Raw genomic sequence first — 71,004 nt, 5'->3', positions numbered from 1 at the left:
GCTGGGCCACTCAAAGTGATTAGTTATTAAATCTTGTATGTATGTCAAAGATTATATCATCTTATTCAGTGCATGATAAGCAAGTGTGTGATTGGCAATAGCTTTCAATATTACCATACTGCTGCCCAGGCTGGCTCTGTTACCTGTAATTTAGTTATTAGGAAATGCACTGAGATGAATATCTGCTGTAAATGTGGGTTCTTGAAAATTCTAATTTTTGGTTCTTTAAAAGTCTTAAAGTTTAAGCCCATGCAAGGTTCTTACCATGCTAGTTTAAGATTACTGGAAAGGCTAGAGCAGGAAAAACTAGGAATGTGACAAAATTAATCCTGTCCCAGGTACTTTATTCCACTCAAAAATGCACTATAATCGTGAATCATACATAAATTTCAAAAAGCAGCTGAAATGAAATTTATGCTAAATTTGATAATGCAGCTTATACAGTACTTTAACTACATCGTGCTGATACTTCCTCCAATTTAAAAACCTTTTCATTAATACAGCTGTATACGCTTGTCAGAAATCTTGGAATAAGTGTAACTTTAGTAAACTCTAATTTCTGCATATTGTCAGTTTAAGCAAGTTAGAAAAAAAGGCTACTTAGTGTATGATGAAGATAAAATGAATGTGGTATGGTTGTGCATGGCTGGCTGAGCCAACATGACCATCTTGGTGCTCTGTTAGTAAGTGATAGCATGTTTTTATTTCCTCCCAAATATTGAGCTGGTCAGATGTTGTGCAACTTTTAGTACAACTACAGGAGAGAAGTTGTTTGCAATTGTAAGAAACAGCGAATGTTCAATGGCAAATCCATTTCTTTTAAAGAATTGTGATTAATAGCATTGATTAGTAGTAGCAAAGATTAAATAAAAGCTGTTCTCTTCAGAGCAAATTAACAATTCATTTGAAGAAAATGACTTTCTAACATACATTATCCTAAAGTGTTTAGTGATGACTGAGCTTTTGGAAGCTCACTGTTTACTCCATGGAAATAAGGAATACATGCTGTTTCAGCGTCTGTAAAGACTGCACACCCACTTCTATTAGCTTCGTTTCAGTTTGTAATGCAGATTTCCCTGCATCGGTGGTAACATAGCTGGTATCCACTTAAGTAGCATGTTCATCAGACCTGCAGTGCTAGTTCTTAAGAAGCAGCCATTGCACTTGCTCCCGAAGGGCGGAATGTGTATCTGATACTGCACTTTGCTTCCTATCTTCATAGTCATATTTAAGTGCACTATTGTTGCTTCCTCTAATGGTAAAATAACATTGAATGGATGACAGATGTTAATGCAGCTTCAAAGGAATTAAGAGCATATAATTATTGAAGTCTCTGTGCACATGTGGGTTTTTACCAGTTCACAACTGCTGTTTGTATTGTATATGTTTGTATTCAGAAAAGTCTCCTCACTTTTTTACATTTCTTATCACTTAAACAGTTCTAAGCATTAGTATGATAAAATGTCCCATGAAGGAGGATTTATTTTTGTATGTAAAAATTAACTGAAGCGAGTCACTTAAAGAATAGCCCCCATTTTGTCAAAGTAAATTAAAATGCCTCTGTTGGTTAACTCTTTATGTAGAGGGAATAAATATTTTATGATTTAGTACACTACTTAAAGTAAAAAAGTAAGAATCCCTCTTCACAAGTAAATTAAAAATTTTAAGATCTCCAGTTGCTAACCTGTAGGTTGGCAATTTGGAAGCTTGGAACATATGAAGCAATTTGGCTCACCAGAACTGGCCTTGCTGATGCACTGATTAACTGGCAGGACTTATTCAATGAGAAACAGGATGCACATGCAGCAGCTGGAAGCCTGCCATAACTTCTGAAAACATTTAGTCTCCTGTGAATCAGTCTAGCTGTCTGAAGGCTATTTCTATATAGAAAATGTTGAGTAGAAGCTTGTGCTTTGTCATAGTGTGAGGTTTTGAAAAGCGTAGCCGTGGCATATTCCTGGGAATGAATTTGAGTCTGGAGAGGCTGAAGGGGAAGAATCGCCTGGATCACTTGCATTTTAGACAAGGTAACTATCACTATGACATTTTAACCTTTTCTTTAGAAAAAGAAGTGTTCCTCAGCTAAAAAAAAAAATGAGCAGTGTGTTTGAGAGAATTGTAAGTTTGAAATAAATGGAAATATTTATTGCACATCATCCTTATTTCGAGGGGAAATGCTTACTTCTTTCATGCCTTTCTGGTAAGACTACAGAAGTTTGTGTGCCTTTTACTGTGTTAATTTTGACACACTTCCCATTTCAGCAGTAATTTGACATTTTTCTTATCTCAATGGAAATGGACACGTAATAGCTCTGTTTGACTCACCCTTAGTGTGGGCTTGGGGCCACTCAACTCACGTAGATCAGCACTCTCCACTTCCTAAAATAAAATGGTCCAACAAAGGAATAGTAAAATGGTGTCAAAAATCACAAGAACCGCTGATATTAATTCCTTTGGTGTAAAGCAGGATTGTGCATATTTCTTTGCAGTGTTCTTATTTCACATAGCTTTCTCATGCATTTAAATATCAGTGTTTCTGAGAAAGGTGTCTTTTGATACTCTTGAGTGAAGCTAAACTTCATCTACGTGCCAGTGAGATGTGTAACTGTACAGGAGAAGTGAAATAAAGAACACTGAAGTGCAAGTTTGAACAGATGTTTCATTTGATTCCCAGCAGTGGATGTAGATATAAGCTTGAAGCAAATCTGTGTGCCTGGCTGAGAAGCACCCCTGTACTCCTTAGATTTCCCTGTCAGAGTCAGGAAAATGCTGGTGTGGGGTACAAGGGCAGGGAAGATGCTGACTCGTCATGGATGTGAAGCCCTGTTAATAGGAATGTCCCTTTCTCAGCAAACCCCCGACTTCTTGCCTACTGAATTGCCTCTGAACTTAGTCTGTTCTTGTTCTTTTTGAATGGGGTTTTAAATTCTTTTTGAATACCTGCCTTGATTACTTTCCTGACTAGGGGCCAACCACCTTCTACTCATTGTTTCATGGCAAAGAAGACTTAAATTATTTGAAAATTCTAGACTTTACTATGGCTTAGTACCTATAAACTTCACGATAGATGATTACTGAAAATAAAGAGCCAGTACAAGTTGGGGGAAGAGAATGAACAAGATTGTTGATAAGCATTTGGGAAACCTCCAGAGAACGGATCAGTTTTCTAGGCAAATGCAAGACTTCTACTACTTCAAATGGCTGGCTGCTTAGTAAGGTTGACTTTTTGATACTGCTGTTTCTCTCTGAATTGTTTGCAAATCGCTAAATAAATAGCAGTTTTGCAAATGAAACCATATGAGTATATTTGGGATGTCTTCACTGCTGTAGTCACAAAACAGCAATGTATGTTGATGGTTTTGTGAATCCCTTGTAGTTTGTTAGTCTCCTGGTAGATACAAGATGTGAGCTAAATGGTGCCTCTGACAGAATGGTCTAGCAATGTGGCAGAGGCACAGTGCCACAAGGCTGTGTGCTAACAGCCCTGTACAACAGGTGTACTTTCAAGACCAAAATGCTTCATTTAAAAAAGTAGAGTCTGTTGTCACGAAGTTGCTTGCTAGTTTTTTTCCATATGCTCAAAATGCCAGGTAATAAAATTTGTAGTATGCTTACAACTGGGAGAGTGATGCTTGATCTGACATGTATGGAAAATGAACCATTTAAGAAGATGCCACTATTACCTCTACATTTGTTCGGCTCATTTTCAAAGAGCACAATTTATGTGCTTTTGTAAAACAATAATAATATGAAGTTGATCCTTCTGTTAAAAGAAAACAACAGTTAAATGGTTTCTTTGTTTTGTTTGTGGATATCGGTTTAGCTTCTTGAAGAAGTTGCTTAAGATCTTTAGAATGCAGGATTCCCTCTGAGCCCTTATGCCTGCGGTTGAGCAATAAATGATTGAAACAAGAGTGGTATTTTCAGAATTATTTTATGTTTAATGGGGATTATTGCCAAGAAATGAAAGAGTGCACTTTCAGGAGGGAATGCTATTTAAAATGTATAAATGAGAATTAAAATAGTGTATATATTTAGAAAACAAAACTTTTTAAACAGTAAATGCTTTACATGTTGAATTAAAAAGAAATTAGCATAGCAACTATACCATCTTCACATTACTGGCTGTTTATCCAGCGCAGTTTGGTTTGTTTTATTTGTGATTGCTGTACTAATTATATTTGATTTTTTTTTAATCTGTAATGTAACAATAGTGTATTATAACAGTATATAGTGTACTATACTACACTTCACTGTACAGTATTTGGAATTTTCTTTGATTGCTATATTAAAACTATAAGTTAAAACATCTGCTTTGGTTTTATAAGGTGCCACTTTTATCTAGCTTATCTACCCTTTCACATGTTAGCCAGTGTAATTAACACTGGTTTGGCTACAAAATGAATGAGTTATAATTACATTCTGCATTCCACGTATAAATTGCATTACACTTGCATACATGAAGTTGAAAAACTGATAAGAAACTTAGGAAAGTAAGCTCTGATGTCATCCATTTTGATTTAGTTGTGTTTCTGTTTAAAATCACTTTTTTGAAAGAAAAACTTTCATGGGAAAGGTTTCTATTGCCTCATACCTGTTCAGAATATTTCATTACACGCGTAGGACCTTTGAATTTGAGAGGTTTTTAAAACAGGCTTTTGTGTAATTGAGATAAAAATCTGAGATCTGGAACTTCTTGGTGACAGCTTTGGAAAAAAGGTGTAGAAAAGCACTGACCAATTCATACATAACATTTTAAGATATCTTGCAATCTATGGTTTGGAACATTGGTCAAACTGTATTTCAAAGCAAAATTCTAATGCATGCATGCAATATGCAAATATGAATACGATAATTTGAAAGAAATAGCTTTTGAAAATTTGGCAATACGCAAAGATGAACGTATCGACAAGTACTTAAATTATCTCTGTGCGTTTTCCACTGGCTACATGTGGTATTTTGTTTCAAAAATTGGCTGTAATTGTAACTTTTGAGTCTGAAAAGAAGTCATAAAACCCATCAGCAAAACTTTGTGTTATTTCTCCCTCTGTTTTTGGTAGGCCTTAATTCAAAGCACGTGAGCACTAAAGCAGTCTTTAAAATGATGAGTGTAAATATACAGAGTTAATTTTGATGGCATGTCATATCCTGAAGAATTGAAAATTATCCTTTAGAAGATTTGTATTTCAAAGGCTTACATGCTTAATGCTGAACTAGAAATTTGCTTGTCTTCATTAATGTAGTGTTTATAATCTGAGCCAAAATCAGGGTGTATGAAACAACCAAGTTAAAAGTGCTTTCAGAGTGTTTTCATTTTTCTTCCGCTATTAATGTTACACCCTTAATTTCTGTTTAATTACCTTTTTTAAATTTTAGATTGGAGTTGTTTGGCTCATGGTTTTTCTTTTTCCTTACATATGACTATAGCAAATCTACTCTCACATCTCTGCAAAACCCCAGCTTCCTGCCAGAAGAAGATCCCTCACAACATAATTTTCTCCCTAGGATAAGGGTGAGAGTGAACCATGGATATTCATCAGGATGTCAAGTGATTTGCAGAAGGTGCTTTTGGTGTTACTGAGAGTCACTTAAACACATTAATAGAAACTGCATCGCTTTACTTGATATGGAGTTTATTTTATTGAGGCTTTGACATATGTTGGCTTCTGCTTATTTGTGGTATTTTGGCTATTTACAACTTAATGATAGATGATGAAAATGAGTAGTGTTTGAATCCATAGCAGACTTGATGGCCAAGCTGACATTGTGGAAACCCAATTTCCACAAATGATTTGAAATGGGTTATTCTGATTTCAATTACTTAAATTTTAGAATCACCCAGTGTACTTCACATTTATTGTCAAAGGCATTGGGCTTCAGTATAAGCATGACTTACGTGGCAGTAACTTGCAGATGCTTTAAGAGGCTTCAGAAAAGACTATTATTCTCTGTTCTGTTAATGAAAGGCATTGATTTGGTGGTTATGAGATCGCTGTATAGACTTGTATTTGGATGTTATCCACCTCTGGGTTTTTTTTTCGTTTGGGTTTTTTTTTTTTCTTTAAATGACTACCTACTTTTTTTCTACTGGAAGTTATACTTCTAGTGTCTTGCCTTTCTGGTAGCAAATCTGATTTCACTTCCAAAGTGATCCTGCAGATCTGGACTGGATCTGTGCTGTTTGGAAGCTTGTATTTGATAAATAAAAAAAATAAAAAGAAAGATGATATGTGGAAGGACATTACCAGAAATTAGAAGAAGGTTTGGAAGCTGCTATGGTTCTTATTAACCAGTAATCTGTGGAGCCTGGCTGCATGAAATGCACAGTCATTGATTGTGTTTGCCTTGGTTAAAGCCATGCGTAAGCCAGGGTTAAAACAACTTCTATCAGAATAAGAAAACTTAATGTTATAGGCTATTTTGTCAACTCGGTATTCAAGATTTTCTTTAAAATTAAGCTTCTTTCAGACTGTTGTATAAATGTAGAGAGATACTTGCCAGACACTACCTCCTAATCCCAACCTCTCTCTTCTTTCACACATGAATTTCTGCACTTTCCAAATCCTGAAGTGGTCTCTTCTGATGTTGTGCTGGTTTTCCTCTTTCCCTTTTGTCTGCCCTTTGGACTTAAGATACTGAATGATTTTTACCAGGGATGTTTTTGTAAGCTTATTGTCCTCTGTTTATACTGCTGCTCTTAGAAACAGTAAGAGGCAATAGATAATCCAATTCCACACAAATGAGACTAATAGAAATGAAAATCTTGTTTGACTTCCTCCAAGGTCTCAATGTATGGGCCAGAAAGGAATGGAAAATTCCTAAGAGAACAGAGGACTTGTGGGCATATTCAGGAGAGGAAAGTGTTTTATCAGTGCTTCTGAAAATCACCTGATGGTCCTATAGGGTGACCATGTTTCATGTTGTGCCCCTTCCGAGCTTTAGAAGCTGCAGTGGCTCACTCAAAATCTGTGAATATCCACGAGATCCACCTTTCCTTTCTCCTAAGAGCGAAGGCTGCCAAATACATAATTCTCCACCCAGTGAGAGAGAAGGGGTGGGACCTCACCAGTTGTTGCCACATGGTGGTGGGGTTTGTGGCAAGAAAAAAGCCAGAACACATGGAAAAGACAGGTCCTATATCTGGATGTTGCACAAAGAAGTGCTTTTCCCCCCACTATATCCTTCTTGGCTTTTGAAGACAAATGCTGGAAATAGCAACTACTTTTGCAGGCAGCAGAAGGGGTGGAGGAAATAAGGGTCAAGAGTACCTGCTTCCTTTCGCTTCCAAACTAAGAAAATTCAAGGCATGGTACAATGGAAGAAACAAAATGCCAGTATTTATTTCATTGCTTTCTCTGTTTCTCCTGACCTTAACTACTTCTTTACCCTGCCATATTCACTAATGTATTTTTTTTTGTTTTATTCCCTGCATTTGAAGTCAGCCCATTCCCTTCTTAGTTTGGAAACTTTGAACTGTTTCAGGTCTATGGTAAGCCAGCAGCCCCACAACCTCGAGTTATCTATTATCTGCCCTGACAGCTGTCTTTTATTATTTAATGTTTTGGATCTTGCCTACCTTAACCCTGAGATTCTACATTTGTGAAACTCATACGCTCGTGTCCATGAACAAACTTGGAAAATACATTTGCACTAAGGATGGAGCTTTCATGAACATTCATTCCTGACTGCAGAAGTGGAACCAGGATGGAAGTGTGCAGTCTTTCACATCTGTGAGCACACTCTGCTCTCTCTTCTCTCCTCCTGCTGGAATTCTGCTGGGCATGGGAGCAACTCTGCCTTGGAAAAAGAGGTAAACTGCAGTTGTGCAAGCAGCAGAAGCCAGCATCCTTGGGGTTTTCAGTTGTGATACTGGAAGATTTGTCTCTGTGGCTCCTGTTATTGTAGTCAGTGTTAGGAATGGGAAGGGGAGAGTCTTGTCACCAATTTGGAAGATAGGGGATACTTCTTATAAAGTGGGTTTATTTGGGGAGTAGAAAGTCAAGCCAGTGCATTCCTTTTATCACCAGATTGCTATCAAACTTGAGCTGTTTGCTGGAATGTAGCTCAGGCTGCTACTAGCACCATTACTGCTGCCTGACTACATTTTGCCCATGTGAAGGTTGGAGCGGCTCAGTCTAGCTCTGACTGTTTACAAAGCCCTTGCAATAGGACTAATTGTTTACTCCAGGGGTTGACAAAATGTAAGGATTAAGTTGACTTCTCTTGCATTTGTACTGATGACTTTCAAGGGCATAATTCCAAAACAGCATGGGAAAATGTGCACTGCTAGTACAGGTGACATCTAAACAATCCTTCCAGTCTCTGAAGTTCTATGTATGTTTGAGAAAGAGGTAAATCCTTTTTAAAAAACATCTGTATGGCTGATTAGAACTAGCGATTTCCCTGATTTCCAAAATAAACAAGTTCCCAAACCTGGGAACTTCAGTTGTTTTTGTTTTTTCAGTCCAAGGCCTGATCCAGAGGCCATATTAGAATTCTTTAAGTAGTCATACAGACTCCCTGAGAAGTTGATACAGGCTGCTTTAGGAATGTGGGTTTTGTGCAGAGTTGTCATGAAGGTTAACGTACTAGTGTAAATTTTAAACCCATCCAGATATACTCAATTATTTTAATATTTTTTGTAATATGGTATCCTTTAAGCCTTGTATTTCCATCCTCCTTACATTAGCATGAATAATGTAGACCTATCAATATAGTAAAGCAAAATTCATGAAATCACATAAAATTCTTCTGCATCACGATTAACGGAACACAGGCTAATTGAGTTAGGCAGAGGTAATAGCACTTTCTCCCTCTCCAAAAGGCTGTATCAATAGATTGAGTCAAAGTGCACAGCGCTTGCTAACTCTTCTGGGTGGAGGGGTTGATCCTGTAAGACTCAGCATCTCAGGAAAATGCTTTTCATCAGGAATTTCTCTGAACATGGATAGGAAGCTCAGCCCCAACAGGGCTGATGCAAGCAACATATCTTTGGGCACTTAACGAGTGGTGCAGTGACATTGAGTCTAAACCAAGTCAAAGGGCTTGAGGTTTTAATTGACATTCGGTGTTTCTGCCAGTGTAGAGGTCTAATGATTATAGTCACAAGAGGAACAGGTGATAAAGCATTGAAGTTATTAAAAGGAAAATATCTGGTAAAAAGCTGTAAGTGTTCACCTATGGTGCTTGACATTAGCGATCATCATCCATTTCTTTTCTTTTATAACCTTAGATCTATGAGACAGGCAGGAATTGCTTTTGCGTTGGGAAACTGATGAGGAAACAAACTACTTGTTTTCCACAACTGAAAAAGCTAATTTCTGACTTTACCTTGTAAGGAATTCTGTGGGATTCAGAGGCCAAAGCTGTCAATAGCAAGAAGTCTGTCGTGTGCCTTGTTGTTTGTGCTGAGAATCACCCTCACAAAGACTCTGGGTTTCTCCATCGTAACTGTTTCAGAACAACCTACCAGGAGATCATTTACAATAGATACATTATTCTTCACTTTATGTAAGTGGTGTTAGGCCTGTGCTTTCTGGGGAATATCCTTGTATTTCTTAGTTGTCCAGATAAATGTTGAACTGGCTGCCTGAATTCACAATAAGATTCTGATGAGCATAGAAGCAAGGAATTACAAACTTCTGCACATGACTTCAGAGTTTATCTTGTCATTTCAGCTCTGTGGCATGAAATGGGACTGTGACTGATAGTTTTTTTATTCTCTCAAGATTTTGTCAGGGAATAGATGGAACTCTTACAGAATTGGAGCAGTAACAAATGAGCCCACTAACACACATCTGGACTAAGCATAGGGCCTAATAGTGTGGTACCACTGAGGCTGAGTGAAATTTTTTGAAGCATCAGCGGTCCATAGAGAGGGATCTGTTTCCCATCTGGAACAGAGTTGCTGATCTGCCGCTGGTCAGGGTCATAATGAATGCCTAATAGAATTTTTTCCTGCAGAGCAGCAGGAAGCTTAGCAAGAAGGAATAAATAACAGGACAAATTACAGGATTGTCACTGTCTCTTCCAGGATACTTCACCTCTCAAATCATCTAGGTAGGAGTGTGAGTGTCCTGTCTTTGGAAGTGGGATGCCCACTGCTGCAAGCATGTGGGGGACACTACAAAACCCAGGCAGGATCCAAATGCCAGCAGGTGGTTCAAGTGATGTTTGGTTTTGATTTGTCAGGAAACCCAACTAGGCCTTCCTAAGGCAACGGGGTAGTGGCAAAGTGCCGCTGGCAATATGCCAGCTGTCACTCAAGGCCTACGAGCTCGCAGTGACGGTGACATTTGCCTCACCCTGCCACCCTGAACCTGCAGTAGTGTCTTTGCACCTGGTCATGTTCTTCTGGTGTAGGCTGGAATTGAGCTCTCCTTTCACACAAGGCAGCCCTGGGATGGACAAGGAAAGGCAGAAAGCAGATTGTACATCATGAGACTGTGATATTGCAGGCTGGTGAGTCTCCTACCAGAAGTCTGTTAAGGCTGAGCCTGGCGGCTTATGGGATGGGATGGGATGGGATGGGATGGGATGGGATGGGATGGGATGGGATGGGACAGTCATCAAAAATAGTGGCTTTTGGTGGAGTCATGCTATATCACACTACAGAAAGAGGCTGACGGTTTGTGTCTTTTTCTTAGAGATTCTCTTAAGCGAACAGTTGGTGAAAATAACTTGCAGGGTCTTTTAAGACAGAAGTAGCTAGTTTTGTGAAGCTACTAAGAGCTGAGGAGAGGTGGAAAGGGAGATGCATCTTCAGCCTCTTTTTGTCATATAGGAGCACAAGAAAACCCAGGACATTAGACCTTGTCACACAGGACAGTAATACAAACAGAATTATAAAAGAACAAAACAAAAAAACCCAACTGAAGTACGTAAGTGCTTATTGATGTACTCCAAGGAGAATGTTTACTGGATGTCATAACAAATGCATCTTTAAATCATTTTTTTTTTTAACAGCAGGACCATCAGTACTTATTAATTTAGTAGTTTGTCTCAGCTAATGCCTTCAGGATCTATTTCCTACAAATTAAGAACACATGTACTGCTATGGGAACACACAAGAAGGTACTTATTTAAACAATAATACTTTTATTTCAGGCTCCTTTCACTTCAAATTAAATATAAATGAATGCTAAAAGATGACATTTTATACCATATGAAATGAGACAGATGACACAAATCCTGTCTCAGGGTGGTTTTTACTCCACATAACTTTTTGATTATAGCCTTTGTAGTGCAAAGACTCCTGTCAGAGCTTTGATGTGGGGAAACCTGCTGTGTTGTCATCTCTGGATAAGGAAAATTAATCGCAGTGAATGCAGGTTGGTGCTGAACACCTATTAGTAAGCATCAGGCAAAATCTACTTGTAAATAAACAAACAAAAATCACAACAAATTGGATTTTTTTTCCTGTGAAAGATACAATTATCTGAGCTTACTCTTGTAATAGTAGTTTTGTAATGCAGGTAAGCTGGGGTTTTGTGTTTGTTATTTTTAACCTCCTGTTCCTTAGGGGCTGTTCCAGGGCCTGAGGTTCCCGTGTGCCTGCACGGGTGCTGCCAGCCAGCCTTTCCCCTCACAGGCTGGGAAGAGGTGACCTGCACAGATGGCGTGTGTATAAACATGCACATGTGCATATATGTATGTGCAAACTCCATGCATGCAGGGCTTCATCTATACACATAACTTCGAGCTTAGGGCTTTTGTGTAGGGGAATATCTAGAAGATACACAGGTTATGTCAAGCATAGCTTGTGCTTCATGGTGGTGATAGCTCCAGGAGATTACTTCCTCTGTAGGGGTGGTTAACAATTTTTTCTCTAAGTAAACTACCTAAAAAATGTATTTGGAATAAGAAACAGTATGCTGTTTTGATGATTTGTTTGACCATTGAAGTAAAATCATATTAAAACTAACGGAAAGAGCTGATGTTTTGGCCCTGTGATAGGCTTGAGCACCTGAGAACTGACCAAACGCTGTGGATATTTTTAAAGGCTGCCCCCAGGAGTGCCTTTGTCAGGGCTGCAGGAAGATGCCCTTGTCTAGTTTTTTTGGCTCTGTAACTGCCAACCCATGTTTTTATAGCAGGTGCTCCCACCCTTTTCTCCTGAGAGCTCTGCAGAGTTCTTGTGTTTCCAAGTGCAGCCACAAGAGGTTGTGGTGTGATGTTTTGGGGGGCTTTTTTTAATGTGACAGTGTGGTGGCTAGAAGAGGCATCCTGTAAGCGAGACAGCAGGGTACAATGAAACCAGTCCTTCTCGCTCCTCATGGATGCGCATAACCAGACAGCATCGATGTTTTTTGAAAGGGAAAGAAAGTGAGGGAAGAGGGAAGTAATTTTGGCTGGAAAGCTGCCTATCAGAAAAGGACCCGGGAGTGCTGGCTGGCAGCTGGCTGAACATGAGCCAGCAATGTGCTCAGGTGGCCAAGCTGAGTGGTGTAGTTGCCACACCAGAAGGACAGGATGTGATCCAGAGGGACCTGGACAAACTGGAGAAGTGGGGCTGTGAGAACCTCATGAGGTTCAACAAGGCCAAGTGTAAGGTCCTACACCTGGGTTGGGGCAATCCATGATTTCAATCAGTCCACAACGGGGGATGAAGTGATTGAGAGCAGCCCTGCAGAGAAGGACTTGGGGGTGCTGGTCGATGAGAAGCTCGACATGAGCCAGCAGTGTGTGCTTGCAGCCCAGAAGGCCAACCGTGTCCTGGGCTGCGTTGAAAGAAATGTGGCCTGCAGGTCAAGGGAGGTGATTCTGCCTCTCTATTCCTCCAAACCTCATCAGGAGTACTGTGTCCAGTTTTTGAATCCTCAATGTAAGAAGGATATGGAGCTGTTGGAACTGGTCCAGAGGAGGGCTACAAAGATGATCTGAGAGCTGGAGCACCTTCCATATGAGGACAGGCTGAGAGAGTTGGGCTTGTTCAGCCTGGAGAAAAGAAAGGTTGGAGGAGACCTTATAGCAACATTCCAGTACTTGAAGAGGCTACAAGAAAGCCGGGAAGGGACTGTTTACAAAGGCTTGTGGTGGTAGGATGAGGGGCAATGGTTATAAACTGGAGAGGGGCAGATTTAGACTAGACATAAGGAGGAATTTTTTTTATGATGAGAGTGGTGAGGCTCTGGCCCAGGTTGCCCAGGGAAGCTGTGGCTGCCCCATCCCTGGGGGTGTTCAAGGCCAGGTTGGATGGGGCCTTGGGCAGCCTGGTCTGGTGGGCAGGGGGGCTGGAACTGCGTGATCTTTCACGTCCCTTCCAGCCCAAGGCGTTCTGATTCCATGATTTACATTCTGTCTGTCCCCGGGTGCAGCAGCCCCTCTGCCCGCCGCCGAGCTTTTATGCCGCAGAATGGGAGCGGCGGGCAGCTCCCTTCGATAGCTCAGCTGGTAGAGCGGAGGACTGTAGAGGCGCTGCCCGCGGGAATCCTTAGGTCGCTGGTTCGATTCCGGCTCGAAGGAGACGCTCACGTTTTTGCCGCCGGCTGCTTTTCCTTCACGCCGGGAGCCGTTGCCGCCGCTGCCGTTGGCGGCGCGCGGGCGCCGGGGCGTTGCGGGCGCGCGGGGCCGCCGGGGAAGCCCCGGCAGCCGGTACGTGCTCCTCCCCCCCATCTCCGCCCCCGAGCCCCGCGGCGCGCGCGAGGCCCCGCCCTCCCCCTCCCCTCCCCGCGCCTCGTCGCGTGCGGCGGCGGCGGCCAATGGGGCGCGAGTCCGCGTGCGCAGATTCAAACGGCGGCCCGGGAGGGAGGCTGGGCGCGAGATTCGGCGGCGCCGACCGAGCCCGGCGCAAGCGGCGCAGCCCGGCCCGGGGCCCGCGCCATGCGCTGAAGGGAGCGGAGCGGGGCGGCCCGGGGCTCCGCGCTCACCCCCATGGTGCGCGGCGAGGATGGCCAAGAGACCGCGCAGGTGAGAGGGGGCGCGCCTCCGCCACCGGGCCTGTCCCCCCCTCCTATGCCCTGTCCCCCCCCCCGCTTCTTGCGCCCTATCCCGCCCCCCTTCTTGCGTCCTGTCCCCCTTTCTTGTCCCCTCCTGTGCCTTGTCCCCCTTTCTTGCCCCCTCCTGTGCCCTGTCCTCCGCTTCTTGCGCCCTGTCCCCCTTTCTTACCCCCTGCTGTGCCCTGTCCCCCCCCTTTTTTTGCCCCCTGTCCCCCACCCCCTCCCCTTCTTGCGCCCTGTCCCGCTCGGGCAGCCCCGCCCCGGTGCCCAGGGGAGGTCACAAAACCGGTGAAGGGTTTAGAGGAGAAGCCGTATGAGGAGCTGCTGGAGCCGCTTGGTCTGTGCAGCCTGGAGAAGAGGAGGCTGAGGGGGGACCTCTTCGCAGTTTACTGCCTCCTCCCAAGGGAGGCAGGAGGAGCTGATCTCTTCTCTCTGGTGACCAGTGATAGGACCGGAGGGAATGGCAGGAAGATGTGCCAGGGAGGTGCGGGTTGGATATTGGGAAAAGGTTCTTCACTCAGGGTGGTGGAGCACTGGAACAGGCTGCCCAGGGGAGCAGTCGCGGCGCCAAGCCTGACAATGTTCGAGGAGTACTTGGTCAGATCGCTCAGACAAACGGTGTGAATGTTGGGGTTGTCCCGTTCAGCAGTACGAGTTGGACTCGGTGATCCGTGTGGGTCCCTTCCAACTCCTCCGTGGTTCCGTGCTGCCCCGGGCTCCCCGCCAGGTGCCGCCGCCACCTCCCTCCCCGCCACCCGCGCAGGTACCTGCCTGCCTCCTCCTTGACAGCTGTCGACTGTAATTCTCTCGCTCGGCGGCTGCTTTCACCCCCGTGCTCTTGCTCGGCTCACGTGGCTTACCTAGGCAACTCTTCAGCTTTTCTTTCCTGCCGGTAACCACTATGCTGTCTCCGCAGTAGCTTTTCCTGACAGTTACCTCCTTCCTGCTGGAGCAATACTTCTTGCTCCTTTGCTCCTCCCGAGCGGCCTCGGCACAGCCTTCGTGTAAGATTTTAGGCTGCTCTGTTGAAATTCATGCTTGGGCCTGCTGATTCTTCCAATAGCTTAAATGCATCTCCTCTCTCTGAGCTGGCATATCCTCTGACTGAGGATGTCACAGTCTGAAATCTTCCTGAGAGAGAATGTTTTCCTGAAGGGCTTCAGCGGCCCCAGATGGCTTTGATGCATCTTTTGTTTTAGTGATATGAAAATGGGTGTGTCTTTACATTGTATTCAGAAGGTGGGTCTTGTAGAACTATTCTATTGCTATAGTTATTCTCCTTCAAAATAGAAAACTAGTTTAATGAAACTACTAAGAAGGATTGGGATTGAGAAAGGAAAGGATACTCGGTGAGTAAAGTTACCTTGTGAGTTACCAGTGGCATCAGGGGTTTACCCTGACTGCATACTTCTCATGGAATTGGGGTTAGTTTTGAAGTTACAGATACCGCTCCTGCATTTTCCTCTGACATGAAAAGAGTTCATAAGTTGATCATTTTTCTGCGAAAGTGGAACTAAACCAAGAAAGCAATCTTTGGGGTTCTAGCTGTATAAGAACAAAGATTCATTAAGGGGCTTTGCTTGCAGGGACTGGCTGCTGGAGCTGTTTATACTTAGCTATCTTCAAGAGTCAGCCCAGAGAGAGAATGTTTCTTGTTACTCCTAATCTGCATTTTGTAATATGAGACTTCCATCTGTGGTATTGTGAACAATAGTTTCATCTTTTCAAAGCTTTAGTTTGTATTATCTCGTATGGCTATAGTGTGCTTTGATATCATAATTGAAAATACAGCTGGAGGAATGTTCGGTTAGAGATCATCAGGCCTAGAGGAATACAGTGTCAGTGCATGATGATGGTATCTCCAAAATGAAACAGTTGTTGTTGTGAGTTTAAAAGTGATTTCTAGATTGTTGAGGTGTGGAGTAAGGAGAAAGTATAATTGTTTTGCACCAAATGGAATTAAGTTTAATTTTTTTAAACTGCTTATGGGTTTTGCATTTGGAAGCTTAATTTTTTCCTTTAACTGTTCTTGGCTCAGGAGTACAAAGACAAATAGCACAGAACTCATAAAATACTTTGTTGTTCCAGATTTTTTTTATTTGAAGAATATTTCCTATTTTCTTTGTAATCGAAAACTTAAGTTAGTAGTCCAAACCATTCATGTATGTTTAATTTATAATCTATTGGTGTATCTGTTCTGAATAAGACTGAAGACTAAGTAGTTATTCATGTGGAATCAAGCTGCAAGAGAGCTTGCCCTTGTTGCCTGTGAAGTGCACAGAGGTGGCTGCGCTGCTTTGCTTGGCAGTGGGATGCGTGTGCCTCTGGAGAACTCCAGGTGCAGAGTTTTTAACTGCTGCTGCCAGCGGGGGCCCCGGATGTTGACTAGTTCTGCTGCTCTCATCAGCATCAATGCAGCATACATGGAGCCCTTCCTCCTTTTTAAAAATCCCCATAACTTTTCATATCACTGAAGACTCTGTTCTTGGACTACTTTGCTGTGCAGTGGGTGAGGAAGGAGATCATGTTGGCAAACAGCTTAATCACAAGACCAAATTTTAGTTATAAGTAAGTTGCATGGCTTCCTTAGTATGAAGTAGGGCTATAATACCAAGATACGCTCCTGAAGTTTGTCAAGAACCTGTGGGTTAGAAACAAAAAAAAGGAAGCAGAAGGGGGAAGAGAAAACTCTTAGTTACCTGTGAGCTTAAATCCTATTTTCTCAAGTCCTAAGCTACTCTTACAGTCACTGTGTTAGCAGCTTACTCTTTTGCAAGTACTGTGAAGAATGTGCTGTTGACCTTCAGACAAGCTTACTGCTTTTATTTCACTGGCTTTGCAGAGTTTTATACTTTGCAGAGTTTTGTAGTTACTGACTATTTCTACTACATCATGAAGCTAAGTAGAGTGAATTGAGATATGGTGTAGGATGTAGAAGCAGTTCTAAATGCACTGTGTCTGCAAGAACTGGATGCATACTATCATGCAATAATGCTTTCAAATAAGTAGTGCGCTCTTCTGGAATGACCCTATATTCATGTTAGCCACAGAGAACATACTCAGTTCATAGGAAATAACAAATGTATATAAATGGCCCATCAGCATGATGTGTGAGTGAGTTGCATATACTGGAAAATAATGTAGAGATCTGCCATCTAATCAGTTCTTAGGACACCGGCAGAGGTTGATTCCATTACTGGCGAAGGATTTTTTTTACCTTTGGTTGAAAAATGGAAGTTTCCAAGACTGAGCAGAACTAATAAATTTAGTTTTGAACATGAATATGATATTTATATTGTGCTTTATGCTGATAATAAAATCGAGAAAAAATAAGATTGCAGTGTGAAACTGTTTTTGATTAAAGCTGTGTATTTGGATGGGAGTCCCTTCTTTGTGTCTTTGCTGTAACTAATGAAGAGGCACTGCTCATCTTGTTGTTAGGCCTAGAATGTTTGAATTTGTGCTGTCTAAAACGAGTCTCTGACATAAGCCTAAGTGATATTTCCATGAAACGTTTCCCTGTGCTGCTTGTTTGTAAGGCTTTGTTTATCAAGGCTGTGAAGTGTTCGTTTGTCCAGTAGATGGAGTGCGATCTACACGGAGTGACCGAGGTTACCTGGCTCCTTGCCCCTCTGAACTTGGAGGATCAGCGCTGATACTGTAGTTATTTCTTGCTGGAATGTTTCAGTCTTCAAAGATTTGTATCTAATTCCTGTAACAGGGAGGCAACACTGTTATTCAAGGCAGGAGCCCACTTCAAATATGAAGTAGAGCTGAATTATTGGGCAATTATTGTGTTTGTTGTTTGAGTTATGGAGAAACACGAATGGAAACACGAATGTATCTTGCAGACTAGCAAACCACTTAAGCTTATAGGCTCCCTTCTGTAAAATAAAGATTCATAAATGTATCACAAAAGTGTGATCTTAAACAATAGTTTTTGCTTCAAATTCAAGTCTTGACTTGCAATGAATTATTTGTCTGTATCCCAGTACATGGCCTTGAAATTAAAATTAATTCTGTTCCCCTCACATATAGGCCACTGCTGGAGACAGATCTCATGTTCATGCAAATTCCGTATGTTCTTTTAGACCAATATGTACAGACTGGAAAGAATCTACAAGTAGTTAGGAGAAAAAGTTATTCAAAGTTATTTTAAACTTTCTATCTTGACTCTTCTGTTGTACCCTGCAGTGAGGACGAGTACAATCTTCAATATGTGGATCATGACTATGAAGTTCTACAGCAAAAAGGGTTGAAGAAGACATGTAATAGGGTGAAATGGACACGTGATGAGGTAATACTTTCTTTGGCTTTAGTTTTATTCTTATATGTTATTGTTTAGTGTCTTTGGGATAGTATGTAACATTTATTGACTGAGGTTATGTCTTAACAGGATGAAAGGCTAAAGAAGCTGGTGGAACAAAATGGTACAGATGATTGGGCTTTCATTGCTAGTCATCTACAAGTAAGTTGAATCTCTGTTTAAGTTATGTTCCCTTTTAATATTCATTTACTTTGGTCATATGTCTAGTTTGGAAATGAAGTGAAATAGAAATTAGAAACACGTAATGTGAAAAAAATAAATTGTAAATTGGACTTGAGATCTAGCTTAGACCTGGGAGAACCGTATCAGCTGAGACTGGGGCTCAAGTGATGGTCCAAAAGGATCAAATTGATGCCCTCTGTTCACACCTGCTGTTTGTTTTCATTCTGGAATATATTCCTACTTCCTATTGGTTATATCACTTGTGGTGGTTGCATGTACAGTTCACAGGTTGCTTCTGAAGCAGTTAGGAGAGTGGGTTGCATCTGAAAGATCGCTTGAAAGGAGCAGGATCAATTTCTTAAACACCATAGGGAAATGGGAGTGGGGTAGTGGGGTTTTTGTTTTGGTGTGTGCAGGTTTTTTTGTGTGTTTTTGTTTGTTTTTTTTTGTTTACGGTGATGGCTACCTCCCTTAGGTATGTAAATCTTTCCACCCAATTATATCTTCAGTTGCTACAAATGGAACCTTAGCAAATTTCTTGAAAGTTTCCTGCTGACACTTAAAATTTCTTGTTCTGTTCCAATGGTCAGGTGGAACGTATAAAGGAGCTGTTGGTTCAAATTTTAAAGGACTCCCCAGTTGTATGAGCTGCGCTGGTAAAAAATACCTGCAACTCAACTGATGATGTTTGTTTCTATTCTGATTAAGCGTTCTAAAATTCCTCCTGTAAAATCATGGCTCAAATCTAAAGCTGAAATCACTACCTAGAAGTGGTATTGAACATTCAAATGTTAGAAATTAAAAACGTTATACACCACCATCCCACCCCGTTGCCTTTGTGATTCTTTAAAATGTTGAATGTGATGATACAGTTGTATGAAATTCCTGTGTAGGTAGGTAAAAATAGAATTGAATTCTAAATGCTGAACAACAGTAACTTTCCATTGTTCTCATCAAATTTGTGCAGCTGTGGTGTTCCCGATTTCTTCTTTCCAGGTGGTATAGTATAGATACCAGTGAATGAACCTAAAGCATTTAAATTTAAGGAGTGCACAGGCAAATCACTGTTCCTTACATGTACATTATCCTCTTCAAAAAGCAGTGAAATGATTGAATGGCAGAGGAGAAAGAAACTGTCGAAAAGCTTCTATATTAAGTTGCTTTTAAATACAGTTTTTGGTGATACTGATCTGCAGGTGTACTATGGAGTTGCATTTAATAGATATAAGTTTGGTTTAGTAAAGTTATCCAGCTGAAAACAGATGCTTCTGGAGACAGAAGGCTATTTTTCAGCTATGCCGAAGTGAGGTTAAAAAAATGCTCCCCAGCTATCATGGGAAATGTTCCTGGAGAATCAGATTGCCTGTTTCAGAATTGTTGATGTTGGAAGGAACATCTCATGATCATCTAGTCCAAGCCTTTGCTCAGACAAGGTCAGCTGGAACTGGGTGCCCAGGACGGTGTCCAGTAAGTTTTTAAATATCTCCATGGATGGAGACTCTACTGCTTCTCTGCAACACCTTTCGCAGTGTTCAAATTACAAAGCCAAATAATAGAGGCTGGCATAATTAGCACTTACCTTGTTACTTATAGTCTTCTACTAGGAAAACCAAGTGTGTCTCGAGTTATTAGCATGTAAAGGCACTCAAACTGCCATGTTTTCAGAACCCCATTTCACTGTTGGCCCGAACATGAATAAACCTTCCCTCTATTCTGCCCAAAAAAGTGAAGGTGGCTTAACGGTGACCCTCAAGAGTGGGAACACAGCTTGTCTTCTCTTTCCAGTTTATTGCAGTTAAGGCAGGCCTGAAATTAGTTTATTGGTTTGTCCCATCATTTGTTTTGCTCTTCTCCCACAGATATGTAATGATTTAAGAAATGTCTAGAAGATAAAAACACTAGAACACCACAATTTCAAAATTTTACTTTAATTGAAAATGGGAACAGCTTTCTTATTTTAAGTCTGTCTCTTAACAGCTTCTGCCACCAGGAAATGATGATGTTTTGTAACAAACTCTGGTGTGATTTTAATCATACAGTGTCTATTTGTCATTAACTTGAAGGTACTGTGGTCAATGTAATTTTGGATGTAACAGTGTTTTGAGTGCTTTTTCTGGTCTGGCAGACTGCTTCTTTAAATTCATCATAACATGATAACAACTTTACTTGGTAGAAAAGCCCAGCAAAACCTTGAAGTCGATACTTGCAATCCAGCAGCTTGCACTGAAGAGAGTAAATCATCATGTCTCAGTGTTATGAAAGCGGCACTAGTGTGCCATGCTGGGGCAAGCTCTTCTCTGCGTATTTCTAAGGACTGGACACACTACCCTCGGAGCTGCAAACTTTCCTACAGACAGTTTTTAGGCGGCTAAGTGAAAGCTTACTTCTCTTTCATAACTGGGAATGATATTTCAAAAGGTCCTCAGTAAAGCTACAGAAAAGCACCATCTGTCCCCAGCAGAAAAAGCAATGTTGTTTAATTAGTATGTGTTAGCTAAACTTGATATAAATCTGTTTTCCTTAGCACTCTAGGAAAGAGCTGAGACTAAATGAATTTGAATCTTAAAAAAAACTTCATTCTTTTATTCGAAAGAAAAAGTATTTCCTTTAAAAATGCATTTCCTTATATAGATTATAGGTAATGTCAAAAGCATATCAATCACATAAAGTTAAGAGAAAGTGTGGAGTAATGAGGACAAAAATAATTCTAAGTTTTTCTTTAAAGAAGAGTGAGTTCTGAATTTGATTATCAAGAACATTGAACTAATTAAATTAGAGCTTTGTGCAAGGCTGTTTTTTTCTGGAGAAGAGGTTTTATAAACAAGTGGAAGAAGAAATAATAATGGCGAATATAACTATTACACTTAGAACAAAGGTCTGAATAAGTGTTTTTATTATTTTATATTTATTTTTATTTAAGCTAACAATTCTGGTTAGCTAATATTTACAGTTTTATGTATTCAAGAGTTTAACAGCTACACTGTTCTTCTAAAACTACTTCAGAATCGTTCAGACTTTCAATGCCAGCATCGATGGCAGAAGGTACTAAACCCAGAACTGATTAAAGGTCCCTGGACTAAAGAAGAAGATCAGAGGGTAATAAAAACTAATTTATGTTGTATTCTTTTACTGCAATAATATGGCATATAACTGCTAAGAATGTGTACTTTTTTCTTAGATTTCATCCCCACAACGATGATGTATAATGCATCTTGTGATGTAGATTGTTATATTACATTATGCTGTGTCAGAAGAAAAAAAAAATGCAGCTTCTCTTAAGTAAAAGAAATGTCTGGTCTGCTCATGTGTTTCATTTCCCTTTGCTTAGATTGCTAGCTAAGCTACTCTAGCTTACCAAGTAGAGGAGATCTCTTCATAGCACTATATATCAAAGGTCTCATTTACATGTTGTGTTCCTAATTTCTCAAATCCACCAGACTTAAAAAGTTTTGGAATAAGGGAAATTGTTTCATACCCTACTGTTAAAGAAGCTACCAATGGTGTTTTAGACTCCTTTTCCCCATCCCTATTAATCCACACTGCAGCTTTTTGTCTGCAAAACCTAGAGTACCTTGTAGGGAGGTGCACTTATAGCTTTTTTTGTATTGTATTTCAAAATGACTACTATTCCCACTGTTTAAAAAGTGTTTTAAGATGTTTAAAGCCAATATTTGTTAACTTGTGAATATCAGCTCCCTAATCTGTTTGTTTTGGGGTTTTTTTTCAGTTCTGATAGTTCGTTTAAGAAAAAGCTTCTGATGTGTAAAAGCTTGTAGAAATGGGAAGAAGGCTGGGAGAAAAGGTGTGGGTTTTTTCTCATATGTATGTTGTTGAAAAAAGTCAAACCAAGCGTTTTTACTAGCTCCTTTTTCAGTCTTTCCTAGTGTCAGCTTATGCAATGGATGACAAAAAGGAGAATTCTAAATGAATGCTTTCATCAGTATATACTTACATTCTAAACAGAGTGAATTTGGGGTTGATAAGCAATTTTTTGATTTTTTTGAAAAGTAATTTTTAAAACCCCAAGTCACTATCTGCCTCCTTAAGCCTAGTATCTTATCAAGTTGACTATTCTGATTCTGTTCTAAAATGTGAGTTTATCAATGTTCTCAGACTTTGATTAGGAAAATTAGGATTCAGATTTGTAACGTGCTTTCATCTGTATTCCAGGTTATTGAATTAGTTCAGAAGTATGGTCCAAAACGCTGGTCTCTAATTGCAAAACACCTGAAAGGAAGAATAGGCAAGCAATGCAGAGAGAGATGGCATAACCATCTCAATCCCGAGGTAAAAAAGTCTTCATGGACAGAAGAAGAGGACAGGATAATCTATGAAGCTCACAAGCGCTTGGGAAACCGATGGGCTGAAATAGCAAAACTTCTTCCTGGAAGGTGCTTTTCAACTCTTTTTGTGTTAAATAGCAGAATACGGAAAGCGTTCTTTGTGCAGCTCTTTTCAATGCAATTTGTTAGTCAGAAAGCATCTGTTAAAACTTATGTCACAACACGTTTATCTTGATAGACACTTAAATGTTTTATGATCTTTTGCATTTGATCATGTGTTTTTGAAAAGCTATAAAAACAATGAAAAGTCTTCTGATGCTGAAGAGTAACTGCAAGTAGTAGTGGAGGAATTCCTTAACATCTGATGACCTGATAACAGAATGCCTTCATTGTTATACATATCAGAAAATCTTTTTTTAATTTATTTTTTGTTAAACAGGACACTTGAAAAAGAGAATCTTAGTAACCTTCAAAAGCCCAGATGTAGGAGTCCTGGATTGAAAAGCTAGTTGGTTACCATTTAATCTCTAAGTTAAGAATGAATTGTATGCATTGTTCTCCTTATCTTTGTTTCAAGTGTGATTGTGAACTTATGCTTGTGGAAAAAAAAATTTTAGTGTATAAAGAGTTTAATAAATTTTTTTACCTTCTACTGTTAATTGAAAGTCAGTGTCAAGCTATCCCTCTCTGAATTCAGTCTGTGTGTTCAGGAGGTGACTGTCCAGTTGTGCCTAAGGAATGTCAGCACTTGTTATGTTGTGAGAGTGAGCCCTTAGAGATGTGTGTGTAAAAATTTTGATTAACTACACAAGCCATGAATCACAGGAAATCCTTTGGAGGAATTGGAAAGGAATGAATTGGATCATAATAGAATTTCAGAGAGGGAAGATAAGTTTGTAAGGACAGAGATATCCCTAATTCACTAACTTATTTGTTGAAAATAAACCCAAGATGAGACTCTTAGCTAAAGATTGGATCCTAGACCTATAAGATTTGTACAGAGTCTAACACTAGTGGAGTGAAAAAAGGGAATGCTTAGATGAAGAATGAGACTTGAAGCAATTTTTATTTCTGTGTGCCCGTCTGTACAGCTAGTAATAATATTGCTAGTATTTTACACTCTAGTGCACTCACACTCTACTCTTGCGTTAATGCTTCTCTAGCATTAAAAGTGATTTCAGCCTGTTCGTCCAACTGCAGGCATTTTCTTTCCAAGGGGAGTGACAATGGGTACTGGTCCTCTGCCGTGCCTGTTTTCCCCGTATAAGATCAAGAGCACCAAGATGTAGCGTGATGTTCTTCACGAAGCTGCACATAAAACTTCGAGCTGGGAATGCAGGCTGTCACTTTTTTTAGAAGAGATGCCTTCTGGTACCAAACACTACCCACAGGGCTGCTCTTATGCTGTGGGACAGCAGGGCGCTTGCCTTAGTTTCACATTCTGCAAATTTATAGCAGTGGGTGAATAATGTAGTGACAGAGAACAAACGTGCTTGTTCCATGTCAATAAAAAAGATTCTCACCCATAATAATAGCCCGAACCAAGGCTTTCTCTTTTGTTACTTTTAATTTCCTGCAGACTTGAAATTTAGTTGAGGGAAGTTTTGAAAAAAGTAACTTTCTAGTCATTATGCTGAAACCCCTCTGATAACAGAACTTCCAGTCCAAGCTGCTGGAGTTTTCTGGATTTGCGGCTTCAGATTACCCTGCTGTACAAACTCTGCAAATAAGCCATATATTAAACTCTGAGATATGTAAACCAATCACTGTTGTATGCTTTCATTTTAGGACTGATAATTCAATTAAAAATCACTGGAATTCAACAATGCGAAGAAAGGTGGAACAGGAAGGATATTTACAAGATAGTATAAAGTCTGAAAGAGCTAGTTCATCTGAACTTCAGCCCCAACCTTGTCTGGCCATGGAACACTTGCACACTCAGAATCAGTTTTACCTACCTGTTCAGACACATGTAAGTTCAAAATCCAGAATAATTAGTATTTCCGAGTCCCAAATAATTTATTTGGTTTGGAATGAGAAACAACTCTGTAAGAATAAAGATCTGTTGAGTATTTTTGAGATGTTATGGCAACTGTAGGATTTGTAAACCATAATAAGTAGTTTATTGTACAATAAACTAGAAATAATTTTATAGTGCCCATTTCTTTAGGATTTGTAAAACCATTTATCTTTTTAGATTCCAGCATACCAGTATGCCTCACCAGAAGGCAGCTGTGTAGAACATGCTTCAGCTTCTTCCAACATAGTTCAGGTAAAATGTTAATGGCCATCATAAATTAAGAGAATGTACTGTATGTTATGCTGTAAAATGAAGAGTGTAAAAACTTTAACTTAAAAATATTTTTAAGTCTTCTGTCATTCATCTAAATTTATGTACATGTTCCTCTGTAAGAAGGCTTACTAGATTAATTGATAGTTCTAGGTAGGAAAAAGAGCCGTTCAACACACCCCAGAAACACAATGGTTGTCCTTATTTCTGACTGAAGTATGGCTTAGAACATGGTCTACTAGTTAAATCTTTAGGTTGAAAGGATGACCTGCCAATGTTACCTAGCTTCTGAGAGATTTGGAGACAAGATTTTACTATTTTGTATATAATAAACATGACACTTCCTAAAAGACTCGGTTCAAATAACTTACTGTGACTTACACTTGTGACTGTGCTCTTTTTTTCTCTATAGGTTTTAGTTTTTTCTGACTGATAAACTTCCCTCAGTACCTTCAGCTGATTATTTTGCAACATTATGAGTGCTGAAGTATGGAGAAACTTTAAAACAATATTCTGTTTTAAATGATATATTTCCTTTTTCTCCTTTGGTCTCACTTAGAATATATCTGCAATTCCTCATGTGTTGGAGGCTGATTGTGGGTCTTGGTTTGTCATATGACTTCCTGGAAGAATTCTTGTGAATTTGAAATTAGGGAAAAGAAAAAAAGTTATTTTGACACAGGGAATAATGTGTAATTTTTTGTGCTAGATATTTTTGAGTTGTTCTGCAGAACTCTCTGCCTAACCTCAAGCTTCCCTGTGCAGGTCATCTGTTTGATGTTGCATTTTCTTCCCTGACCTGAGTATAAGAATACAAATCATAACAAAGTCTTATAGGGCCTTTGACACTCTGGATTGGCCTATACAGAAAACTAACACACACTTTCTGCTCCTTGAAGTCCCCTCTAAACTACGGAGCATAACTAGTTTTGAAACTCTTGTCCTATATCCTCACTTACCTATATTTCTAGCAATAAATTTTAAGAGAGTTGAAAATAAACCGACCAACCCAACCCAATTAGTTTTCTTTTCTGATAGTAGTAGTAGGATTGCTTGTGTAGATACTCTGCAGCAAATATTTATTTGAAACACTTCTTGCACACTTAGTGAGCATCAGTAACTCAAATTTCTAGAAAGCACATGATAACACAAACACACCTACCAAGATGCCAACTTTGCTGCTTCTATTAAAGAGAGAACTGAGTGACTTTTGGTTAAAAAGTGCTGTAGCATACCGAGCATTTACAGACCATATTCAAAACCTCTTAAAATATTATCTTGTATACCACTGTGACATTGGATTCATTTCCTGGTATCTGCTGGCATTGTTTCACTTGCAAATGACTGCTATATTACAAAATACAATGCAGCTTGTATAGCTCTGTTCCCGCTATGTGTGGGTTTCTGTTACAAATGTAGCTGTGTTATAATGTAGAATCTTTACCGTGGAGGGGTGGTGAAGGTGGAAAATAGTAATAACTTCTTTCTGAAATTTTTCAGCAGTCATTTGTTGATGATGATCCTGATAAAGAAAAGAAAATAAAGCAACTTGAATTGCTGCTTATGTCAACAGAGAATGAAATCAGAAGAAAACAAGTGTCTTCTGTAAGGACTATAACTTTCTGTAAATATTTGAATATGTTTTACTGAGATTAATCCTCAGCAATTTAGTAATGGATATTTGTTTGGTTTTGTGAGGTGGTTTTTCACTCAGCCTTCTAAAAGCAAACCTGTGGCTGTTGGGTTGTAAAACAAAGTCTGTGTATTAGAATTGAGACAAATTATTTTTAGTGCTGTTTTCTAAACTGTGAGAACAGCAGAAATATGACCTTCAATTTGGCAATTGTTTCAAAGACCCAGGATTTTAATCCTTTTCAGCAGGCAGCACTTTGTTTGATAGCACTGTCATTCAGTTTTATAGATCAGCTTTGTTGATTGTCTCTTCAACAGAGAAAGGTGAAAAATACACAGGTTTTGCCCTACTTAATTTCAAAATGTCCTGTAGATTATATTTTTATCACACTTCTGTGTGAGTACTTGCAATGCATAATATCCACATTTGGACATGACAAAAATTATATGAATTTACACTGTACAAAACTTATGTGTACTTCAATGGAATGAGGGAAACTTGCAGATGACAGTCACTTATTCCTTCAGGAAGAGGGCTGTGAACAACAAAACCACATTGATTACTTGTTAGGATTACAGGTGAATTTTCATTTTTTTGGTGGTGGAGCTATTCCTGGCATTCTCTTGAAACAGTGTAACGTTCTGCTCCTCTAGAGATGTCTGCTTTGTTTCTAGATTTCCAGCGAAAATTAAAATTTGTTTCTTGAGTACTAAGCAATATACTAAAATGGGATAACCATTTGGAAGTTAAGAAAACTAACAATGCAGAATCTGCATTAAAAAAAACCAAACCCTCACATTCTAGAAACTATTTCTAATCTTAAAATGTACTTGTATTCTGTAGTGAAGATGACTTAAACATGTACTGACATTCAGAAACACAAGGAATTTGTGTCAGAGTTATCTTCCAATACAACCCATCATTATCTAACTTATGAGAGTGTGTAAGACATGAATGAGAGAAAAGATAAAAATGTTGTACAAATTGAGAATGTTGAGTATGTTAACCTACGGAGAAGACTAAATGCATTAATCCACACAGATATTTAGTGTCTGAAGAAGCAAAAATTAGTAGTTGTGCTTAGTCTTCTCACATAGTGTAATACTTTTTTTTTTTCTTCCCTGTGGTCACATAATTGAGTCTTTTCAACTTCTAAGTTGAATAAGATGAATGTGTTTCTTCATACTTTAGCAAGCTGCAAACCTACCTTGTTGGTCCGGAAGTTTTGTCATGGAAGATTGTGTGTCTGATACACTAAATAGTCTTGAGGAAGAAACAAGTGAGTTCTACAGCATGGATGAGACCCACGGCACATCTGTTCAGCCGAATTCACCTCCTAAGTATTTGGCTGTGGAATCAAATACAATATTATCATCTCTACAAACCATTCCAGATTTTGCAGAGACACTAGATTTTATTGAATCTGTAAGTCTGAATTTATTCTAAAATAAAATTTATTTAGGAACATAAACTTACGCAGTTTGTGTAAAATACTCTTAAAATTACCTTTTTCTGTTCTTGTCTGTAGTTTCACCCATATAGAGTGATTTGTTTCATTGCCTGTTTTAAAAGAATGATGTCTTAAAATACTCAGTGTTTTAGGATTGTGTGAAAGATACAGGGAGAACAATTAGGTAAATAGCTTCTGGAGATAGAGAGCTGTTAGATTGGCTTGGACATTGTGAAATAATCTTAGATAAGCGTGCTGGTGTTTGAGTGTTTTGCATCTTGTCTCACAGGATCCCATAGTGTGGAGTGATGTCACCGGTTTTGAGCTTATAGAGGCTGTTGCATCTCCTCTCAAGCCAGCTCCAGTAAAACTAACACAGATTCAGCACAATGAAAGGGCTGCTGAGTGCCAGTATGTCAGCGTTGTGCTTGATGGCAAAAAACACAGTAGCATCAGTGATGTGGAAGAAGCAGTTTTTCCAACAACTCCAAGCTTAACCAAACTCAGCACTCCACCTACTATCCTAAGAAAGAGAAAAAGATTGCGTTTTGGGCAATCACCGGTTAATGAACTGAATGATGGCTTGTGTAATGATGCCATCAACGTTGCACTAAAACATACACCAGTGAAAACACTACCATTTTCTCCATCACAGGTGAGTTTGTTTTGAAATATGGCTAAACTATGAAGACTGCAGTGTGTGGGTTATAATTTACAAGTACTTTCCTCCCTAGTCGTACATTGTAGCCTAAACAAGCACGTCCAAAAAATTCTTAAAACATATGCATAAGGGTAGCTATATTAAAAAAAAAAAAAGCTTAAAACACCCATTTTCTCTGTTTTGAAAACTAACGGGGCTGGGGAAGGTGGTGACTTATGTGCCAGCTCACACTTTTTCATGCAAACAGTTTTTGATAGAGACCTGTTGTCTCTGTGACCTAATTAAGCAGCAGGGATTTTAAGGAGAAAATCAAGGTTTCAGTGATAAATATTGGAGACATTTTAGAGCATAAGTCAACAATAGTTCATTGGGGTTTGTCAATAGAAGCCCTTCAGGAAATAAATATATTTCTTGTTTTAGGGCTCGGTACAGTGGTAAAGTTTTGTCCTTTAAGGTTGCTTTTTATTTTTAATTTCTTGTGCTCAGTTTTTCAACACTTGCTCTGGGAATGAACAATTTAACCTTGAAAATCCTGCATTTACATCGACTCCAATCTGTGGGCAGAAGGTTCTTATTACAACTCCTCTACACAAGGAAATGACACCAAAAGATCAAAAGGAAAATGTGGGGTAGGTTTATTACATTAAACATCTGGTGGTGTTTCTCGAATCAAACCAGATTTTTCTAAACATTGAGAAATTAGTCTACCTGTATGCATATTGTGAACGAGTTCTAAAACCCCTAATGCTAAATTGTTGTGTACAAATAAACTGGCTTCCTGTTCTTATCTTATCAGAAAATGAATTGAACTCAGTTCAAATTTTTCCTCTTTTAAAATACCAAAAAAAAAATCTAGTTGAAGTCTAATATACTTGGGGTAAAGCTGTGGTGCTCTTAATACCTTCAGATTCATGGTGGTGATATCGGTTGTGTAAAGTAGGATATTTTAAAATGTTTCGTCGGTTAATTTTATTACGTTACTGTTGATACAGTAAAATATTAAAATGTATGTATGAATGTTTTCCCATGCTTGAATAGTTTTAGAACTCCCACAATTAGAAGATCTCTTTTGGGCTCAACACCGAGGACACCAACTCCTTTTAAAAATGCTTTGGCTGCTCAGGAAAAAAAGTATGGTCCCCTCAAACTTATGGTATGTGATGACATGTTTATTTTCTTCTTTGCTGCAGTCTAAATACCTTTTTGTTTTTGAGATATTGTAAGCCTCAGTGTGATCTGAGGAAGTATGAATCAAAAATATTTCGGGCTTTGTATATTAGACTGGTACCCTTCGTTGTCTTTTTTTGAATGATATTTGGTAAATGTAGTCATTTGGTCCATAATAATCTTAAATGCATTGGTTCTACATTTGAGATTGGTTTTAAGTTTGTGTCCTTGCTATCACTGTAACTCTTACAAGGTGGTAAAACTCTTGTCTGAGATTTTAATACTTTAGCACTCTGCTTTTACAAAAGAAAAATTGTGAGCAGGAGTGAGTGGGTGTGGATCTGGATAATCTAGTAAGAGGAAAGTGGTGCAGATGAATGTGACTGACACTTATTTTAAGCAACCTTCACATCTGACTTTAAGAACTGTACTGTCTTTGAATCTTCTGGACTAAGTAAGAGCTGACTTGTTTTCAGGTGTTCGTTCTTCTGCACTACTAGGATGGAAACTAGATGGTTACTACAACATGCTAGTATTCTGAGAATTTTTCTGATGGGAAGATGCTTGGAAGCATTTTATCCTACTTAGGGGCTTACTTGAGTGGCATCTAACATTTTCTTCATCCTAAACCCGAAAATCTTAATATAGCAACTCATGATCCATCTGATTCTTCTGACTATCACAGAAGACTTGGGTTTTTTTGGTTGACTATGGATAATGTTACTGTTTTGTTCGTTTGTTCCAAATCAATTAATTTTTTCCTCTTTTCCTAGCCTAGCTAAGGTATGTTAATGCTTAATAACTTTTGGAATTCAGTAGACATATGCTTTTCAAGTTCTGAAAAAATTCCAACTAATATATATTGACTACTACTTTTTTGCAAACACAGAAGGTAGCTCAGACTCTGCCACAGGGCTTGGCACCATCTGTGTTGCCCTATAGATTCTCTCACTATGCAAATGGAGTGGTTTGGCATTCCTGTTTCTGTCCACTATTAACCTCCTGTTCAAATCAAATTTTGAGGGCTTAAGGGAATTCTTCTCCTGTTGGTATATAAAGGAGCCATCTGTATGGCTTCTGTGAAATTCTGTACTGTACTTGGGACTATCAATGTCTTATTCAAAGATTTGTGCTAAGATTGACATAAATTCCTTTCGCAACAACAGTCATGCTTCTAGAATACAGTTTTTTAATGTGTTTGTATGCATGTGTGTATACGTACGTGTTCACATATATGTTTAGTGTATATACAAAGTATTTTTATCCTTTTTGTTAGTGGATAACTATTGATGATAAATGCAAACAACAGTGCTGCCTTGCATTTTTTGAGGCACTGTGTGCATGAATGTATTTTATCTCACTAGAAATAATGTGGAGTAAAATGAATTAAAAACATCTGCATGACCTGGGAGTGTTGGTCTGTAGTTGTTCACTACATTAGCTTAAATCCTTTTATCTTTTGCTGTATTTTGCAATTTTTTTTTTTTGGCCTACATTATCTGAAAGTAGAACATGATAAAATACAGCAACTAATAGACTTCCTGTATTTTCTTGTCCAATTTTAATTAACTTAGTCACAACCACTTGCCTTCTTGGAGGAAGACATTAGGGAAGTTTTGAAAGAGGAAACTGGAACAGATATATTTCTCAAGGATGAAGACAACACTGTGTATAAAAGCTGCAATCAGGAGGTAACATTACAATAATAACTTAAAATGGGAAATAACTGTTTTTAAAGAGTATTTTACATTTTTTTCTCTGCAAAATGTTTATTGCAGCACAACTCTTCTACAAAGGTCAGAAAATCACTGGTCCTAGATCCATGGGAAAAAGAAGAGATTTGTGCCCAGCTCCTCACTGATGATGATAGTTTAGATGTGCAGGTAAATATTAAACTAATGAAGAGTATCACTGGCAGCAATATTAATATAGAACTGAGTATCTTTCATTCTGTCAGCTGGAATAAAATATTTGGATTGAGGCTAGATTCATAAATTTGGAAACTGAAAATCGCCTTCAGTTTTAAATGCTCCTCTAAGTATTTAAGCAGTACTTCAACAGTGGGCATGAATTAATGCATGAATTCTTCCTTCCAGGCCTTCAGAGCAGGACTGGTTAAGTAATGTGGATGCTTTGCAGATTTGCTGTTGTAGCAATGCTACTTCCATGCTGGTTATCTATAAACATTAGGATATATGGCACACTGAATCTTCCTGTAATACCTCAGGAAGATGGCATTTTCCCCTGTGGTTTGCATGCTTGACATGTTCTGAGGATACTTAAGTGCATATCAGGCAGCGTGTTTTTCCTTTTCCTGCTTCACATAGTAGGAGAATATCAAGCATGTAGAAGATGAGGTTTGTGGGCTTCCTCTGCCTGAAGGAATTTGAATACTTCTGCCTCACCAACCAAGACATCAAGCATTCAGAGGTGGGGCTGTTTTGGTCCCTCATTCCTTTAAAAAGTAGCCCAATATTTTACCAGTTGAGTGGTAGTATAGACTAATCTTTAGTCATGTAGTTTGTAGGAAAACTGTATTCTAATCTAGTTCTTAAACAATGTATGTATGTGTTTAATTCTGAAAGAGCAAATGTCTGACTCTTGATCTGGTATGAATCTCTGTTCAAGAGTTAGGGGCCAAAGTCCCTAAAAAGAACAGGCACTTAAGTCATACCCTGTTCTAATTATTGTAGCTGTTCCAAATGCCCCCTAGGCTCTGTGCCAAGCCTAGTTGTCTGTCGGCTGGGTGTTAGGTGCTCTGCCATCTAGTGGAAACTCCCCACTTCCCCAAGAACATCTCAGTCTCGTGAGGAGCAGCATTGCTGCAGCCATGCAAAACAGAAGCAAAGTGCCCAGTGTTCCCTTAGTAACGTCTTGTTATGACATGGTATATTGTGTATCATTGGCATTCAGGTAATTAAGCTAAAACCAAGAAACACTATGATATTGTGGTATATTAAAGGCAGTGGACTGGGGAAAAAAATTGCTTTTCCTTCTTTTAATGAGGGGTGCTAGTGCAACAGGAATATTTGCTCTTGGCAAGAGACATAAGGGTAGTATCTGATTTAAAAATTAAAAATTTACCAATCCTTAAGTAGAAATCTTGTGCTTGTAGCGTGGTAAGTTAGGAGTGAGGTCTGAGGTAGAATAAATATGTAAAAGTATCTTGAAGCAGGGTAATAGGGTGTTTTTGTAAGGGAACAAGTGTGTATGCCACTGCTGCTCTCAGCTAATTTTGCTTATTTCTTCTGCTCTGCTATAGTGAAACTGGATTGATTTAATTTTATATCCATAAACATAGTCAGTATATAAAACTCTTCTGAAATGATTAGTCTGTACTGTGGTTTTATATGAAACTGTCTACTCAGTCAGGCTCAAATCGTGCTAGCAGCTACTTAGTCAATACTGAGCACGTAAACTATGAATCCCTATATAGGCCATTTACATACTGTTCATTACTTTTTCTTTTCAGATTCTTTCCTAGGGTCTTTATGATAGTATTTGCTTTGTTTACATTTTGGCTTCTCTGATCACAGCTGCTGAAGATGTTGTTTTTATTAAATACTGATTGTTATTCCTGTTCCCTACCCTCTTTTTTGTCAATAGTCAGAAAATGTCTATACCACATCTTTATTAACGATTCCATTTTCGGAAATACATGACAACAGTAACCTGACATCAGAAAACCAAGATACAAATCCAGCAAACAAAGAAAACGCAGTAATTAAGAAGAAAATGAATACATGTTCTTCAAAAAATGTCAAAACGGAGAAAGTTCCTCAGGTCTGGATGCAAAGAATTCTGTTAGTCTTGTTAACAGGTTAACATAGAATTTCTTTGTGGTTTCTGTCTTGTCCTGGTGTCTAGAATTGTTCAACTCGGTGATCTAGTTTTGGTCAGTGTTTCCATGATCCTTATTTCTTGTAAACTGGTCATGTGTCTGTAAAGTTTTCATTCAAGATTTAAATGAGGAGGGGGGAAATCATAGTAAGGGTACATGTACAAAACAGGTTTGGATACCAACTCTAGCAGTAAGAAAACTTGACTTGGTGCCAACTAAACCTCTGTAGCAACTAAATTTCTCAAATTTGGCTGGTGCTTACTTCAAAATAAGCCCAATGGGGTATCTTTAAGTGGAGTTCATCCGCAGCTTCTATTTTATAATTATTCTTGTACATCTGTATACTTTCAGTCCTGTTAAAACTGTGGAACCTAGTTTTTCCTGTGTGTCTATCTTGACTACTGGTTTAGGGGGAGATTATCTTTGACTTGGTACCTGTTCCACTTTGTGCTATAGGGAGTTAATGTATAAACTTTTACTGTCTTCTCAGAATAGCTGCAGCTCTGTATTAATTTTAAAAGTAAAAAGGCAGGGCATCTGGAGCCTAATCTTCCATGTCCCACTTAATTGCTTTAACGATGATATGTTTTTAACAGAGACAACAGTATTACTTTCTGTTCCTTTCTTATGAGCAAACCTCATTTAATTGTTTTGTTCCAAAAAAAAGAATTAACTGCTGTGAATTGCAGCAAAGGTGACTATGTCTGTAGTTCCCAGAACCATGCTCTTAAGAATACTTAAAATGGGACCTTAGTCATAGTTATACTCACAAATATTCACATTGAACCGTCTTTCTCTTTTTGCTCTTTCCCCTGAGAAATTCCCTTGCAGTTTAGTGGTCTCTTTAACCATGAGTCCCTTCCATGAATCAACTCCTGCTATGTTTATAGAGAAACTAAAATAGCTAATTTTCTTTGTGCATCTATATGTGGAACTGATCCTTTGGATAGGTTTCTAGCTCAATATGAGAAGGAGAGAATCTTGTATTCTTCATTAAGCTACAGTCTGCCAGTGTCAGGTCCAAATTAGAACTGCTACAAATCAGCTTGAGATTCAATATATTATATGAACGTGCAGCGTTTGCTTCATGGAAGAAGCGGACTATCGGCTCAATTATTCTTCCATTTGTTATTTTTATTACTAATTCCTTTGCCATTTTTACTATATTCCCAAAACATCTGACCGTTTTTCCACAGCTGCCACTTTGGGTCAGTGAAGTCCTTCACTGTATTCTTTTTCAACTGCCAAACCTTTTTGCCTGCCTTGGTCTCTCCAGACATCTACTAATTTTTCTGCCTGTTGAACTTTGCACATTTAAAGGAGAAGATATCCAAAGAGATGACTTAATTAACTTTCCTTTTATGTATCAATTGTTGGACTATTCTCTTTTTTAAGAGTTTTTTTTATTTTGTGTGTTAGAACTTAAAGCATAACACAGATGCATGGCTGAGGAGCTTGATTAAGGGATAAAAAGGGAGCTTTGTCACAGGTTTTAGGTATTGTGTTGTAGAACCTAATCCTTCTCAGTAAAATACAGTATTGCTAGACTTTGATGGTTTATTGATAGTTTGCAAGGTTGTAGAGCATTGCTCCAGTATTTTAGTCAGTTAAAAGAATATTTTTAACCAAATTTTATCTTATACAGTCGAATTGTGAATGGGAAGCGGTGGTTTATGGAAAAACAGAAGACCAGCTTATCATGACTGAACAAGCAAGAAGATATCTGAGCACATACACAGCTACCAGCAGCACTTCAAGGGCTCTGATACTGTGATGGTCACAACAACTGACAACCATCTCTTTCCATTGAAACTGACACAATGTTGAAGGTGATTCCAGCACAATAGTGGTGAATTAAGTCTTTACTTTAAGACAGTCTGCCAAGGGAAACCTTAAAGCTACCTTGAAGCTTCCTTTCTTCTTTTGATTGACAAAGAACAGACACAATGCTCTCATATTCTCCACAAAGGGATAGTATTATACTAACAGTTCTGCAATGAATTTCTTAAATATTGTAAGAGTAACACCCTGAAGTATGATAAAGAATGGTAAAGTACATTGCAGTACTGACAACATACAGTTTTTATGTCTATTTTTCATATTTATTCTTTTGATTCACATTGCTTTTTCTCTGTTAGTGCATTTTCAAGATAGAGTAGGTTTATAGGTTGTTACTGGTTTCCAAATGAGCAGCATACAATACTGAATGTGCTTTTGCTTATGTAGCATTTTTCTAGTATATAAAGAAACACAATGGAAAGGAGTGTAAAGGAAGGATAGAAAGTTGCACTACTAATTATTTTGGTATGCTGCAAAACAATGAAATTAACTACAGTGTTAAATATATTTATTTGCAAATGGTACTAGAAGTAGGCAGAGGGAGGTGAATTAGATTTTAGTGTAAAGCATCAGTATTTTCTTCATAAATCTCAAAATGAGATGATTGTTGAATGTATTGTACAGTATGTAGGAACAGGGAAAATTTTGTAAATTGGAAAGGAGTCTGTTTTTATAATTTATTTTCATTTTAAAGCTTAAATGTAGATATTTATATGTATGCAGGTTGTATAGAAGCCAATGTTGTTTCCTGTTTAAACAGCTAAAGTAATAAAAGGACAAATTTAAAGTATGGAACAGCAGAAGAATTACAGTGGTGAGGTGGAAAAATCTATACTGTATGTTACATCTACATAAAGATTGCACTATAACCCTTAAATCATGTTGGTCTACAAAATAATTACAAGGTATACCTGTACTATACAGCAACTATTCCTGTACCTTGGTTAAATATATTTAGAAATGAATGGCAGAGTCCTATATGTGACTCAGGAGTACTTCGTCCTGCATAGGAACTAAAAACTAATGCATTTTAAATATAGATTTTTATTTTTTTTAAAGAAACTTGGCACCTTGGATCTCAAAACAATTGTATCTGCACTTGAGTTTAACCATTATATACTTACTAAGTGTCTGAACAGCAAAGAACATTCTTTTATTTATGAAAAACCTTTGTCCTTATTTAAAGGTATACAGGTCACAACAGTTGCTTTAGTTGCCTATTTTAGGTATTTGCACTTATTTTATGTCTTTTTTTTTTTTTTAAGGAATGTTTTGGGTTGCTTTTGTTGTAGAGATTTTTATGTAGTTAATTTCAAGCAAGTTATAGTGGTGTGCTATCGATAAATACTGACAGGTAAATAGAATTGTACACTGTAGTTTTAGTTATTTATAATTCAAACACTCTTCCTCTCCACTCCCGGGTGTGCTGCTACAGATAGTGGCAGAATCGGCTTGCTGCTATGAGAGATGGAAAGAGCGAGCATCATATGCACTGTATGTAAACTTACAAAAATGACGTCAGGTTCTCTAGTTAACTTTATGAGATCAACCAGTACTATGCAGGGTGTGAAAAGTATTCCTATCACTTTAATATCAGAGATGGTAGAGAATAATTTATTAATGGAGAATTTTAACGTGATGAGTGACACAAGGAAGGTAATGGGTTATTAAACTTTTTTAAACATCTCAAAGGTTATGCAGTCCTTGTTTTTAGGAGCTTTGTGATATGAAATATTTGCCTGGCTAGGACAGTAGTAGGCATAAACATTTTACTGATTTTTAATTCACATAAAAATTTTTGAGAGGGGGAATCCTATGTAAGCAAGGAGATCTGAAAATACCCATCATGCCAGGATTACTCCTTGCCTATGAAAATTTAGAGGATGCCATTGGAATTCTTGGCAGTACTAAATTTAAGCATGGAGTACCAAAATGGATTTAACAGCAACATTTGACGCTGGAGACAGCATTTAATTCACAGAAAATCAGATAAGACATTGAAAAAGAATGAATATATATATTCTGGATGGTATATTTCAGTAGAAATGATATCACCAAAACTGCCTATGCGAAGTTTAAGCATAGATTTCTGGTAAGTAGTATTAATTTGTGTTGGTATTGGTTGGATCGTTCAGTTAACTCCTACTTTATTGCTTTAGCAAGAAGGTTTTAGTCTTTTGTATGTCAGGCATCTTTTATTACTTTTTGAATGTTGTGTGCATTTGCATTTCTTTCAGTTTATAAGTAGATTGTACATGTGGCAGCCAAACTTGCATGAAACCTAAATACATATTACTCCATATTTTTGTTCTAAGGTTTGACATAATGTACAACAAATGCCTTGTTTATCTTAGTTTTTGTTGTACTACAAACATTTCTTTTATGTAAGAGAATCTCACATACAATAGAGACCATATTAATGTCAGAAATAAAGCATCTATGTACCAGGTTACTGTACGTGCCTCTTATTTCTGAACTTAAACACTCAGTGCTCCTTAAAGCAATGTGTATTGATGTGTGCATGTGAAACTGCAAGAAACTTTCCTTTTCTAGACTGGGCAGAGACAGACCGTAATCGTGGGAATCAGTGGGTTACACAGCAGGATCGAATCCCTTCACAATATGTGCTTCAAGCCAACCTACCTGCAAGCCTACTTGTATTCGGTTAACAGTTTGTATTTATCTCTCAAAGCTTTAGCACAAATATTTATGTATACGAGACAATTTGAGGGGTGAAGAATGCTGCTAATGTAAAGCTTTTCTACATTCCTTTCACTTATATTGCAGAAATATTTTGGTACATGTGCCTGGGTCTTGGGAGGTAAATGCAAGTGTAAGATGTGCAGCATGACTTTATTTCCAAAGTAGTACCCACAAACATGCATTAATCTGAGTAAGTGTTAGATTTGCACTCTCTCATTTTGCTAGAAACATTGGCATTCAATGGATAATATCTATTGCCTTTCCTAGTTTTGTGACAAAATACAAATGGCAAACAATTAACATAAGTTCATTTGTTGACAGAAAAGGACAAGAGGGACTAACACAAGCCAGTTCTTCAGAAATATGTTGTGGCAATTTCTATCATCAAGCTTCAGGCTGTGTAGGCCCATGGTGACTGTTACTGGGGCTTTGCTGGGGTTCTGCTATGGCCAGATGGCTGTATGAATGTCATGCAGACCTGCTCTTGTTTGCAAGCATGAAGTTCTCCATCGCTTGGGACAAGCGAGGTGGGCTGACATCTGAAACGGAGGCGAAATGTTAGGTAGATGAAAGTGAAGTCTTTAATGATACGAGTTCATTTTTTGACATCAGTTTTGCTCAGTGAAAGAAAGTAGAATAGATAGACGGCTAATAACCCAAACTTGGAAGGAACTGCAACCTGAACTCTGATTATATGAAGACTCCGGAAGCTTTACTCATGGGCCTGGCCTTTACTTGGAAGAAATGGTCTAAGTAATTGGTGAGAAGCCCAGTTCCTACTACTATTATTCCATCTTTATATGAGAAATAAAAGAGTTGTATGAATTATTCAATCTTGTGAGTGAATCAAGCTTCATGAAATACAGGTTTGAACACTGGATGTTAACTGACTGTAGCTGCACAGTAACTGTGACAAAGGTCTAACACAATGCAGACAACAAAAATACTGCAACTGCTTCTTGCATTTTATTTTGTGACAACCATTCAGGTAAAGGTTCAGTACCTAGGAAGAAAACACATCAATGTCTTCTAATGATAGACCTAATTTAATTCTTTTTTTTTTTTAAATGAATTTCCTTGACCTTGGATGAGCTGAAACTTTACAGGCTTAAATGCTTACTTTCCTGAGGAAGCTGTGGATTCCTGTTTCTGTGCCAGTTGCTGCAGCTCCAAGAGGGACCATACTGGTCTCTGTGACTTCTGGAGACAGCCAGCTCATGCCTTGAGTGGGTTGGGTTCTTGCTCTGCAGCTAAAGAGAATAGGATTGTTGTAGTTCTGCTAGCGTGATGTGTTGGAAGAACAGGTAAGCTTTAGACATTTATACTTAATCTTTAATTTTGTATAAAGTAAAAATCTGAATGTTCGTACCTACTATATTCCACCTTAATGATTATGAAGATCTCAGTAGTACAGCTTCTGTTTGCATCTGGAGTAAGAGCTGTGCAATATGGCATTCTTTGGTATTAACTGGTGTTGGTGGTTTGGTTTTCTTTTTTAATTTCGTTTTCTCTTCTGCTGTCTTTGGTTTTCGTGAGCTATAGAAATGAAAGGAGTCTTTCGATGGTGGCTGCTGTTGGACTTAGTGATATAGTTCCCTGTTACAAAGGAACTTCTATCTGCTTTCTACTGCCTTTTACAGAAATTTGGGATAGTTCTTTGGGTTTATTTTTAGAGTGTCTGGATTTTTGCCTGACTCCTGTTTTCCTGTGTCATCACATCCTCTGACTGCAGAGAAGATGGACGTTAGAATCATAGAATCATTAAGGTTAGAAAAAGTCTCTAAGATCAAGTCTGACAGTCAGCCCAACACCACCATGTCTACTAAACCATGTCCCGAAGCTCCACATGTACACGTTCTTTGAACACGTCCAGGGATGATGACTCCACCACCTCCCCATTGCTTCTCCATTCATTCAGTAAATAGATGTTTCCTAATAGCCAATCTAAACCTCCCCTGACCCCGTTCATGGCCTTAGCACCAGCAAGATGGGAATGGGCTGTGTGTTGGCTGGCAGTGATATATTGCTGCAACTATCTTGTGTCAATCTGAGCGGAAAGGGGGCTTTTATCTGTTGGGGGAGGGAGAATTCTGCTTATTTAGTATTTAGTCCCTTGCTGACTGTTGGCCTGTTGCTCGGTCTCAGTTTCTCCTTGTAATGGTGGTATTTAGTGGCTGTACAACTAACAACTTCAGAGCGCACCTGAACACATTTTGTCTGTCCCATAGTTTAAGAAATATTTGCTCCATTTTTGGAGGGTGTCAGGTTCTTACGCCAGTAGGAACTGAAAAACATTTAAAACACCCTCCCATCAATAGCAAATGCATAAGACAGACAAAGAAAACCCAGGAAAAAAGCTCATTGAAAGACCGTGCTTATAAGAAGTGATATAAGGCGCCTCAAAAGTCTTTGTAGGATCTATGTGAACAAAATGAACTGTGCATACACATCAGATGGAAAGGCAAAGGTTGGGAAAGCAATCAGCTTTGTAAATCAAAGCAGCTGAGGATGTGTCTGCATGTCCACAGAGGGACGAGGTAGCTTGACCTGCTCATCTTCAAGCTGAGTGGCTTACAGGAGCAGAGCATCCTTGTTTGCCTGCTTCTCACCCCGGCAAGCGCGCGTTTGTGGCACCTCGGTGTCAGAGAGAACGTGCCCCGGTGCTGGGGCTTGGGCTGCACCACGCAGCGAAGGGGAAGCCGGTTAGCTGGGCTGAGTAGGGGGGGCCCAAATAGCCGGATAAATCAGCCGCTGGCAATTTACAAATGAATGCCACGTTCTCCGTAGCCATACGGAAAGGAGCGGATCAGCGGTGTCTGGAGGGCCTGTGTCACCAGAAGTAGGCCAGTGTGTGCGTCGTCCTGCGCTGGCAAACGGCCAGGCTTTGTGTGCTCCAGACACCAGATGGGAAGCAATTATGAGTGTGACAAGTGGGTCATCTGGCAGACACTCTGTGGACCTGCTGCCGCATAATTTTTGGCGGGAAGAGGAGAGCTTTTTCTTATCTTCCCTTTTTTCCTTTTTTTTTTTTTTTTTCCTGTTCTTAACACAACCTCTTCTTAGCAAACTCCCAGTGACTGGATATGGAGCATCCTGTGTTTGCTGAGTTTATGCTTTTTTTGTGCCCTTGCTGGTACTTACCAGAATGTAAGTGTTTTTCCTCGGCTAGTAGTAAGCAGTGGTTACACTTGTGTTTGTACATCATGTAGTTTGCAAATACTGGCCTGCAGTGCTCTAGGGATGTTTCAGTGACTTGGCAAGCCAGGTTGGGGCAGGAGAGTGAGGGAGCCCCGGAAATCCTCAGGCATGGATCTGGTTGTCCAACCAGATGGGACCTGAAGGGAGAAACCAGCCCAGCACTCTTCAAAGCTTCCTCCTAGGGCTGAGTGGAGGGGGAGGACCTTTCAGCAGCTGGGGCCAAGATGGGACCTTGTCAGTTTGTCCTTTGACCGTACTCACTGGCCTGTGAAAGAAGAGTTTTGTGAGCCTGGACAGATCAGCTTAGCTGGCTCCAGCTGAGTGTGACAATACAGCCCCTCCACGGAGAGCCTGCTGCTAATTGCATTGGGCAAATGTGTAAAATTCATTACATCTTCTAATTGCTTTTGTTTGGCTGGCTGGGGAAAAATGGCAAGGGTGGCCCATGTTGCCCAAGGTCACACTATCAGGGCACAGCTGGAGATGGTGAAGGTCCCGGCAGGCAAAGGGGCTCCACTGGGACTGACCCCTGAGAGGAGAGCTGATGCCTGGCTTGCAGCAGATGCTTCTACCCTCACAGAGTTCTTGAGGAGCTCAGTAACAGTGGGAGGCTTCCGACTACTTCCCTCAGCAGCAGTTCGGTAGCAAACATGGATAGAAACATTTGTTCTTCAAAACAGAAGTTCCCAGTAGTTTTACATCTTAGACTTCCTGCTGGTAAATATTTGCCCCAAACCCACCAGGGACTGTGTTTATAACCCAGCCTGGCCCTGCATAAGTTAACATCATATTTGTTGGCCTTGGAGAAGGTGAGAGTAAGCACGTGTGATTCTCTCACTTCCAACTTTAAATGAGCAGGTAATAGCAAGGTAAGAAGAGAAGGTTGGACTCGATGGTCCAGTGGGTCTTTTCCAACCTAGTGATTCTATGATTCTATTATTCTATGAAATGTTATCCTGAAGGAAATAAGTGGTTGCAAGAGTAATTTTGGGAGAGAAGCACCTGCAGCCTCTGACTGTTCATCTTCCCCCTTCCCACGGTTCAATGCCGGCCCTGAAACAAGAACAGCTTGAGCACCTCACTCCCAGTGTTCCTCCCTGCCCAAGAGCAGCTCATTTCTGTGGGTGGAAAAGCCAGCGTTGGGTCTGGCTGGCAGCAACAAACCTGATCTATGTTGTCCTTCTACCTTCCTCAAGCTCTATTGGTAGAGACAACTTGCCTTCATAGCGAGGCCACGTTCTGCAAAAGTGCCTGGAGCCAGCCCTGCTCAAACAGTAAAAAATTTAAATAATAAAAATGTTGAGAAAGTTCATCTTGAGTGTGTAATGTCTGACTATCATAGAATAAGAGAAGAAGATAATATTCATTTAGTTAAAATCTCTAGGGCTAAATGAGCTGGTGTTCTAAAGTGCCAGCACCTCTGTGTGGCCCCCAAGTGCCGATATCACCAAAACTGTGGACCTGCCTGTTCAGGAGATGTCTTGAGGTTTGAAGCTGAATCTACATGCACAGATTCCTAAAGTTCAGGTAGTGGCTGGACCAAAGTGCTTGCTTTTATACCTTGGCATCTCTCTCTTCTCTCTTTCACAATATTCTGGTTTCCACCTCTGTTGATCACCCTGGTTGAGCTTACAGGTATGTCTCCAACCCAGCAGTGATGTGCAGTAAGAAGGTATTTTTCATAGAATCATAGAATATTTAGGTTTGAAAGGGACCTCAAAGATCATCCAGTTCCAACACCTCTGCCATGGGCAGGGACTTCTCACTAGATCAGCTTACCCAAGGCCCCATCCAACCTGGCCTTAAAAACCTCCAGGGGTGGGGCAGCCACAACCTCCCTTGGTGTCGTAGAATCATAGAATCATAGAATAACCAGGTTGGAAGAGATCCACCGGACTCTAACGGTGAATAAATTCTTTCTAATGTCTAATATGAATCTGCCCCTCTCCAGTTTATACCTGTTCCCCCTTGTCTTGTCACCACAAGCCTTTATGAACAGTCCCTCCCCAGTTTTCCTGTGGCCCCTTTCAGGTACTGGAAGGTCACTATAAGGTCTCCTCAAAGCCTTCTGTTCTCCAGGCTGAACAACCCCAACTCTCTCAGCCTGTCCTTGTATGGGAGGTGCTCCAGCCCTCTGATCATCCTTGTGGCCCTCCTCTGGACCCGCTCCAACAATTCCGTATCCTTCTTATGTTGAGGATTCCAGACCTGGACACAGTACTCCAGATGAGGTCTCACAAGAGAGGAATAGAGGGGCAGAAAGAGAGGCAAAAATTTTTACTCCTGGGAAACAAAGATGAGGCAATGGTCTGCAAAGAAGCCCTTGATGTCTCCAGCTGCCATGGCTGCTGTGCAAACTGGGCCAGGCCCTGGCTCACGGGCTCACATTGGTGGACGTACAAGCACTGCACATACACGTCCTCCTGGGCCTGAGGGGGCTCACAGGGCCACCTGCGGCACAGCCAGGAATGGCCTTGACTAGACATGAAGGCAGCCTGGGCTGAGCCCTCCCACTCCTCGGAGTCCGTGGCAAGGGACTGCATGGTTGGTTGCTCCTCCTGGCTTGCAGGGAGGATTGACATGGGACAAAACAGGTGCCGGAGTGGTGGCAACCAGACCATAGTTGTTGTACACATGTGAGGCGACTCCTCTGTCACACCAGTGGAGTCTCATTTCTTCAGGTGGCAAAGGTCAAAGAATAAGTGACATCACCTGAGTCACTGCACAGTTGCTGAGCATCCCTGCTCTCCACTTGGAAACCTGAGGACCTTGAGGCTGGCTGCAAAAGCAGCAACTACCTTAACGTGTGTCAGTGGAGCATCAGCTCAGATGGGTGCAACAGTCACAAAATAAAGGCTCCCCTGCAAAGGTGGTTGAGTCACCTTTCCTGATGATGCTTAAAGGACGGGTGGATGGGGTGCTGAGTGGCATGGTTTAGTGATTGATAGGAATGGTTGGACTCAATGATCCAGTGGGTCTTTTCCAACCTAATTATTCTGTGATTCTGTGAAAACCCTGAGCGGGACGATGCCACACTCAGCTTTGCACGAACCTTTTGCCCTTGCTGCATGTGGCTGGTGCACTGAGGCGCGGGAGCCCCGCGTGCCAGCTGGTGGTGGTTTCTGTGTTAAAGGGTCTCTGTCTGGAGGAAAATGATCAGAGACTTACTTCTTACTCCTTTTCTGCCCTAGCATATTTGTGCCTCTTCCATTAATGGGTTAACCTATTTTAAGCATGTTGTAGACACCTAAATATCTTGACACCTCATATCATGTCAACAATTAAAGAAATAATTGACTAAGCTTGGATTTTTAGGTGTTGCCATCATGACTAAACGAATAGACATTGCAAGAGTCTGAGTGCTGGTGAACCCCATTTTCAAGAGTTCATTATAGATAAATATTTATCCACCTTGCCTTCAAATCTGATTGAAAAAATCTACTTGCATTCTGACTTTCAAGGTCAAACCAGGTATCCAGTATTTTGATGACTCTGGGATTGAGGTATAATGAAGTTGGGTTGCAGTTTTCACATGAAAGGTTAATATCTCTATTGGAAAAATTCACTCGCAGGACTTCATGTGCAGCCTAGCAGTGAAATACAGTTTTGCTAGGCTTGTCACTGCACTCCCAGGCTAAAGCAATGAGTAACTTCTGAAGTTTTGTTGTGTATTTAGTGGTCCCTGTTACTCGGGGCGACTGCTTTGACGAGGACGCTGTTGCTTCCTGACCTCCTCCTTTGCTCTTGCTTGGTTGCCTCAGCTGAGCAGATGGTTTTGCACCATCAGCTCCCAGTATGGCTGCTCCGAGATCTCGCTTTGCCAAAAAATGCCTTGTCAGGGGTAGGGGGGAAGGACCGTGCATCCTGTGGGGCCCTTTGCATGTCTCTTCTGCTTTATGGTCCAGCGCACCCTCCCCTCCCCTCAAAAGGGAGCATCAAGCAAATAGATGGGGTGTTGCCCTGTACTATTTCAGTGCTATGCAAACTGTGATGGTGCAGTTGTTCTAAAATAAAGCAGAGTAAACTGTTGGGGCAGGTGAATCTGGTCTGATGGGGTGAAACACCTGGGCCTGGGGGCTGCCATTCGGTGTCTGCGCTGATATCCTACTGCTGGGTCAGCTCTGGGGCCCTTGGCGGCTCCGTAGGCTTCTTAATACACATTATAAACGGTGTCCTTTTCTTCAGTGAAGCCAACCTGGCAGCTGAGAAGAGGGGCATCACTCACATGTGCTTCCATTTTGTGTTTTCCTTTGAACTAAGCTGCTCGCTTTCTGGGCCTTCATCTAAATTTATTAAATATTCATCTCTTTATTTTTACTTCTAAACACTCCACTTTTTATTTTAGTGATCTGTGTGCCCACTCATTTAAATAATAATTCTACCACTTAAAAAAAAAAAAGGTTTCAGTGCAGTATAGGGTTGAGCTTGTGAGTAATCTACAGAGTCAACACTGAGATTTTAAAAATCTCTCACAAAATATTTATGGCTATTTGACATCTGCACTGATGGCAGAGTTCACACACAGGGTTTCGTGTGAGAAAGCTGACTTGTTTCATTTTCTTTTGCGTGTTCAAGTCCTGATATTGCAATTTTTCTGGCAGATGTGAAATTATTCTGCAAATGCCAATGTCTGAGTTCAAAATGTTTTCTGTTAAAAGTGCATGATGTTCCCCCAGACAGCGATGTGTTTGTGATCTGCTCTTCTGGCAAACCTATTTGCTACGGGATCTGTACAGGGAGCGCGAAAGAGGAAGGAAGGAGGGCAAAGTGTATCTGAGATTTTGATTCATGCATCAGTGGAAATTATTTTATATGGTAGACTAGCTTTAAATTCACTACAGTTTATTTAAATAAAGTGGTATGCAAAGGAATGAAGGGTGTTTTAGTGAGTAGCTCTGTCACAAAGATATTTTTGAAATGGTGAGAAGAAATTAGAAACCTATTTTTGAAACAAAGTATAGCGAATCCAGAGAAGAGCAACGAAGCTGGTGAAGGGGCTGGAGAACAGGCCTTATGAGGAACGGCTGAGAGAGCTGGGGTTGTTTAGCCTGGAGAAGAGGACGCTGATGGGAAACCTCATTGCTCTCTATAACTACCTGAAAGGAGGTTGTAGAGAGGAGGGTGCTGGCCTCTTCTCCCAAGTGACAGGGGACAGGACAAGAGGGAATGGCCTCAAGCTCCACCAGGGGAGATTTAGACGGGACATTAGGAAAAAAATTTTCACAGAAAGAGTCATTGGGCACTGGCAGAGGCTGCCCAGGGAGGTGGTTGATTCACCTTCCTTGGAGGTGTTTAAGGCACGGGTGGATGAGGTGCTAAGGGGCATGGGTTAGTGTTTGATAGGAATGGTTGGACTCGATGATCCAGTGGGTCTCCTCCAACCTGGTTATTCTATGATTCTATGATTCTATGAAATGTGATGGACTGTCGTCACGCTGCCTATTTCAGCCAGGTCAGTGCCCCAGTTAGTTGCTAGTTCCGGGGAACCCAAAATTGTTAAACTACATGTAACACATGCTTTCAGCTGCACATTTAACTTCTTTTCTGACTTTGATGGAAAAATGGTGCAGGTCACTTAGTGTTTTAATCGCTATTTCACATTTTCTGACAGTGTTCTGGAGTTGACCAATGTCGCTCTCTGTACATTTTTCACCTGGAAAATGTATTGCAGATCCACATCCTCTTCCAAACTCATCCCAATATTTTTAACAAGTACGAAGGGTTGGGTATTTTCACAGGAATTCCCAGCAGAGGCCAGGCTGTTACCCCCACATCTCAGAAAACCGAGTCCTGCAGTGTGGATGGTCATCAAGAGGACGCTCCTTGGTTGCTTGTTTTAAAGGTAGAAATTGTCTGTAATGGAAGGACCAGACATGAGGCATCTTTTCACCAGAGCTGCAAGGGCGTACGGGAAATGAGGCAGGAAGGGGGGACAAGCCACCCTCTAACAAAGGGTTTTCTGAAGTTGAGGTTGGTGCAGGATGCCAACACCATATGTTTTCTTTCCCTGGTGTATCCAAAAGTCTTTCCCTTGCAGTCCTGAGTCAGCCCCCCCAGCCTGGGCTCCTGCATCCTTGTGCTGTGTCCGTAAAGGGCTTAAGGTCAGGTGTGTAAATGTGTGTCTCATGTCTAACCCCTCTTGCCATTGCCAGGACTTTTCTCTGAGTATCTGATAACAATGATTCTATTACCCATAAAATATTGGAGATACTCACACAGACTTATGGCCTCTCCCTGTTGGGAGAAAAATTTGGGTTCTTTGTCATCATATTTTTCAGTATTATAAGCTCTGGCTTTACCTTTCACTAAACTTCCACTGAACTGTGTTCAGTTCTGGGCCCCTCACTTCAAGAAAGATATTGAGGTTCTGGAGTGTGTCCAGAGAAGGGCAACAAAGCTGGTGAAAGGTCTGGAGCTCAAGTCCTATGAGGAGCATCTGAGGGAGCTGTGGTTGTTTAGTCTTGAGAAGAGGCTGAGGGAAGACCTTATTATCTCTATAACTACCTAAAAGGAGGTTGTGGTGAGATGTGTGTTGGTCTCTTCTCCCAAGGAACAAGTGGTAGGACAAGAGGGAACGGCCTCAAGTTGCACCAGGGGAGGTTTAGACTGGATATTGGGAAAAAATTCTTTACTGAAAGGGTTATCGGGCATCAAAATTTGCTGCCCACAGAAGTGGCTGATTCACCATCCCTGGAGGTATTTAAAAGATGAGTAGACGAGATCCTCAGGAATATGGTTTAGTAGCGGAAAGGTACAGTTGTACTTGATGATCTCAAAGGTCTTTTCCAAGCAAATAATCCTATGAGTCTATGAAAATCTTCCCAGAAGCTTTTAAGTCACTGAGACTCACATGTTACCACATGCTACTTGTTTATTTTGTTTTTTTAAAGAATAGGACGTATTTTATTTAAATCAATAAGGTAAGTGTCTACTACAATACAAGAAATCTCCACAGCAGTTCCTGGAATACAGACAAATTAAATATGCTTGTTGTAAGTCTCTCCTTCTCTTGTAGACCCAAATTATAAATTAAATAAATAAGAAGACCATAAATACACATTTCAAGATACATCAATTATAAGGTAGAAACATTAATCATCTCCTCTTCACCTCCCTCCTCATACTGCTTAAAGCTATTAATTAACAAATTAAATACTAAAATACAGCTCTCTCAATAGACAAAACTTTTGCTGCCCTGGACTCTGTGACGGGTGCTCTATGGGTCAAATTCACTACAAGGGCAGGTACCACAAGCGCTCACCATCTTAATTACCTGAAACGCAGCACATGGGCTATTGCCAGTGTCAGCCCATCTTTTCATTTTTGCTTTGCTTAGATTATGAAACCAAAAAAGGAACTGGTGATTACTGTTATTCTTGGTCCTTGAGCGTATGCATTGCTGTGCAAGAAAGTCGTTCCGCTGAGTTTGCCAGGCTTACCTATATGTGTAAAAACAGCCCGTGTGTACGAGGCCAAAGATTCTGGCAGGATTTCTAAGGGCTGGGGAGTGGGGGTGTAAAGTAGCTGGTGATACTTGTAGGAGATGTTTCAGGAAAATCTTGGGTGCAGCTCCGGCTTGGTTCAGTCATGGAGGACCTGATGTTGGCAGGGTTATTGCACAGGCTGGTCATGGTGTCCAAACTATTACACAAGGGCAATGTGTCAAGCTCTAATTTATAGGTGGAATGGGCCCTTGTGAGGGAAATGTTCTGGTGCTGTGCAGGTGTGCAGCCTTCAACAGGCATTGTCACTACTCTTGCATGATGTGGCTGGTGACACATGGTCAATGCTGGCCACCACTGCCTCCTCTCATTGCCTTGCCAGCAGCCAGGTCCCTTCAGCGTGTGGTTAATGAGGAGCTGTGTTCCTCTCCTTTCCCAGCAGGAAGGAAGGAAAACAGGAGAGTAAATCATGCCTCTCTCAGGCTGCTGGGCCAGAGAATGACCTTTGCCTTGGGGAAGGAGGAGAGGAGGGTCTGTGATTTCTAGCTGCAAGGCTGTTCTGCAGGTTATGCAGGTTCTATGGAAGAAAGTACCTCCATTTGCTCATGGTTTGATCTCGCAGGGCACTTTGAAATACCAATCACTTGTCACATAGCAAGGTTTGATAAATGCGTGTTTGTAAACTTGCTCAGTTCTGACTCACTCATTATTTTAAAATTTCTACATCCTTTACTCCTGTCAGGAAACATCAAAGCTGAAGGGAAAAAGATTGGCATGTGTCATTCAACAAACATATTGTAAGATGTGGGTTTTATCTCACATTGTGAGAAGAGGACAAGCAGTGGTACAGAATGAACAGACCCTTGGGATTTAATGGCACTCTGTAATTGACCCATTGCTTGCACGAATACACAAACTTCTTGGTAGGCTTTTCTTGTTGTGAGTCTGAGCTGATTCAGACAGGACATGTATAATGTTAAATGGGCCAGCAGTAGTTTTGGCATTGAGTCAACATATAATTTTAGTGGGATACTTGGGATTTTAGTATATTGCAACAAAGAAAGGCTAGTGAGTTGCATCACATTCACCATTTTTACCTTAGCCTTTCTCCCACCATTCTGAGGCAACGGCATCAAATAATAAAAAGGATATAATTTTCCTGGATGAGCTGTGCTGTGTGTCTCCCCTCATTGATTCTAGAGCACCTTGTCCTGGCTAAAGGACCTTCTGTCTTTCCAAGTGATGCTGAGCCTTATCAGTCCGCCTCAAAGGCATTGTTTGTCGCCCCCAGGTACTCTGACTTCTTCTTGTGCTTCATCCACATCTTCCTCAGGAGGCTGGGTGTCCCGTACAGGCTGCCTCCAGTCAGTGGTAGGGAAGCTTCTGCTCCTGGTGGCAGAGTCAGGTCATACTCTGCAGTCTTTCTCCAGCGCTGCCTGTGGCTAGCAAATAAAGCACAGATGTGTAAAGTATTAATCTCCGAGGCTCTTCTCCCATGATTGTGACCACTAGCCATTGACAACCAAGGGCTGCCCATCTGCAAAGTTTAGCCTGTGGCTCGCCTGTCCCTGGGACTGGCAAGTCCATGGTGGGCAGGGGCTGTGCAAGGCAGTGGGCTTGGACACCACAACTGCCCGCTCCCTGCTGTCCTCTCTCCCCTTGGAGCCCGTTCTGACTTGCTCTCAGGGTGAACATTCACATGAGGTGATGGGCTACAAGTGGAACTGCTGCTAGGCACGTCTTCTGTAGCGTTTGCCACCAGAGAAAGAGCTGATTGGTGGCCTGGGGGCTGAGCTGAGTCATAGAATCATAGAATCATAGAACCATAGAATCATAGAATCGTAGAATCACTAGGTTGGAAAAGACCCACCGGATCATCGAGTCCAACCATTCCTATCAAACACTAAACCATGTCCCTCAGCACCTCATCCACCCGTCCCTTAAACACCTCCAGGGAAGGTGACTCAACCACCTCCCTGGGCAGCCTGTTCCAGTGCCCAATGACCCTTTCTGTGAAAAATTTTTTCCTAATGTTCAGCCTGAACCTCCACGGGCAGAGCTTGAGTCCTTCCACCTAAGCCCTGGGGACCATGTGGCAGCATTCAAACGGTGTGAGCTGCATGTGGTTGAGGGGGCTATGCCAGCTTACAGTGTCTGAGGGGGATAAATGTCTCTGTGTAAAAATTGGAAGGACACTGTGACAATGAGCTTGTAACTGACCCTCAGGTGGCAATGGTGGCAACTAGAATATCGCCCAGATCCATGTCTTGGTTAACTGTCTACTGAGGAGTGCATTTGCACTATGGTAGAGCTGTTCCTTACTTACACTTAAAGACAATAAAGCTTTGTTTAAAAAATATTTAATTACCTTTTCTAAACTGCCTTAGAACAAATATTACAGTCTTCTTAAGAGAAAAATACTTACATTTTGGATTTAAATGCTTTTCTTTCTAGTGATAAAACAAAGCTGAAACTGGCACTCGGGCAGCTGTATAAACAGCCACAGCTGACGACATAATCAGCACGTCCTTTAGCTGAGCTCTCCCTGCCTTTGGGAAGCAAGTGGTGTGGCTTTATTGTAAATCACTGAGGTTTTACACCTGTGATTCAGAGGAGCAGTCGAGCACTTATTTGTGTTTCTGGTGAGAGGGTGACCTGTGGTAGAGGTACCCCGTCCCATTCCTTGTCTGGTAACAACCCACACACAGCCTCCTGGGCTCAGGTGGAGGGGTGGGAAGGGACTTACTCATCTGTAGGAGTTCTGTTCCCTTTGGGGGAGTCCGTGACAGCCACTGCTTTTGCTCTGATCTGAGCAACTGGTGATGGTGGAAACTGCGGGAGGAAAAAGCATATCATTAGGAAATACCACGGATGAGTAGGGACCTCAGGTTTGTCTGAGGAAGAGGCTGGTTTAGGAAAACGAATAAATACCTTAAATCTCAACAAGAGAAAGCAGGCTGGCTAAGAACTTGACAGCCCAACTCCTACCCACATAAATACCAATTGCTCATCTGAATGGCCTCACTGAGCTCAGTGCAACACTCATATGAGCAAGAATTACACCTGCCATTGAAGAAGCGAGGCTTGCAGGACTTTTTATTCCCTAGTTTTCATGTATAGCTTCCCAAGGAGGAAAGCCTTTGTGCAGACTGAGCAGCTTGCCTCTTGCAGCTCTTCACAGGCTGCCCTTACATCTGTCCGAGCCGTCGCTGTCACTTGTGTGTTCAGATATGTTTCGCTGAGTGCTGCTCTGTGGCATGGGGGTTCCTGGCTCATGCCCCAGTTCTGCCACAGCCTCATGAGTGCCTAATCATCTACATCCTCCTTGTCCCACTTGATCAAAGAACTGAGTCGCATTTTCCCATACAGAGGCCACTGAGACTGGCACATCCTCCAAGATGGTAAGCTAAAGCGTGGGTTGCCCAGAAACAGTAAAAAAGGTCAAAAATTGTGATGTGCTGTCATCGTTTCAGGCAATAAACAGAGTGACTGATGTTACTGGCAGTACTGAAAAATTTCTTCATATTATTGTCACTATTATAACTGGTCTTAAGCTGCCTAGGATTATTTTCCCTGGAATTAATCTGAGACTGGATGTGTTTAGTTGTGCTCTGCAAGTAAACCAAGACTTAAAGATGTTTGAAATCACTTTTGCAAGCATCCTTTAAAATTTAACTGGGTTAATTAGGTGCAATTAGTTTCATTGCACTGAATGCCATTCATTTCGACCATCCTTCAATACTCTGCAGTGATTTTTCTTGAGTATAGCCCAGCTACCAGCTAGCACGCATATTGCAGCCTTCCAAAAAAGCATTTGAAACCATAAAGTTTCTATAGCATTGTCTGATGTTGGTCAGAAACGTTTCAAAGGATTATTTTCTATTTGAAGATCTATTTTTTATAAAATGTAGAGACTTTGAAAACTGTTTTTTTGGTAAAAAAAGAGGAGAGGGAAAATGTTTTAGTGAAGCCCAGTCATTCTTAACCAAAACATTTTGTGTCTCCACTACAGAACAAATATTCAGGTTCTGAATGATGATTTTCCCATCAACTCTTTGTTGGTATTTTTGATTGATCCAATTATCTTGTCAGGATGACATTCTGCAGAATATTAATGATTTGAAATACAATGTTTTCCCAGTTTGTGAAATTCTCTGAGAAATGAGAGGCTAATTCTTCCCAGATATTGCATGGATTTCCCTGTGCAGGTGGCTGAATATCCAGAACAGCAGCCTGCCTGTCTCCAGCCTGCACCACTTCCTCAGTTCCCGGAGTGGCAGCTGTCCTATGCCACCCTCTGCTTCCAGCTAAGGAGCTTCTGGCATAAATTATGTCTCAAAGCCTAATGAAGACTTTGAAATCTGCACATACTGTGACAGACTGACATGCTATTAATGTGGGACATTTTGACAGATAGTAGGTTTTGAGATGCATCAGACAGTGGTAGCTGGTTTGCTGTATTTACTTACCGAAGATTTCCCATCCAACAGGTGATTGCAGGACTTGGATGATTCTCGTTTAGTAAGTCCTACTGCAAAGTAAAAGAAACGTGGCCTGATCAGTAATTCTCGCATTTGCACAGCTTGCATCAAAAGCAGTTAAGCCCAGATATGAACAGAGCCCAGACTGAGGTTATGGTCCCACTAGGTTTCACTACAGCCTAAACTGCAGAAGTTTCTTTATTATGATCATCTACTGTGAAGTCAAAAATAGGTGATTTTTGGAATTGCTTGTCATTCTGGAAAGTCGCTTATCTGCTTTTTAAATGAAATTCTGAGCTGTCTTTAGCAGACCAAGCTGGGGGGAGCCCTAACTCTCTGTGAACACTCACATATATGTACATAAGAAGTGCAGTCCTACCCACTTCTCCTCAGCAGAGGTCGGTTAATGCAGTTTATGTCTGTCTTAGAGCCCCACTGCCAGGTTTGTCCTGCCTGGGAGCTCATTCATCTTTCTGGATTGCCCTGGAGAATTATTCTTACCTGGGCAGCAATGTATGCTACATCCACGCCACCACAGGGAGGGATTCCAACCTTTCTGTCTGCCTGTCTACTCTCCAGGTCTGAGGATAGTAGAAAGTGCTGCTTATAGAACTGTCTCCAGCATGATTTTGCAGTCAGAACTGTATTCTCTTTTTGGGCCAATATTTGATCATGATAAATATGTTAACTAGGCTCTCTCTTCCTGCCTCCCCTTGCTCCAGTAATTCCGTTAGGTACTCAACTGTATCCATCATGTCAAAGTTTAATTCAATTAGCTCCTCTCATCTTGCATATTAGGTACTAACAAAATTCAGCAAGTGGCTCCAGGCACCAGTGCTTCAGTTAATGGCCATATTTTTTCTTTGTCCTTTTTTTTTTTTTTGTTTGCTCTTGTATTGACTTTGCATTGACTGATTTTTCCCTTCCGCCTACCTCTCTTCTTACTAGATATGGAAAGTGTTCTAGCAAAGTTTTAGCAAAATATCTAAGAAAAATTAAGTCCTCACCACTTCAGGTTCGCAAGTTGTGCTTTACCAAATCTGAAGTCTCTTTAATATTCAACAACACTTGTCTATGGTGCAAGCATGGAAAACACTACAGACACAACTATTTCCAGCAAGAAAGTTGAAAGATGATTTTGAAGGATGAAATTTATGTGGAGGTCACCTTTGTACAGAAAACAGATGCTACATATCTGTGTATACACCTCACTTCATATCACACTTCGCTGAGTGTCCAGCTGTTGGGAAAATATTATATTTCAAATCATTAATATTCTGCAGAATGTCATCCTGACATAATAATCCTTCAAAGCTGTTTCCTGGTGAATTTTTCCCATCCCATTCCCCTCCCTCCTTGCACTACTTAGTCAGCCTCTTGTCTCTCCTTTGTTCTCAGTTCTTCCCTTTTACTGTGCAGTCTAATTTAACCGTAGATTCTCCCTCTTTTCCATTCAGCATCTCAGTTTCTTCATGCCCTTTCTCCCCTTATGAGAACTGTTTCCCTCTTTTCAGCTCTTCTTGATAGATTCCTACATCTTTTCTCCAGTTTGCACCTATCTGTCACCCTCTACATCTTGTTTCGTTTTGCAGCAGAGACCAGCAGTCCCTTCTTTTTAGCCTGGAGAAGAGGAGGCTGAGGGGAGACCTTATTGCTCTCTACAAGTACCTAACAGGAGGTTCCAGGGAGGTAGGTCTCTTCTCCCAAGTGACAGGTGATAGGGAATGCTGTCAAGCTACATCAGGGGAAGTTTAGATTGGACATTAAGAAAAAATTCTTCACAGAAAGGGTTATCAAGCACTGGCAGAGGCTGCCCAGGGAGGTGGTTGAGTCACCATCCCTGGAGGTGTTTAAAAAGCAGGTAGATGAGGTGCTTGGCGACACGGCTTAGTAGCAGACAGATACAGTTATTGCTGATAATGTCTAAGGTCTTTTCCAAGCTCATGATTCTACGATTCTTTGTGCCCCACTGGCTCTCTGCTATCCACTACCCCATAGTTGGTCCCAGCTACTCCTCCTCCTGTCCCTGCTCCAGCCCCTAAGCCCCAGCTCTTTGTTCAGCCATTTCTTGGTTCTGGTGCCAGTTTGAGATCTCTCCTAACAGTCCCAAGCTCAGTTTGTTCCTTCTCAGTTTCCAAGGCCTCATACTTGTCTGGTCTGTGTTCAAGTGCAATGGCTTATGAGCACTGCAGCTGCAGACTGGTGGTGTGAAGAACATGTGCCTTCATTATAGTATCTGTTATACAGATTTAGCAAATTTTAGCAGGTCGGCATCCAATGGCTCTACCAGACATGTGCCATATGGGATTTTTGTTCAAAGGCTTATGACTTGATTGCATCTGGTTGGTTTTTCAAGGGAGAGCAAAAGATGCATTTTTGATTAAAAAGCCACCCCTTGCCAAAGTGCATGGCTCAGCTCCAGCTTTGACCTTTCAAACAACACACCAGCACCGAAGTAGCTGAATGCCCAGGCTATCTGTGTTTGCTCATTTCCTTGGTTTTACGTTGAAAACCTCTGTTTTTCCTTCATAGGTCCTTACAAATATGCTGAACAAGTTTTGGTTGAAAAAAACAAAGTCAGGTCTGTGGCAGACATTCAGAATCTAAAATTTAATCCGAAACAATAATGTTCTGGCAAATTCTAAGCAGGGATCTTATATAATAAGACGATTCAGGCCAATTCAGTAATATGCAATCTATAATCTCTAAAATATTGTCAGCCTTTGAAAAGGGAGCATTTATGACTCCGAATAAACTGAGTTTATGACTCTGAATAAAGAAAAAGCTCTGCAATGCCCCAGTCATTATCTCATTAATTCCACTAGATATTTTAAGTGTGGAAGAACCTTTCAGGTACATAACAAAGTGCCTGCTTCACTGCAAACTGCAAGACTGTGATATCCAAAAGTGTTCTGAAGCCAGAGAGGAAAAAAGCCATTTCTGGAGACTTACCATGCTGGGAAGTGCCCTTGGCAGAGCAGGGTCCCAGCTGCCCGCTCGGCAGGTGGCCCAGGCCCCGCACCTCATCTTCACTGTACAGCACATGGAAGAGATCACCTTGGTGGGGCTGGAGCTTCTCAATCCTGTGGGGCCGATGATCGGAGATGGCTATCACCTACAGGGAAGAGGCAAAACCATCCCGTTACACCTGGCCTTGGAGATTAGGTAGGCTGTCAAAGTTACAGTGGCGCAGCATGGCATTTGCTCTTCCTACTGCTTTCCCATCATCCAAAGGGGATTTTGTTGGGTGAGGACTGTGGGATTTGTGTGGTTTTGTGTGGCTCCTGCCTCCATGCATGCAATGTATAGAAGTACAGAAAAATCACATGTGATCTCTCTGAGACCCAGCTACTTAGTCGCACCTTTCTGTATTCTCCTCAGGAGACTGAAATGTGGTCCTTTTCAAGATCTACTAAGTAGGAAATGCCTTTGAGACAGCTTAAATTTAATTTCTTATTGCACCATATCTTGAGCAATCAATTAAACCTGTGCAATGTGAATTACAAATGCTATTTATTTATTTTAGCCTAATCCGAGACCTAAGAGGGGTTTTCTCGTAGTTCTGTGGATTTTGGCACACAGCCTAACACAGTCCCTGCTTCATAAGCTCTTAAGGGCATGCCCACGGTTAAGTTAAAGTCAAAGGGACTACTCATGTCCTTGAAGACAAGCTAAAGGAGGCCTAAGACAGGGTCCAGCTCCACTGACCATGAATCTGGCACTGCCTGGTGGAGCCAAGCCCCTGCATTGTTCCAGTAATTCAGAAATGATAGTGGTGCTGGTGCTGAGAAGTCTCCTGATACTGCTTAAGTAGTTGGCATTGGCTCTCTCCCAGCTGCCCCTGGACCAGTTCCAGGACCTCCTCATTGCTCTGCAGCAACTCCTGGCAGGCTGCAGGCTCCCGTGTCCATGCATGCCCTGACCACCCGAACCTTGTAAGCTGCTTACCAGAGAGAGACATCACCCCCCATCACCACAGAGACATCCATGGAGACACTCATCTTCATTATAAAGACAATGAAGCTGTGGTTGGTAGGAGTCTCTCATGACAGCCTTTGGAGTCTGCCTCACATGAACCAAGCTCCTCTGGCTTTCAAGGAACACTACAAAGCTCACGTTTCCCATGAGCTCTGGAAATATGCACAGTGCTCTACGTCACACTCCGGCTTCTTTGGTGTGTGACAGAAAATGTCCCGCTGCTACTGAGACACCTGAGGTCACTTCTTTTGCATGGCCATGGAAAGAGCATTTTTGGTAAGTAGGATGCTGGCTGCAGTCGTCTCTAATCCTGAAAGTGGCTTATTTGAGCAGGGTAAAACACTACCAACTTGAAACTGAACAATCTTCCTGTGTGTTGCAAAGGATTACGCAGTTTGGGGAAAGAAAGCAGGATTTTTAACTCCACTAATAGCAGGAATTATTTAGGCACGTTTTCCGTGCTTTTGAGAGTCCTTGTTACATGTTGTATCAGTAATGCCAACATACCTTCAAGCAGCAGAATCTGTATAAGTAAGTTACAGTGCCATTTTCCATTACATCTCTAGACAACAGCACAGTCTCTATAACACATCTTCGGTGAACACCTTTGTTTACAGCATTTGGCCGTAGCTCACTTCTGGATTTCCTTATCTCTTAATACAAGATTTCACTGTGACTTTGGCTACCTCACCCATTACTGTAATATGTAAAGACTTATTTAGGTCAGGAAACTAAACCTGCTGTAGTGCAGTTTTGATCTCAACTGGAGCTGACGTTTCTCTAGGGTACTTAGGGTAAGGCAGAAGGATCAGCTGGAAGTCATTTTCCTTTTCCAGACATACCAGGAAATTTAAATCTGCTTGAATGGCAGAGTCAGCCAAACTACTCAGAATTATTAAACTGCTCCCTAAAATACTACTGGTTTTAGAACCTGTAAGTCCCTTACAGTCTGTTTGCAGGATGTTGACTCTGAATTCAGAGCTCAGCAAAGTCTCTGTTTAGTGGACTTTACCACTTGGCATCCCTGCTGTCAGAATTAGCTGTGTTAAGCAGGGGGCACAGAGGACACAAGAGGGCTGCAGATCAGCACAGAGGCTTGTTCTAACCACCCTGCTCCTGGACCCAAGATCCCACTGCCAAACCAACAACCAACCAGTAAAGATGATAATTAAGCATCTGGCTTCAGATAAAACTTTGAAGCTTAGAGGATGAACAATGAAGTGTTAGTGAAGGAAATGGCAGATTTGTAGAGTTAAGCTCTTTTTGATGGTCTAATTCTTAATGTGGCAATTTTAGCATACATAGAAGGATTTGCCATTTTTCTGCAAAACAGCCAAGTACTGGTGCCCGGACTGCTTTTAGAGTTCTAGCCAAAGGACTGCGGGACTTGGAAAAGAATGGAAATATCTACTGTCCCGGGAAATAACTCTTAACAGGGCAATAGGAACTGCAAAAAATATGTGTTTGTGAAACACTCAATTAAGAAAAAGGTGTTCCCCCTTCCTCTCACTCTTCCACGGTCAGGATCCCATTTTTGGGATGGGTTCTTGAATGTCATGGAAATTACCCCCCAAGGTCAGTCATTTGAAAGTTAAATCACTCTAATATTACACTGCTTGAGTGTTTCTGCCATGAAAAAAAAGTCTGGCAGATGTTCACGTTGCTTGCTATTTTCACCCCTGATGAGGATTAAAGTCGTGCATCCACTGCAATCACCAGAGCAGAAGATTTCATGTTAGCTGAGGTACTTCTGCAGTACTGGCTGCAGGTGCAGAGGTAAAAGCGAAAAACAATCATTCTGCTACTTTTGTGTGGGTCTAGAAATTGGCAATCACAACTTCCTCACAGGCACATATGTTCCACTATCTGCTATTTATTTGAATGCCTGTGCATGAGCTGTAAGTAGCTGCATCACACTGAAGAAGGGGAATGCACAAGTCTAAGAGGTGCCTGTGCCAGTTGCTTTGGTTTGAGAGTCTTGCTTGTTTTCTTAGCTGGGACTGCAGACTGCTCCTCAGGCTCAGTGCTGCCACTGCTAATAGGATGCTGCCTGCATCATGACTAAGGGCCAATCAAAGGGCATCTTTAACTGGGGTCAGGAAAGCCCCAAAGGAAAAAAAAATTCTCCAAAAATACAGCAGCAAACCAGGGACTTTCTTAACTTATTTCTTTAGACCTTTATGAGTATAATGCTACTACAACAGCTGATTCAAACCAAATTAAATATTAGAGGCTCATACTCAGCAGAAACAAGAAGTAGCTGCTGAGATTCAGAACATGATAACAGACATACAGGTGCCCCAGATTTCAGTGAGAGCTAGCTGAAAATTTTGCAACTGAATAGTTTTGTGAGAAATTCCTGGTTAGAAATCTGGGCATTTTGTTGGAAAAGTATCTATTTTGAAAATACTTGAGAAATTAACTGAGCATTCTGTTTTATTAAGACAGAATAGTTCACTTTTGGTTTGGACTTTTCTGCTATTTTTATAATACATGAAAAACAAAATATACCAAAAGCATAAGAAATAAAAAAGCGGTATCTCAAAATGTCTTAGCAGCACTCTTCAAGTCTCCAGCACTGACTTTCATCTTAATTTGGAATGAAGAGTCATTTTGAAACCTCAGCCTGAATCACGGGACAAAACCAAGATTTTCACAATTTCAGAAAAACACACGTATACATAGTTTCTACTCAAACACCACAGGAATCTATTGACCCTTCGTGGGAACAACTTTAGGTGTCCTGTGTGGTATTTGGATCCTATGACCTGCTTTAATAACCAAGAGAGGAGATGGGAGAGAATGTTGTGAGGTTTATTCCAGTGCATGGATAAGTGTGGTAAGCAGGGGTTACCTGTGGTGCTGTGGGGAGGTCAGGGAATCAGAAATATGAAGAGAAGGCCGTTTCCAAATGAGGAAGGGACTGGCAAGTGGGATAAGGCATGGGAAAAGGAAAGGCCATGGAGCAAAATGCTGCATCAAAGTGGTAGAGAAGAGACAGGTCTGTAGTGAGAAGAAATGCTTGGGCAGAAGAGTTTCAAAACTTGTAAAAAGTGCTTTGATATGTTCAAGAGGCAGAAGCCATCATTCCTGCAAGTCAGAACTGCAATGAAAGGATTGTGGAAGGGGTTGTGTATGTGTCAAGTGAATTTAAGGAGGGGAAAACTGTCTCTGAAGACAAGAAACCTCACGCCCCTGTATCAAAGTGTGGAAACTTGGAAAAAAATGTTTCTCAGAGCATGAAAAATGTTTAGTTCTTTGAATTTGGGGGGTACTTCACCTGAAGGAACCAAGTAAAGCTCCAGCTGTGCCCTCTGTACCAGTACATTGGTGGTGAGAGTGGGTCAGGCAAGCACCTCCGAGTTCAGGGGACAGGAATTCTCCTGTGGCTCCCTCAGAGCCATCTTTTTGAGTCAAGGTTACAGTCCATTGCTTGATGGATCCCTCCTAAATTCACTGGGGATATTGACTCACTCCTCAACTAACACACGTATGTATTCATATGATTTGTTTGCTTTTCCTTCCTACCTGTCCTTCTGTCACTGTTATTAGAGATTCATGGATAAGAGCCAAGTCTGTGATTTCCTCAGATGACCTATGCTGATAAGCTGCTATGTTCATTTTGATGGACCCTGCACAAACAGACCATTTTTTTTTTAAGTTTCAATGTGCTTCTGTAAATAAACTGTAGCCTTACAGATACTTCCCTTTCAGTTTTCCTTCCCAGTCCCAGCATCAGACACTGATGTACTTCTTTGCCCTGAAAGATGTCCTTCACATTTATCCACAACATTTTAGAAGATAAGTGTAGCCAACTAGAATTAAAAAAAAAAATGAAAAAAAAAGAAAAAATGAGATTTTTCTTACACTCTTTGTTAGGATGTGCTGCGTACTTTTGGCTCGTCTTCGGGCAGGACTACATGCTGTGAAAAGAAGAACAGGAATACAGTCAGGGTGCAGTGGAGGGGGACAAGACGAGGTTACCTGTTCCTCTAAAAGTCCTCTATGAGAATACATTGGGGCCATGGTGGGGAAGGGGGGAAGAAGAAAGGGTTTAAGGATTCCAGCTGAAACAACCCAAACCAAAGCTCTTTTTAATGTCATCTCAAAGACCATGTTCTAGCTGTACAATGCAGACATCCACAGGCACAGGGCAGCAGCCTTCCCCAAGTTTCTCCACTACTCCCATAGGTTTCTGCGAGGAATCATCCTTCTCCTTCCTGAGTTTTGATCTAGCCTCCCACCTGCCAATGATTCAGAAGGAAATGAGCTTCTCTTTCCATCCAGTCACCTTCGACCATGACTAGTGTACACATTAACTTTGGAGACGCCTATCATTTTACCTAGGCAGAGGTTTTTTCAATAAGGTCAAACTGCTTCATGACATCATGACATCATTTCAGTTTTACTGCACGATGTCCAACACACAACATTTGCACTAAGCCTAGTCTTTTCTTTTTCAGTCTTCAAAATGACCTATTCAGTTCTTTAAACTGGGGTATTTTGCTTGAAGCCTGCTTTTAAATTTTATTTCTTAGATCCATGAAGACACCAAAATCACAGGCAAAACAGAATCACTAGCCACTGGACACACAAGATGCTAGGAAAACAAGCCAAGCTTTTGATTGAAGTGATTTGGTTTGGGTGAGGCTTTTTTTGGACAAAGTGAAGGTTGTTTAAACATCTCTTGTTTCAATTTGATTTGAAACTGGCCTGAAAAACTCAGTGATACTCCCATCTCTCCCTCTCATCATATCTTACCATTTGCCCTTCAAAACGACTACCCTCCTCTGTATTCAGGATACAGGAGTTACGACCACAGGATTTAGTAGCCAGTGACAGAAACAGGCCTGCAAAATACTGCCAGACTTGGAGAATTAACTCCAATTTTAAAGGTTAATTCTGAGGGCAAGGGATGTGAATAGGAGTTTCCTATTCGAGCTCCTTGTATTGTCCAAAGGCTTTAAAGAGCCAGGAAGGTTTGTTATGGGATGATGGGTGACTCTTACTCTCTAGGTGAGCTTTCCTTTACATTTTTTGGCATCCATTCATCTGCAGGAGTTGCAGCAATCATCATCGTTATGTATTGGTGTTTGCAGAGAGTTTTGAAGCTGTGGAAGCAGCTGGAGTTCACTCAAGGCTGCTCATTTCTGCAGTCAAACTCATCTGACGGCAGGCATAACAAGTGAAAGGGCTTTCCAGGGCTCTTGTCCAAGCAGAGCTGAGAGTGGGACCAGAGTTACTCTTCCCAGATGGCTTGTGTTTGTCTAAAAGCCACCCCACGATACTCCAGTAAGGATATAAGTGCTGAGCATTAGGACACCACTGGCTAGAAACAAGGTTTTGGGCAATGTGAAACAAGACAGTAACGTGGAAGGCGATCAGTCTCATCCAGGGTCCCTGCCAGTGACCGGTTCCAACACAGGGTGCTTCCACACTGAACTCATTGCCAAGTAAGTTATCTGCCTGGGTAAAGCTGGAGAGTGTGTTAAGCTGTCAGTTTGATTGTGGTTTGTTTTGCACAGCACGATATCCTCAGGGATCCCTACTGCCTTCTCCTGCATGACATGATTCATATTTTAAGCTATGGTGAATGTGTATGTAATGAAGGTGGAGTTTCTTTCCTAGGAATATGTTGTAACTTGCTTTTGAAGCTTCAGCAATTACCCTTACTTTTGGGATTTCATTGTGTGAGAACTAAACTAATTGTTCATAAGCAAAACACTTAAGCACAGAAAAGTTTAGTGATGCAAAAAACCATCTTCACGTACTTCTCGTATTGGCTGTATTTTACTGGATAGTATGAGAACCACAGTTTATACAGATTTCTACCAGAACCAAGTACTGTTGCAATTTTAGTGGTGCCCAGGCTGGTACACAAGGAACAAGACACAAACGTGCCCAGGTAATAAATTTGCCTATTTTCAGAGTACGTATGATTCACAGTCCAACTCACTGCCTGTTGTCTGCCACTGTGAGTGGCAAATGGCTTACAGGGGCTAGAGAAAGGCAAAGCATGAAAGGGAAGTCACAGCACCAGCAAACATGCAATTACTTGAATGGCCATTGAATGAAGAGTGAATCGCTGAGGTAGCCAGAAGTGACCCACTCGTGCAGGAACACAATGGCAGCAATGCAAACAGTGGGGCTGCAGGGCTCTCCCTGCAAACTTGATTTTCTGCAGGGACTGGGAGCAGGAAAGGAAGAATGAATCCTCGCAGCTGATGTTTCTGGATTTGCCTGCAAAAGGATGTTTGTTTGTACAGCCCAGCTTTCAGGCAACAAAAAGAATTACAGTGACGGTTCACTTTGTCATTTCCACTTATATTCTGAAATTAAGCAGCTGAGAGCTCGTGCTTGCAGCTTGCAAGTAAAGATCTGATCTGGCCCCACAATTTATTTTCCCTGCTTTTACCTGCTTTCTTTTTCTTATTGCTGAAATATGCAGCTATTGAGTTTAAACTAATTTGTTCAATCAAATGCAGACTCGGCTTTGTCCGGTTCTTACTCTTCATTACAAGCAATTAATGTTAATCATGCATTCATTTCCAGGACATGGCTTTGGAAATGTTCCATTTATTGAGCCAGCAGACTTAAATTCAACATTCATGCAGTTCACCCAGTTCATCTAAGCTGCTAACTGCTTGCAGAACTTCATTTTCTTTTCTATTACACAGAATAACCACACAGTTGCAAGCTGTCACTTTAGCAATTACCTCATAGGTATATCAACACTGATTCCAGATCTCCCAATTTTGCCAGCACAAAGTTTTTACACAGCCACAATGTCGAAGCACCTGCACAGATTAGCTCCAGAAACAAGCAGTGAACGCTAGACTGCCAGCAGAGCATGGCACGGAAGAACAGATGAGCTGCTCACTTCAAAAATTTCCCTGATGCTAAACACCCCATCCATCTAAAAGACAACACCGTAGCGGTTGTTACAGTTTCGATGTACTCACATTTGGATGAAATCACAGTGGTGAAAACTTCCAAATTTTCATCGCTGCAGCTGTAAATCTGGTGCATTTTCCACCTCTCCCTCCTGACTGCCTTTCAGCTTCATGCAACTGCTCTGAACTTCTGGTAAATAGGTTTCACTAATCCAATCTGGCTCTGTGATCATTGTCCAGATCTACAAAGGACAGACATGCTGTGATCTCATCTCATTCCATATTCTTCATTGCAACATTTTCTGCTCCCATCTGCCTTTCTATGAATACTATTAATACAAAGATTTAATTTAGCTGTTTCTTAACCCTCTATTCAGATAAGAGCATTTTATTTTATGTCTCCTTTTACCAGTTTGGAGGATCCTCTGTAATAATTTGCTAACAATTAAAGCCTGTTTTCTGCAGCCAATGTATAAGCAAATAACTATTTACAGAAGTACTGCAAGGATATTTGATAGAAGTTGGGCTAAGATTTGTGAGTTTTAACACATTTATCACAAAAATTTGTTCCTCACATACAATAAGGAGCTGATTCTACATACATTAAGAAAAGCATTTTCTGTTTTACCTTTTAAGTTCATAAACTAGTACCTGAATCCCAGGCACTTCAGTGTAAAATTTCAAATGCAGATGAGTAAAGAAGGGCATGTCAGGCAGACATACTTAGGTCTATATGCTCCTACACTTCAGTAGCTGCGGGGGTGGGGGGCAGATGGCTCAGTCATAGATGGGATCCTACATGCCATTGTGGTTCTGGGGCCTAATTCCATGTTTACGCACTTATAAAGCGTCTTCTTGACAAAGCTTTTCATTCTGTAATAGTCCCATCAGAAATTATTCCTTTTCACAGCTACAAAATCACTTTCAAGTGTGAATAGTGATATTAAATTATATCAGTCTGATGAATACCCCTCATTACTAGCATGTGTGTACAACTAACACAAAAACTGGTGCCGTCTTCTCCTATAGACGTCTGCCACCAACAGTCCCAGATGGAAAGTGCCAGCAAATATGGGTGTGACCGTCATATTCGTGCATATTTCTTCTTTGAAATAATAAATATTGGTCAAACATACATCCCAAGCCCGGAAGCATTTTGGTTGAGTGGAAGGTGTCCCCATTTCAAGAAAGAAACTAGTGAAGAGAAGTTGGTATCACTTGTCATCTCCCAGGGCAGCCTCCTGCTGTCCAGGAGCAGCAAAGCCATTGCGGGGCTGGGGCCATTGTCCCAGGAGAGCGTGCTGTGTTTGAAATGGGTGGTGGGATGGCAATATGATCGAGCAAAAGTTCAATTAGTTTTTGATTTATTGCGCCACATGTTCTACTTGTATGACTGATGTCATTAACATCAGGCTCGGCTGGCGTGTTCATCTGTCCCTGCCCAGCTCCTTCTGAAGGCGCACGCACTCAACAGATGGGGAGCTGCACGGGCACGAATGTAATTATTTATCCCCCTATTGTTCCTTTGTCAAGCAATCAAGCCAAATCCATTACCCACCGAGAAAAAGATCAGCGCACCATCCATTCATCAGTGAATGGAGCAGAGGCGGTTATGTAGGGAGGCTTTAAAGCTTTCAAAAGGTTAAAAAAAAAATAATGAAGAGCAACACTGAATAGTTGACCAAAAAAAAAAAAAAAGCTATAACAAATCTAACCCACCCTTTATTTCACCTTTGGATACCGACAGTCCTGTGAGAGGAGACACTTTTGGATACGAGTCATTGTTTTCCTAGTTACAGGTATACTTAAAGATATTTTAAAATCACAGCTGGGATTTAACATTAGAACAAATGTTTGGTGTTTCATCGTTTGAGAGGTGGTAGGGATGTGGAAATTGAGGTGAACTGGTTATCAGCTGGCATTCACTGTGTTGTGGATTGGGTTTTGAGCAGGTAGGCTTTGAACACCTACCTTTACAAAGGACACGATGCTCTGGGGATGAGTCACCCTGTGAAGAGAGCTGACAAAAGGCTCTCACACTTCCAGACAGAAAAATAAGGCTCAGGAGGATCAATATAATCTGTTTCATCTGGGAATGAATTTTCCCCTCTGCATGAAAGGGAGTTTGCTGTTTCCTTCCACCTAGATTTTACAGGGTAGTAGAGCACTATGAATGGCCAGGGTTTTGCAGGAAATCTTCATGTGGCTTCAGGAGAATTGCACATATTGGGCTACTTTTTTTCTAGCTGTTGGTGAGTTACTTTGGACAAGTGTCTTGGTTGAACTACCTACAAACTAGGTGTGAGAATACCTGCCAAGAAAGTGTACTATAAAGTTCAACTACATGCAACCTGCTGAAGAACAGCAGGGTAGAAATTTTAGACTTGAGGAAGATGCTCTCCACAATGTCCAACTCGGGGGCTGCTTGCGGGGTGAAAGACAATTTCACATGGTATCTCCCTTCAGCTCCCTACTGACCTAGCAATAGTCCAGTCTATGGTGGAAGCAGGAAACCAAACATGTATTGATCCTATGAACCACTTTTTGTTCCCCGAATTACATAAAATATCTAGAAACTAGGCTCATTTTTTCCCCCCTCACTGCTATTAATAAATAAAAAAGCTATTATTTTAATTCACATGATGCCACTGCAGCCATGAGAAGACCCCAAACATTTTTCGCACTGGGTTATATCTTCGACTGAGACTTGCAAGTCAATATGTCGAATCCAAATTCCTCACTGTGGGCTGTGATGTAGCTGTTGTAGTTGTTTACCAAATACTTGAACTCCCTGTGTTGCAGTAAAGAATCAAAACATTTGCTGGTAGAAGAACTTGGTGACCAGAGGTTAATGGGGACAAGTGAGAAGGAGGAGGCCAACTCAGGACACAGAAACAGACATATGGTGTCTGACAAACCTTCTATCTAACTTGAACTGCAGGTCTGGGACAAGGAAGGTATTTGACTTTCAGGAATGTGGGCAGAAAGTAAGGAGAGGTAGAAAAGGGGAAGAGGCAGATGTTGAGGATGAGATAAAAACAACTGATTAAAAGAGCATAAGGATCAGTGAATCTTGTCTACATGGCAGAAAATCCCACAAGTTGGCAGCATGTCCCTCTAGGGAGGCAGTGGGGCTGCTTTTCCCACATTTCAGCCACATTTAGAGGAATCAAGGGTATTTGCTTGTCCTGCTTACCAAGTACACCAGAGCTGGTAAGCTCAAAAGGAATCCAGTAAAACCAGATGTGAATTATGGTCACAAACCATGTAATTAAGCTGCGAGTGATTTCAGAGAAGTATCAGAAAACTTATTTATCCTGGCCTTTGTAAAAAAATGCAGCATTCCATGCAGCATTCTTCAAATGAAGTCAGTGGGAAGGATCCCAGTACTCTCAGCGAATGCAGGGAATATTGCCAAGGGATTCCCTGGCCCACAGAAGACAGAGCTGTTTGCAAGGCAAGTCGCTGGCTTCTCCCTGGATCTTATACTCTGTTGCGTAAGAGGCGAATCTAATCCGTACTGAGCCACTTGAGCCTATTTCTTACTGTTAGCTGGGCAATATGATAAGGATAAATCACAGGTATTTTTGGAGTAGGATTGTATATGCACAATTAACCATTTAAAAATAAGACAGGATAAAAGTGCACATGCATGCTGCAGGCATTTACTCTGAAACACTTCTGTATGATGCAATGCAAGTTGTGTTTTTTGAAAAGAAAATAACTTTTTTTTTCATTTTAGGGCCAAAGAATTGCAACTGCTCATGACTGAAAAGTAAAAATAACAGCAAAAGCAAAATATAAATTGAGTTTGTCATACCTAGTCTATTATTTTCCTCTAAATGAAGAGAGAGACAGATATGCAATCAACAACTTCACCTCATTCTTACAGACTAGTAAAACTAGTCCAAAATTAAAGTAGCACTGCCTGGCTGAAAGGCCAATGAATAAGTAGAAGACTTTTCAAAAGCAATATTTTAATTCCAGCATCTGGTTGAAAGCTGCTGTGACAGATTTTACCCAAATGGGAATGATACAATCAAGGCATTTAAAAACATTCTGACCACATTCACCATAGAGGATGCAAGTCTTGTGCAGTTTGAAAGGGCAAGAGCACAGACTCCTCTGCTAATCAGGAAAGCAAACAGCAGCCAGACCAGGGAGCCAGGTTGAAAGCATCTCTCCCTCTTCCAGTTACAGAAAGATACTGCAGGATTCTGAAAGAAAACCCCAAGCCTGGTGATTCCTCCTAAAAAAAAGTTACATATAGATAATTAGACATTCACAAACTTGCCCTAAGCTTGTAAAATACACTTGAGTAATTCCACACAATGATCAGTGAGAAGCACAATGCCCAGCACTGCGAGGTTCAAGTCCCACAGAGCTGGTGCCAGCAGCAGGGATTGCACTGAGCCAGCATTAAAGAGAGGGCCAGGCTGAGCACGTGGAGGCTTAACAAGCTTTCATACGCTGGTCGTGTACTGGTAATCCACAGATTAAAAATGTCAACAACAGAGCGATATGTCCAAATTGGGCTGTGACAACAATAGCTTATTAAGATACCAAACTTTAATTACCTTTGTCCTTAATGTATTAATTTTTCAAGCGAATTGACCAGTGAGGTCTTTCTTCCCCTGATAAATCACAGTAATTTTTGGATGGGTATTTTTCACTCCCAACATTTTCCTTTAAAACATTTTAAGATTATTTTGACTATCGGCTCCTGATGTGCACATAACCATTTTTTGGACAATAAAGTGCATTTATTGAAACTCGTCCTGTGTTTCGCGAATCTTTGCACTAGTAGCCTTCTTGCTGCAACTGCAGACTATGTCTCACACCATATGGAGGAAAATCCACTGCTTGGGTAACCAGGCACAAACTGCTTAGGATTCCTCCCATGGATAAGTCTAAAGAATGAGGCAACCTGAACTGTCACCTTACTTGTCTCTAGCGTGTCCTCACAGAGCCATCAAGCTCCTTTTGCTGCATGCAGCACACGTGCTCAGCAGGATGAATGTCTTTGGAGGGTATCAAAACAGCATTGCCTTCCCTGGATTAAGTTCTTGGTGAAAATGAGATAAAATTTAAAACAAGGACCATCACTACTGGCACTTGGAGAACCCAGTGCTAGAAACTTAGAAAACAGGAATTGGAAGTAGGAGAAGTGACACTAAAGGCACAGACACAGGATCAAATTCATGAGTCCACTTTTGATCCATATTTAAGTTATGGTGCCTGTGGTAAGCTGCGAGATAGCACAGGAGATGGCATGGTGACAAAGGAATTCTTAGGGTACACTGGGAGCACCAGTATGGAATTGTGTCTTAGAAATGTGAGACTTTTGATGTAGTTTTTTTGTAACAAGCACGTTAAATGGCCATACACTGTATGCCTATAAGTCTGGAAAGGGAAATTTGTGGACTCCCTCTGATGCCAATTATCCTAAGAAAGGTTTTGGAGAGATGAAGCAAGTTATCTTATTTCCTTGCTGGTTTGGTCTTTGGCCTCTCTACAGATGCTGCCAGCAGGAGTGTCAAAGATATTCTCTTTTAAGTACCTGACTTGTTTCTAGGAATCTGATTAAAGTAGATCACCTCAGATAACAACAGGAATTAATGCTGCAAATACATAGGAGGGGATTTTCAAGCTCATAAGCTACATAGAGGTCAGTTCCTTTCAAGTCACGCAGCCTCTGAGATCTTTGATTTTCGTAGAACTGATGATCCTTTTCCTCTGTCCTATTAGCCTTTACACTTAAACCTCAGTTCGGGCTGTAATCTCTTCAGTTGCTCTGTTCCCTACATGGCAAGTAACTGTACAGAGGTGAACCTGGGAGAGAGAAAACCAAAAGGGAAGAGTTTTGGGGTGCTTTGCAATAGACATGGACATTCTCCTTAATAACTATGTAGTTTTAGATTCTACATCCTTCCTGGTTTCTACAATGTTTTGTAAAATGCGTATTCTCATCTTAGATATTCCTCTAAGTCTGACATTTCTATATCCTCTCAACTTGGTCGGCCAAAAAGTTGTAGGCTCCTATATCTTAGCTCTCCAACTTTTTATACTCTCATGTAACCACATTATATATTCAGGCTCCACATCTCAGCTGTAAGCAATCATATTCTTGTATCTCCACACACCACAGTTTTTTTACCAATGCCTCTTTTGCTATGCACGTGCAGATGCCTGCAGTGAAGGAAAGGCTTAGACCTCTAGCACCCATCAGCCACCCCTGTGCTGCCTTTGTTCAGTGGGTTGGCATTTCCAGCTCGACTCTCTTAGGTAGGTCCCTGAATGGTGCTTTGCAGTTGGTGACATTATCAATTCCGACATCAGAAGTCACTAGCAGTTACTTTACTATTGAAATCTGCCCCCTAGCTCTATGCTCACTTCTACCAACTGAGTAGTTCTAATTTTAGGTCTCCCATTTAAAACACAAATCCAATAGGTATGAAGTATGTCAGCTTGACCACACCAGGAACTAAACCTGGGAGTTGGTTACATGAAGGCTGTGGGATGCCCTCCTCTAGGATGTCCTAACTGCCTGAAATGCCAGTGGTGCCACTGTGAGTGTGTCTGAATGCGACCTGCCTGCTCCATAAGTGGGAGTAGAGGGAACACTGAAGCGCCACTGCTCACAGCACAGCGCTGACATGGCTTCAACCTTTCCTGGCTTGGAAAACCAACTCTGGAGAAGGACTGATCCACTAAAACAA

The 71,004-nt window shown here is 41.0% G+C and overlaps 3 protein-coding genes and 1 non-coding gene across 7 annotated transcripts in view; 3 read left to right on the top strand and 1 right to left on the bottom strand.

Annotated features, from left to right (window-relative positions):
• Window positions 1–4,311, top strand: part of VCPIP1 (valosin containing protein interacting protein 1) — a 17,192-nt gene extending 12,881 nt beyond the window's left edge. The window contains exon 3 of the mRNA XM_069854202.1: window positions 1–4,311. This exon is cut by the window's left edge and continues 928 nt beyond it. The gene's annotated coding sequence lies outside the window, so the exon portion shown is untranslated.
• A 9,063-nt stretch (window positions 4,312–13,374) lies between these two features.
• TRNAY-GUA (transfer RNA tyrosine (anticodon GUA)) lies at window positions 13,375–13,464 on the top strand. The gene is given in 2 exon segments: window positions 13,375–13,411; window positions 13,429–13,464. It is a non-coding gene; the product is annotated as a tRNA-Tyr (tRNA).
• Window positions 13,465–13,878: 414 nt separating this feature from the next.
• MYBL1 (MYB proto-oncogene like 1) lies at window positions 13,879–38,030 on the top strand. Of its 4 annotated transcripts, none has more exons than XM_069854199.1 (16): window positions 13,879–13,908; window positions 18,132–18,234; window positions 18,334–18,405; window positions 21,430–21,522; window positions 22,597–22,817; window positions 24,498–24,681; window positions 24,907–24,981; window positions 26,503–26,604; window positions 27,824–28,057; window positions 28,372–28,737; window positions 29,230–29,372; window positions 29,782–29,896; window positions 31,485–31,601; window positions 31,689–31,793; window positions 33,517–33,693; window positions 35,397–38,030. In XM_069854199.1, the coding sequence occupies exons 1-16, from the start codon at window positions 13,889–13,891 to the stop codon at window positions 35,523–35,525; spliced, it is 2,256 nt and encodes a 751-aa protein (XP_069710300.1). In that variant the 5' UTR covers window positions 13,879–13,888; the 3' UTR covers window positions 35,526–38,030. The 4 variants fall into 4 exon arrangements, with proteins under 4 accessions (XP_069710300.1, XP_069710299.1, XP_069710302.1 ...); XM_069854198.1 differs by having other exon boundaries at window positions 26,500–26,604; XM_069854201.1 differs by lacking the exon at window positions 24,907–24,981.
• A 10,329-nt stretch (window positions 38,031–48,359) lies between these two features.
• On the bottom strand, window positions 48,360–64,860 carry VXN (vexin). The gene is made up of 6 exons (XM_069854194.1): window positions 64,355–64,860; window positions 61,260–61,315; window positions 56,367–56,529; window positions 53,403–53,464; window positions 51,680–51,765; window positions 48,360–50,375 (listed from the first exon to the last, which is right to left on the bottom strand). The coding sequence occupies exons 1-6, from the start codon at window positions 64,419–64,421 to the stop codon at window positions 50,189–50,191; spliced, it is 621 nt and encodes a 206-aa protein (XP_069710295.1). The 5' UTR covers window positions 64,422–64,860; the 3' UTR covers window positions 48,360–50,188.
• Window positions 64,861–71,004: the final 6,144 nt, after the last annotated feature.

This window comes from Phaenicophaeus curvirostris, chromosome 3 (assembly GCF_032191515.1).
Source record: "Phaenicophaeus curvirostris isolate KB17595 chromosome 3, BPBGC_Pcur_1.0, whole genome shotgun sequence".
Lineage (NCBI taxonomy): Eukaryota > Metazoa > Chordata > Aves > Cuculiformes > Cuculidae > Phaenicophaeus > Phaenicophaeus curvirostris.
This window is presented reverse-complemented; position numbering and strand designations above follow the sequence as displayed.

Excerpts from the sequence above, each read along its gene's own strand:
- MYBL1 (XM_069854198.1), top strand. The coding sequence starts at position 13,889 with ATGGCCAAGAGACCGCGCAG. Across the intron at positions 21,523-22,596 it reads CTAAAGAAGAAGATCAGAGG|GTTATTGAATTAGTTCAGAA; the intron begins GTAATAAAAACT and ends TCTGTATTCCAG. Across the intron at positions 24,982-26,499 it reads CTTCTTCCAACATAGTTCAG|CAGTCATTTGTTGATGATGA; the intron begins GTAAAATGTTAA and ends GAAATTTTTCAG.
- VXN (XM_069854194.1), bottom strand. The coding sequence starts at position 64,421 with ATGCACCAGATTTACAGCTGCAGCGATGAAAATTTGGAAGTTTTCACC. Across the intron at positions 53,465-56,366 it reads CAAGGGCACTTCCCAGCATG|TAGGACTTACTAAACGAGAA; the intron begins GTAAGTCTCCAG and ends TTTACTTTGCAG. Across the intron at positions 51,766-53,402 it reads TGTTGGATGGGAAATCTTCG|TTTCCACCATCACCAGTTGC; the intron begins GTAAGTAAATAC and ends TTCCTCCCGCAG.